Source organism: Notolabrus celidotus, chromosome 7, assembly GCF_009762535.1.
Source record: "Notolabrus celidotus isolate fNotCel1 chromosome 7, fNotCel1.pri, whole genome shotgun sequence".
Taxonomy (NCBI): domain Eukaryota; kingdom Metazoa; phylum Chordata; class Actinopteri; order Labriformes; family Labridae; genus Notolabrus; species Notolabrus celidotus.
In genome coordinates, this window is record NC_048278.1 from 13,310,521 (window position 1) to 13,374,301 (window position 63,781).

Sequence of the window (63,781 nt, forward strand, 5' to 3'; positions counted from 1 at the left end):
TTTTTTTTAAGTCGTTTACACGGCTGCATTTGCAACCAGCTCTATAAAAATGCAGCCAGGGGAATTAGTCATTTTTTACCTTGCAAGATGGAAAGAGAGGTGCAGGATACTTTGGGGGTGGTGATAGAGTCCGAGTCCGAGTCTGACAACAAATCCAAGATCCCTGACCTGGAGGCTACAGATTCAGCAGAAAGTGAATCCTTGCCTGAGTCAGATTCCACCACCTACTCCCCCGAGTCATCCGACAGCGGAGAAGAGGGAACAGCAGCGGCCGTGGGTGGATGTCCAAGAATGGCGAGATCCGATGGGCCCCCACCAACGTGGAAACACTGCGCTACGTCACGGCGGCCGCAGGAGTTGTCCATTGGCCTATCCGGTATGCCATTTCATGCATCCAAACCATGGTGGACAGCTTTCAGCAGTTCATCATGGAGGAAACAGTGCAGCGTGTTGTTTACCACACCAACACACACGGGAAACACTGCGCCCCTCACTGGAGGGACATTGAGATAACAGACCTGTAGGCTTATCTCGGATTGCTGGTGCTGGCGGGAGTGTATCAGTCCCACCACAAGTCACTCCTCGGTTTGTGAAACAGCCTCACGGGCCGGGCCATCTTTCGGGCCACCATGGCAAAAAATAATTGCAAAATGATCAACAGCTACCTCAGGTTTGACCACAAGCTTTCCTGTCCGCGGCACCTGAGGGAGGACAAGCTGCCCCCAATGCTGTCACATACCGTGGCCGCTATTCCTTCCAGCAATATATACAGAAAAAACTTAAGAGATACATCCTCAAGGTGGCGGTCCTCTGCAACGTGGAAATGTCCTATGCCTTGAAAATGTCCATGTACACGGGGAAGCAGGCAGGCGGCAAGCCAGAGAGGACCAGGGGAGTAGAGTCATCAAGGAGATGACACAAGGGCTCACCAGTGTAAAGGTGACTTGCGACAACTTTTTCTCCTCCCACGGTCTGGTGGAGGAGTTGCTGAGGAATAAAGTGGCTCTTGTAGGGACGATAAGAAAGAACAAACCAGAGCTTCCCCCTGAGCTCTAGGTGATGCGGGGAAGTCCTGTCATCTCCTCCCTGTTCGCCTTCACAAGACCCACACAGCCGTGTCCAAACATCGGGAGCAGGCCGTGAGCGATGGGGGAAAAAAACAATCAAACAGACAAAAACCACTGCAAGGGTGGTGTGGATAACCTTGACAAGATATGTGAAAAATTAAATTTTTAAATTTTTAAAAAGTAAATAAATGTATTAGTTTTCTTAATTTTGAATTATGACCATGTCTTAGATATTTACTGTTCAGTATTTATTGCATCAGTATCAGTGTACCATGAGAACATATATTATTTATATTCCCTTCTGTGTGTTTTTTTCTGTTGCAGGATATCAGCACATATAGCTGCCGTCGTAAAATATATATTGATATGTAGCTTAGATTTGAGACAGTTAACCAGGACAGTTTCAACCATATATTTTTGTTTTACAGTATTATAGCAGCAATGTTATATTTTGTAGGGTTGGCTGTGGTGATGGCGCCACTGAGATATATTTTCAGGGGGCCCAGAATTCCTGGCGACGCCCCTGTGTAGAGGTACAAACTGTACGTTTTATTTAAGAATAAGTTTGTTAAACTATACCAGCTTTGTGGATCACATCCGACTATTTGTTTTCAGAGTGCGTAGAAGTACTCTGAGTCCCATAATGGGTACTTGAACGCAACATTATAGATTTAATGGCAGTGACGCCCCAAAACTCCACGAGTTGGTTGGCTTCTCTGGACACTCCTGCAGCTCGTGCGTAACCCCCCCTCAACCCCCTCCATGGTGGTTTCAAGCGCATTTTACTGACTGTCCTGACTTCGACACTATCAGAAGGGGAAAGGTAACCGTAATGAGTCCTGGCTGGCAGTCTGATCACAACACAATAACTTTTCAATCATGGACAGCTCTGACAAAACTCAAATGAATCATACAGCAGGAATGAAGGAAGATATGAAAGCTGTTGAAGCGGCTTCTTCTATCCAGAGCTCCAGTGAAGGCTGCTGTTCCTGCCTGAAGCGCATGAAGAGCTTAATCCCACCGGTGTACCGGAATGAGCTCGTGCAACTTTTCAGACTAGCGGGACCAGTGGTAAGAGTCAATTTAAACGCACATCAGTAAATCCAAGTCTATATTCTGTGTATTGTGCATTCACGGTGTGAATGTATATGGATTGCTTCAGGATAGTCTTGAGTGGAGCGCGTAAACTTACTTTTAATTACACAGTTTTGAATGAAGGGTAAATATTTAAGGGTGTTCAAACTACATTCCCGTGGCCTCCAAATCGTCATAATGAATGAGGATTACTCTTCATAAAGACTGCACTGATTAAAATATTTCACAGTACGATAACTCAAGCGATTTTACTGTACTGTTTTCATTCATTTAATTATGTATTGGCTATACAGTGATTAAAACATCATTATTGTATACACAACAGTTTTGTGCAAACGGATCTTATCAGAAAAAGGAGAAAACATTTTTTTCACATCGCAAGTTTTTAGAACCACTGCAGCACATTTTACCTCATCTTTTTTCTGAAGTCTATGAGGGATGAGGCATATAACAAAAGAAAAGCATTCTTTTTTCTTAATTGATTTATTTAAATGTTTATCTCTAGATATATTTAATAGCAGGTTGAAAGACAGACGAGAGAGGAAAAACTTTATAATATAATTTACTCTCACAACAACCTTGTAAGATTGAATTCTCTTTCAATGACTAAACAATTAAGATCAATTAAAAATAAACCACTTAAAGAGTGTCTTATTGAATCTTTGCAACAGACATGAAGCATCACGAGGGGCTGCAGGCTGAGCTGCTGCCAACACCAGCTTAACTTGTTTTCAAGAGCCCAGCTTGTCATGGGTAATGATAACTCAGTGTTCATCCTTCATTGGATGCCAGATTGTTTCATTCCAGTCTCTGTTTTACGTCAAGCCAAGTTATCAACAGCGGTCCCCTTCCCTGGAAAAGAAATTCACCCAGCATTTAAGATCAGTAAGACAACAAAAGAAAGCAGGATCAGGTAAATGAGTTGTCCTTTTATGTTGCCAGTTCAAGATGTAAGATTTACACCCCTGGAAAGTCTTGCTTTCAGTGTAAATGTCATGGAGGAGTAATGGTGGGACCAGATTGTACCACTGCTGTGCTGACAACTTCTCAAAGCAATTCACCCATTCCCACAATTTGGCAGAGGCTCTGAAAGTGTCCATCAGTATTAACTAATTCCACTCAAAGGTATTCACACACCACTAGCTATTCCTCTGGAAGCAATTTAGGGTTCTTGCCCAAGGACATACAGACTCTAGGAACTGGGAATTAAACTGCCAACCTTCTGACAGCCATCCCAATGTCCAGCCACTTCACCCGAGTGTTAACAAGTTTGTTTTTTGCTCTTCCGCAGTACCGTCACGCCATGTAAAAACACACACTGGGCCAGCAATACCTCTTGGATCAAGTAGTAAGGCGTGAAGCTAGCAGAGCTTTGATTCAAAGCTATTGTAGACTTGCAATCTTAAAAGGTCAAATGTTACTCTAGTGCTCTTCAGTGGACAAAGAATGGACTGTGAAGGGGGATGCCAGCTGAGCTAATGTTAACAAGCAGATATTGGCAGTCGTGCTTCCCTTTTTGGTCAACAATGTCTTCTTTTTTTTCTCAGGATGATCAATGGAGTTGACTCTCCACCCGATTCATGCCTAACATTTCATTTTTATTCTTTTAAATTTACAGATGAGATCAACTTTTAGACTGGTAGCTTACCAAGCAAAAAACTGCAGACCAGCTATTAATGTATTTTTTGACTGTAATAGGCTGTTTGATCTACCCATGTCAACATAGGTTATAACAGATTACACTCCCCTATCAAGCTTTGTTTTATCGCCAATCTCTAGGTTTTATGTATTGTATATTGATTGTGTCTTTTTCTAAAGGTTTTGTTTGCTTCTCTCTCCAGGTCATTTCCCAGTTGATGGTTTTTATGATAAGTTTTGTCAGCACTGTGTTCTGTGGTCACCTGGGAAAAACAGAGCTTGCAGGAGTAGCGCTATCGATTGCGGTGAGATGTTTTTTTTAGCCCTATGCATGTCTTGACTGGTATCCCAACCTGTAAGCACTGCTTGTCTTTCCACATGTATGTTTTCCCACATGTGTTTGTTTTAATTGCAGGTGGTGAATGTGACGGGTATTTCTATTGGCACTGGTTTGTCGTTGACTTGTGATACCCTAATATCTCAGGTATTGCTCACAAAAGGATGTTCTTTCAGTGTATTCATCTTACTTGGACAAAAACAGTAACTGCTGAGTTCTCAGATTATCCTGGGGTCTGCTTTGAAACAATTCAACAATGAGCTTTAGTATCAAGTTAGTTTTGATTCCCAGTCTTTCCCTTTTTTATTGGTGCAATCAGTGTTTTCCAACATTGCTTATTTGAGTATCTGTCTACCTGTTTCATGCAGACATATGGGAGCGGTAACTTGAAGCGTGTGGGAGTGATTCTCCAGAGAGGGATTCTGATTCTGTTATTGGCCTGTTTCCCCTGCTGGGCCATTCTCATCAACACTGAACCTCTCCTACTTGCTGCCAAGCAGAGTCCAGAAGTAGCCAGGTGGGTGATTATTAACCCCAAAAACAACAGGCACTTGAAGCAACTCATTTACTAATAGTTCTGCAAAAACTGTTAACATTTAAGGAAATTAAGAGCAGCTGTGCAAAAAATATCCAAAGCTATAAACAGTTAACTCAAGCACAGGCAAGACAAACGTGTTTGAAATAGATACTCATTTAGAGCATCATTACCACACATTTGAAGTCATTATTATTTATAACATTATCACTTAAAGTCTAATGTGTTTTTCTCTGCTCTTAGTCATGCTAAGTGCACCATTTGTTGAGTGAGCATTCTGGCCCCTGAGCTATAAGTTGCTTAAACTAGTGGCTAACACTTTTTGCCTTCCTATGCTTGGCAGATTTATTACAGAACGCTTCTAAAGCTTTTTGATGAAAGAAGCTGCCTGCTGCATTTAAAGGGGTTCATTTTAAGAACTTAGTTTGATCATTTTATGAAGAGAGTATTAGCGTCATTTTACAAAGTAATAACTTTTGCACACAGAATATCAAATCCTTTATTTCCCAGTATTCCAAGACTAAATCTATGCAGCATTTGACGTAACAAAAATAAATATTTGTAATTATCAGACATAAGCTAGAATTTAGTGACAACAGAAGGAACATCTTAGTGTTAAATAAATCACAGTGTATTTGTTTATCTGTGAATCAGAACAACTGACAGTTCATCACTTGTGACTACACAACATGGTCATAGATAGATAGATAGATAGATAGATAGATAGATAGATAGATAGATAGATAGATAGATAGATAGATAGATAGATAGATAGATAGATAGAAAGATGGATGGATGGATGGATGGATGGATGGATGGATGGATGGATGGATGGATGGATGGATAGATAGATAGATAGATAGATAGATAGATAGATAGATAGATAGATAGATAGATAGATAGATAGATAGATAGATAGATAGATAGATAGATAGATAGATAGATAGATATCAATATTTAGTAACACTTCATTTAAGTATAAAGTATAAAGAACAATAATATGTTTCAACCCTACAATTTCTTTTCCTTCTGCTTGAAGTCTCGCCCAGCTTTACGTGAAGATCTTCATGCCTGCACTTCCAGTGAGTTTCAGTGCATTTTAAACTCTCTGTATAGCAGTAGTAACAATTATTACATAATATATAGAAGATTTCAAAGAGCTTTTATATTGTTGCTCAGTCAGTACACTGACTGTACAATCATATTTATCATTCCTTTGTCCTTTTTCAGGCATCTTTTATGTACCAGCTGCAGGGGAGATATCTTCAAAACCAGGTGGGTCAAAGCAAACATATTAAATCAGAGCTAATGCCTGGACAGAAGTGATTGAAAGTTAACCTGAAACAAGGAATCTTTTAGTATTAAATGTTGTTCTGTGGCTTACAGGGAATAATCTGGCCTCAAGTCATAACTGGAGCGATTGGAAATATCATCAACGCAATCATCAACTACGTCTTTCTCTACTGTCTAGACATGGGCGTTGCGTGAGTTTCTAAAACTATTATTTTCTAATACAGTGTAATTGAATAGTAATTCATCATAGTCCTCAATGTCATATTTAATACTATACTCATCATGGGTGGTGATTGTCCAGGAGTGTATTGACACATGTCAGAACTATTATCCAATTCAGCAGTTATCATTTTTTTCCCCACTTTCCAAAATCTCTCATTTTAACTCAATTACCAGATTGGAAGACGTTGTTCAGAGTTTACCCTGTCCATCAGTGCGTCGCTATTTAGTCATGTTCTCATCAGGAATGTGGACACAAAATGTCCAGATAAACCTTACTTTCATAGACCTTAAAGGTATAGTGTGTAGAAATTGAGATATGTAGCAACATCTAGCGCTTAGATTCTAGATTGAAACACTCTGTAGCTTCGAAGACATGAGCTCCTGTGATGCATGATAATAATCCTCTATTTGTCAAGTTTTATTATGAAAAACGTCTATCAATACAAATTATTTTGCACTCAACAACTTTATCCTCGTCTTCCAACTGGTGCATTTTTGAAGTCTACTCACCAAGTACAAAAATGCTTGTATTACTAGTTTGTCTGTTCTGTGCTAGAAATATGATGCTGAAAGATGGCGACCTCTGTGGAAAGGATTCGCTTCCATGTAGATAAAAAAAAGGCTTATTTTAAGTTAACACGAAGAAAATTAGTCTTATACTCAGATGATTTTACACTAATTATAACATACTAATGAATATTGTATTACATTTCTATCATGTCTGTTCTGCTAAAGTGCTAGTTAGCTAAGTTAAGTATTGATATCTGTTGCAAAGAAGTGTCTACAACTTTTCTTTCTTTCACTTATATTTTGTCATTGCTCTAATATCTAAAATGTTTTATTTATTTTTAAAGTGGATCTGCAGCAGCTAATGCCATCTCTCAGTACTTGTTGGCTGTGGTTTTGTATGTTTACATCTGCTGGAGGGGTCTCCACAAGGCCACATGGGGAGGTGAGCTATTTTCTTATTCTTGTTGAGAAACTCGAACACAAAATGAAATGGATTCACATGTATTATTTCCTTTTTACAGGTTGGGGCGTATTAGCTATCTTATTATCGCCAGTAGTGTTAGCATCTGCCAGAATTTGAGTCTCTGGTGTTAGGCAACATTTAGTAAACACAAGTCTGACCATTACTTTGTTTAATATTTGACTAAAGTAGTTGCACTCTATCACTGTGTAATGTGTTTTGGAGGAGAGGTTACAGTTATGACGCAGGTGGCTAGAGGAAATATGTAGAATTTGTATGCAAGGCTAGAGATTTTACAACATGTTCAGTCATTCTGGCTCTTTGTTACCTGAAAGAGCAGTTTGCACAGTCATTTAGGTGCTGAGTGAACCCTGTTAGTTTTAAACCAAATTCCAAGCTTATATAAAACAAAACACACCTGCTGTATTTGCATATTGTTTGAGTATAAACTTGTAAACTTAGTCAAGCATAATTTGACACACGTTTATAATTGACATGTGGAAATCCAGCTGCTCACAGTGTTAAGCTCTAACAGGAAGTGTAAATTAAAAACCCACAGGTTGGTCAATGGACTGTCTGCAGGAGTGGGGACCCTTCGTCCAGCTCGCCATCCCAAGTATGCTCATGCTGTGTCTGGAGTGGTGGTTGTTTGAAATGGGAGGGTTCCTCGCCGGAGTGATTAGTGAGGCTGAGCTCGGAGCCCAGTCCATCGTGTATGAGCTGGCTGTTGTAGCTTACATGGTAAATCCTCTTCAAGTTTTTCCTTACATTAATGATGTATTTAATGCAAACCCTAAACTAGTGTATTTTTAATTTTCAGTAAGCTAATAGTAAAGCTAAAGCATCTTTCATCATGTATCTTTTTTTCCCCCCACAGTTCCCATTAGGGTTCTCTGCTGCTGCCAGTGTTCGGGTGGGGAATGCTCTTGGTGCAGGAAATGTAGAGCAGGCCAAGCTGTCTTCCAAAGTCCCCATCCTATGTACCTGTAAGAACTAATGCATGTGCTGCATGTCACCTGAAACACTGTCCCAGTAAAACGTGATTTAATTTAAAAGAATATAATTGTCATAAAACACTAATCATCACAAAGTTCGAGCTTTAGAAAAGTAAAACATCAAACTTACTAAAAAGCTGCATGAAAAAGAGAAAGCCATATAGTGCATAAGCTGTAGTATAAGCAGAACTCAGGAATGTCGGAAGCTTATTTCACAGATGGGAGGCAAAAAAACTAAAGACTGCTTCCCCTTCCTTGGTTTTGATCCTGAGAACACTGAGTAAACCTCTCCCAGAAGACCTGAAGGGTCTGGATGCTTCAAAGCACACAAGTAAATCAGAAAAACCTTATATCAAGGTTTAAGATCAGGAAGTGCTTCTATAATAGGATTTTAAAATCTTCAACACTTCTGAGGTCAATGCAGGGATTTACAGACCAGTATAATGTGCTTCACTTTCTTGGTGTTTGCAGGGACACTGGACGAGCTGCGGCAGTCTGATTGTTTTTCTTTTTGCAAAGACCTTTGAAGATTACCATTACAATAGTCCCGCCTTTAGAAAACAAACCCAGATAAGGTTTATCTGTATCTTGTTTGGACAGAAATCCTTCTATTCTTCATGGAATTTATAGATGATATTGAGCTGATTCCGTTAATATTAGTGATAAAAACTGTGTTATGGGCAGAGTTGATAAGTAAACCAAGATATTCTGTGTGATTTTTTAATCTTTCTGCCACCGATTTAAGGAGAGACTTTCCCTGACTTAAAATAGTTTTTCCATTGGGTCTTAAACATTTTGTGTGTGTGTGTGTGTGTGTCTGTGTGTGTGTGTGTGTGTGTGTGTGTGTGTGTGTGTGTGTGTGTGTGTGCGCGCGTGCGTGCGTGCGTGCGTGCGTGCGTGTGTGTTTGCATGCGCGTGTGTGTTATTTGCTCTGACTCATTCACTAGATTTTCAAATGCTGTTATTGAGCAAATACAAGCAGTTATAGTCATGAAGTCACACTCTCAGTCTTTGTTGATCTACTACCAAAACAAGAACATAGGGCTGAGCGATATGACTTGAAATTTAAATATCTGATCTTTTTCACACCCAACTCTATTTACAATTTTAATCAATTTTTCTTTTGCTTAAAAAACAAACTTCAAATGACAATGAAATGACTCAAGCGCAGTTTTATAATCTTAATGTAACCTTAATTACTGCACAGGGATTACTTGAGTTTTTTTTCTTATGTGTGGTATTTTTATTAAGATCTACACTACATTTTGTTTGTTATGATGCAGGAATACTCCCACTGTATTATTTTTTGGTTATATAATTAATTATTCAATTTTTATTAATCACAACCACAGCACTTTAAGTATTATTTATGTTTGCATGTGTAACAGTAATGTTATTGAATATCCCCTTGTCTTGTTGTGAACAGTAACTCTTACCTGCCATTTCAGGAGGGACAGATGTAGGTGTGACTTTGTAGAGTGATTACTTCACCTTTAGCGTGCTGTAGTTGTTATGATCTTGAATGAAGGATTATGTTGTAATAGATATCTCTTTTTTGCTGGCTGCTAATACATTCTTAGATAAGTGTTAACTCTTACACTGAAAGCCGAGCAGCAATTTTGCCTAGATAAATTGTTAAGAATGAACAGTCAATCCCAACACCAAAAATAATTTGTATTGGCTGTCACCCCCTTCTTGATGAGTTCCAAAAGTCTGAAAATGATCTGCCAGCTGAGAGCACACTTCTCAAACACAGTCAATTAATGAACAGCATTATTCTTTTTCTGTTTCTGTGGCAGTCATTATCGCATGTTTCATTGGAGCTGGTCTCAGCATCGTTAGAAATGTCATCGGATACATCTTCACGTCAGAGGAGTAAGTAAACTCTTAACACGAGATCATTCACTTTGACTCACTCAGTGATTTATTCAGCTGATTCATTCCACGTGACACAAAGGCTTGGTTACATATTGCCTACTAGACTTTAATATATTACATAAGTTCATCCTCCCTCTGAACCCACACAAAATCAGAACTGCCACAACATGTCTGCCATACAGCATCCATTTCTTAGTTTGTTCTTTTTCAGATAACTTAAACAAACACAAGCATTCAAAGTATTGCATAATGTCACACTTTATTCACAGTAATAAATGACACAAGATTTGTTTGTCTGGTTAGAAAACTTAAAAACAGATTCTTCAATCTTAAAAAAAGGAGCCAGGACGAGCCCAAAGGATATTTTTAGGGCTGTCAAAGTGCACATGTTAAAAACTAGGCAACTCAAATTCCTTTTAACGTTACTTTTTTTGAAATTCATCCTTTATTTTTGAAGGGAGGACCCACTGAGACAGGTTTCTCAGCAATACGATTAAATGCAATTAAAACAAAAACACATAAAAACACAGTTAAAAATAGTCACAGAAAACAAAACATTCACGCTTGCAGACCCAAACTGTTCTAAATGCTATCACGTTTAAAACAATTGCAAGTACTTTCTTTAAGTGGCTCAAACACTACCTCTATAAAAATGTCAGAAGATATCAGAGAGGGTAGTTTAGCTGCATTTTGAAAGTTATTCCATGTAATGGGGCAGCAATACCAAAACAAAAGCAGCCTTTCTCCATTCAGTTCTAAACCTTTGCGTTTTAAAGTAATCCAGTTTTTAGATCTGGTTTTACGGTTTGATGTGTTTTGAGACAGGGAGGGAGTTGACCTATGAATGCCCTGTGCGACTAACATATGCACACCTGTTATGTGATTGTGACCCTTGGTCGTCCTGTGAGAAATCAGAAAGAAGTGTAGCAGTGCCCTCGTGGAGGCCAAGAACATACAAACCTCCTTGATACGAAATGGATAAAGAAAAGGAAACACGGTTCTATGAAGGACCCGGTTCAACATCTTTGAAACTGGAGAATCATTAATGTTTGAGCTTGTCATACTGCTATCAAGTCTCGTAGGTTTCATGAAATGACATTATATCTTGAGATGATCCATGTCTGTTAAATCAAATCACTGATGCACAAAACATACATCATTAAACTGTGCTGAGACCAATTCTGATGGTCAGTTGCTAGCTAGGTTGGAGGTCTAGAGTTTGTCTAAATACAATACCTTTAACTGTCTTCATGTTGAAAAAACTCTACCAACTGCTGCAGAACCTAAACCTTCTATCAAGACCATAAATAAAATAAAAAAGTATTCCAATGTTGACATCTGTGTTAAAATTGGCAGGATGGAGGCTAGTAAGCTAATTAAAGGAGGTGTTGTAGGCTTACATTTGGGTGTATTAAAGGTGAGAAAAAATGACTTTCAGGTAAATAAAATGGCATCATGATGTGTTTAAATGTCACGTCAATATTTGGAAAATTCATGTTTCGGTGAGAAACATAAATTTTAAGGAGATATTTTTATTCGCTGCAATATAGAATAGATTCTTATTAAATTTGGAATAACAATCTGTTTAATTTACTTACATGAACTCTTATGAGTTTATAATACAACATCAAAACTACTGATGCTAACACTTTCAAATAAAGATTGAAATTAAGTTTTAATAAACAAGCATATATGTCCATGTTGATTAGATTCATTTGAGGTACATTTAAAAGAGATCAAACATGCGCAATTAATTTGCTATCAATCACAAGTTATATATCACAGTCATATTACACATTTTGGATTTTATTGTTATGGCTAGGTGTTTTTTACATGAAGCAACCTCACATACATATGACATAAACGTATTAAGAACATGTAACCCCACCCTTGTGCCTAAATAATATCAAGAATCTCTGTCTGCTTATTTTTCAGAGACATTTTACAAAGAGTTGCTGACGTCATGATAATATTTTGTTTCATGCATGTTTTTGATGCAGTTGCGGTGAGAACATTTCATTAGTTATGATTATTTCATACCTTATATTATCATAAATAAAATGGGAACTGACGTATTCTCTGTTGTCCTCAGGGTGTGACTGGAGGTGTTCTCAGAGGAGCGGGGAAACAGTTGATTGGTGCTCTGTGTAATCTTGTAGGATTCTACTTCATTGGGTTCCCTATCGGTGTGTCCCTAATGTTTGCAGCAAACATGGGCATTGTAGGTAAGACTAAACCGTTACGGTAAAGTTCTGCACTTACTGCTAAATGTTTTTATCTCCTGTTTTATGGTTATGTTCACAAGCTAAAAGCTCTTCTCCCATCTCTGTGTAGGCCTATGGACAGGACTTGTTGTTTGCGTGTTCATGCAGTCCCTTTTCTTTGTCATACTGGTGTTCAAACTTGATTGGAAAAAGGCTGCTGAAGAGGTAAGTGGCTGCATCCCTCAATCAAAAGAATGTTTAGGTTTGTCTCAGGATGTGTTTGAAGTTAAACCTTTTAAATGTCCGATCAGGCTCGTTTGAGAGCAGGTGTGCAGATCAAAGATGAAAAAGAGATGACAGGGATGGAAAATACAGGTAACCTCTGACAAAAAGTGAAACATCCTTATGTAACAAATGTATTATTACTGAAGGTTCTTTATCAAACCCCCAGATTCAAATCACAATCAGGCGGAGGTCATTGCTACCGAATCCATCTATGAGAATGCCGAGGACGACATCAGGCACTCTGAGGTGCAAATTCAAGAGCCGACTAAATCCTCAACCACTACAGTGGGAAATGTTCTGTCATTATCACAACTAGTCTTACGGCGTGGCCTTGTATTGCTCATAATGGTTGCAATCCTCATAATTGGGGTCTTTGCCAGTGAATTCCTCATCAAGCTGTTGAAATGAGACCTTGAGTTATTTAAAACCAGCAGTCAGATTGGTTATCTGTCTTTTGAGTTACATATATCTGCCTTTTAGTGATGCTGTATAGAAATAATTTTGGAGCAAGACCTCACCTCAACCTCGCACACTTATAAATTCAAATCATCCCCTATCTTCCCCTTTTGTTTTCACACTCCACACCCCTCCCTCCCTCAATTTTTCTTTCTGTTACTTTCTTACCTCCTCCACGTTGGGCCCTAAAGGGAGGCTCTGCCTTCAAACCAACAATAGCAAGTTCAACGTCAAATTTAAAATCACTATTCCAATTCAATCAGTAAGTAAGTGTCAAATTGCATATTGTTGATGGTGAGGTCCTTGCTAGTGAAACCATACTTTCATGTTCACAATGAATTACCTTATAGTGTGACGGGGACACCAGTGCTGTAGATCCCACAGAAGATCATTGCCTTGGTGCTACAGCTTTATGCTACATCTAGCCAAAAACCTTGACATGCGTTAATAACTGAACAGTCACTCTGATAGAGGGCTGGGTGTAAGGGTGAAATATCTTGAAGGCCAAAGAAATCCAGACATTTTCCAACATGTCAGAGGACTAAAAGAGGCCACATGATGTATTGAGTCAATAAGAGGACTTTAATGGGATAACTACCTGTATGTTTTCTTTCTGTCAATTTGAGGTGTTTTGGGAGGTGTTTGCCTAAATAACAGCCAGAACCAATTTGATGAAAGTTCACTAACTTAAAGTCACCATGACTTTGTTGTAGTCTACTTGTGATCCCTACACAACCAAAGTAAAAAAATGGATTAAGAATGTGTTATGGAATGTTATATTTGTGTCTGTTTGAGTTCACACTTTTTGCAGTAGTTCATGTAGAGTTCAAAAACAAAATGTGTCAATCTCTAAGTAATACATTAAAATGTTTACATACTGTGGTTTAGGCAATAAGATACAACATTCAGAAACATGTCGTGATTGTATATTGTAAGTTAGATATACAGTACATTAAAATCCCATTACACGTGTTGGATCAGCTGAAAGTCTATGTACCATTATGCCACATGAGCACCGAATAAAGACCAACTTATTAGAACTCTGGTATCCTCTTTTGAATTCAGGTCATTTTGGTGTGGGGGTTCATTGTTGTTGCATTTATAATATAAAGATAAACATCATGTACATGCTGCATAGATGAGGATGATCCTGCATCAGTCTCATATAATGAGACTATTTTTTTTGTATACCTCTGTTAGCATTCATGTCACAGAGATACCAAATACAGCAAAGTGAAATTAGCAGTTCATAGAATCATGTAAGTTTTGAAAATTATTTTCATGACATCCAAAGTCATATGTCATTTTAAATAAAAGCAAAATCATCATTATGACAAATGTGTCTTAATGAGTTTTAAGGGACTTTAAAAGACTGTAACAACGGTTGCGCGGGAGAAATTGTACAAGAAGCAGGTATTGAATGGGTTGCTAAATTAACCATGATACCCCAAGAGTCTGAGTGTGAGAAAACTTCTGACTACATGCAGGATGGGGTTATGCCCTATAAGTCTCAGGTGAAACAAAGCAAACATATTTGATATTGTACACCATTACATAACATGTACAACCAAAGTGGCAACATTTTGTAAAATCTTTCTTACAACCACAATGTCCTTACCCAATGAATGTTTTTTTACTCGGTTTAAATTAACTGAATTTAAATTGGATTACTTTTTTGGTTAAACCTCCAAACACATTTTAGCTTTAGCATTTAGCTTTTTATGACAGAACTATATGTGCCCATGAACACCAGACTGTCTGTGTTGACCTTTTAGTTTACAGAACCAACTGTTGCATAAGTTTGTTTATGACATTTTGGGAGGCCATCTTTGAGCTGAATATCTTAATGCAACTGATTCCAGGATAGTTTTACATTGTTTCTACTGTTGGCTTTATTAAGGAAGGGTTTATATTGTGCCATGTTGTGCTCCTGTTTCAGTGCATGATTAAATAATGAAAGGTAAGTGTTTTGATTTTTCTTTTCACTCACTGACATTATTTACTGCTCTTCATTCATGTGTTACAAAAGATCCAGCATTTCCACTGCAAACATGCAGGCTGGCTCTAGACAAGCTTAGTGTGGCATTGGCCAGGTGCCATTTTGATCCAGTAGTGTACGCACATGTTCTCAGAAAGTTGACCCTACAACCCTACATCTGTTTTTAGAGTTAAGTAGAGCAACCACAAAATTAGGAGTCTATGCTCAAAATAGACTGTAGACAACCAGAAAGCCATTTATCAAAGACAGATATCTGTCTCAGTATATAAGAATATAAACAAGTACTAATAGTTATCTTATGGATACACTGAAAGAAAGATTACATTTTATTTTAAAATAAATCTACGAAGGGGCGCTGGTGGCCTGTCTAAGCGCCCCTTATACAGAGGCTACAGTCCTCGTTGCAGGGGTCACCGGCTCGATTCCCGTCCGCGACCATTTCCTGCATGTCTTCCCCCACTCTCTACCCCCCACATTTCCTGTCTCTCTTCAGCTGTTCTATCAAAGAAAGGCAAAAGGCCCAAAAATATAATAAATAAATAAATATACGAGAATGTAGGAGGTAATCTCTATTTAACAACTAAACAAGATGGAGAAAGGACAGACAGTCCAGAAAGTTAGTTTCCAGAATTCAGTCAACTTTTATTTTTTTTAAAGGCTGGAACTTCTACACACATGAATGTTGGTCCTTACATAATGGTAGCATTAATATAACTATCTACAACAGAAAGTAAATCCCTGTAACTACACTTTGCCTTGTTTTGTAGATCATCAACACAATGCACTCAGATGAACTTATTTTTGTTTCCCAAACAGGGTTTTTAGGATTATGACCTTTGATTATGTACGCTCTCGTTCCAAGAGCAACATCTGTATTTGCCACCCATCTGACTGATCAGTCTGTATCATAGTGCCCTACAAAAGTGTATCACCATGGCTCTGAACATCCCTGGTGTGGTTGCAGTGGTTCTGTTCTACATCCTGATTCTGGGGACGGGGATGTGGGCCGCCCAAAAGTCCAGGAGGGCTGAGAGGAAGAGCAGTGGAGACAGGACAGAGGTTGTGTTACTTGGAGACAGAGATATTAACTTGGTGGTTGGGATTTTCACCATGACTGGTAAGATGTTCTGTTAGAGTCAGAAACTTTGTCACTTCTTTACTAACTGTGTGTTCTTTACATTTTTTGGTAGCAGGACTCCGCTGAATTGCTAAGTTAACAAGAATTTTGTTTGTTTTTCAAACATACTTATGGTGCTCTCACTCTAAACCTGGCTGTTACAAAGCTGCCAGCACTACATCCTCAACAAGCATGATCAATATCTCTCCTTCAAATCTCTTTCAAACAATGAAACAAGAAAATCTTGTGTGCATGTAAAATATAAAACCACAATATATTTGGGGTTAAGTTTGTGTGTATGTGTGTGCTTGTGTCATTATCTTGTAGCTACATGGGTTGGAGGTGGTTTCATCTTGGGTACGACTGAGGCAGTCTATTCTCCTAAACTGGGCTTGATGTGGGCCCTCATGCCTGTACAATACTCTGTGTCCTTCATTATAGGTAAGTCACACAAGCAGCAGGAAGAGCTGATTATCTGATGCTCATTTCAGGAATGAACATTTTACCAAACAGTTACAGAGAAATATACGGGAATACAGGGGTAGGACTTTGTTTCAGTAAGCTGTTCTGGATATCAGAAACAGCACTGTGCCAACATAATCAATAATTAAAACCAGGGGGAGTGAAACTGTGCAACAAAAAGTGAAGTTTGAATCAATTATTCATGTAATAATTATAAGTTTATGTTTTATATTTTATTTACTGCACAAGGTGGACTTTTCTTTGCCAAGCCATTGAGGGACAAGAAGTATATCACCATGATGGACCCGTTCCAAATCAAGTATGGAAAAGTACTGAGTGGAGCTCTGGTACTTCCCTCCCTGATGGTGGATGTGCTGTGGGTGTCCTGCACTCTGCTGGGCTTAGGTAAACAAACATACCTAAGCAAGTAAAATCACTTTGATACAATGAAAGAGTCTGACCTCTCTCAGTGTTTGTGGGTTTGTCCAACAGGAGCAACTATGAGTGTGATACTGGACTTACCCTACGGCTACTCTATTTGGATATCATCAGCTGTAGCCATCATCTACACTTTGTTAGGAGGCCTGTACTCAGTGGCCTACACAGACGTCATCCAGCTCTCCCTGGCTTTCCTCAGTTTGGTGAGTTACATTGCTACATCTTTATCAAGAAGCAAAGGAAAATCATTTTAAATCTTTCAAGTAAATAGATAAATCGTTTTCATCTTTGTGTCTTGTTGTGTGATCGAAAAATAAGCTCCATAAAATATCTGTTTTGTAGTACTTTGTTTTTGTATCTTCGGTACACATCAACGTTTTTATAACCATTTTGAAATGAGTTAGTTTAATTTGATTTTGTTGTGTACAACAGAGTGATATGTCAAAATCTTGAAAATAAAGTGGAAATAAACATTATTGATTCTTTTTTGGCAGCAAAAGCAGGAAACGCACAAAAAAAATCTAACTATGAAAATGATTTGAGATAGATCTGATAACCCAACATTATAATTCTACAAAGATCTATATTTATAAAGCACTTCTCTAGTCTTACATTACAAAGTGATCTGCATGTCAAAAATAAAGCAAAACAAGGTTAAAGGTTAAATAGTCAATACAAAGCATAAAATCATAGAGTCAACAACAGGATGGTCAATACGATTAGTGTACCTGGGGAAAGTTCTTCTATGGCACTACATTTTAAGAAGACATTCAAAAGTGATCCATGAGTCTGTTGACCTGATTTCTTCAGGCAGCTTCCAAAGCTTCAGGGCTTTAACCGGACATGCTCTGTCATCCCTTGTTTTCAGCCATGCTTGAGGAACACATAGAGGTTGTCATGAGTTGATGTTTAGTTAATTTTTTTCCTCGTGTTTCTTGACTTTGTTCCTCCCTGTGTTTATTCTGTATTAGTTATCCTTTGTCTTCATTGTGTGTTTAGTGACCCATGTCCCTTGTTGTATTTTCTAGTGTTTTAGTCTTGACTTGTGTTTCCTGTTTTATTTTGTAGTTATTGATCCCCTGTGTTTTCAGTTCAGTTTTACTTCCTGCCCTTGTGTGTTTCCCTCCTTTTTGATTAACCTGATTCAGTTTCTTGAACATTTTATTATGTTTTTTTTTTTTACCTTTTGTTCTTTTATTATTAAATCTTTATTTTCAGTTCATGGGTCCTCCTCAGTTTATTCCCAATGTTACAGAAAATAAAGATTTAACAATAAAAGGACAAAATGTACAAACAAACTTACTAATATGTTCAAGAAACTGAATTCAAAAGACAACACTACAAATATGAAGGCTGTTTTCAAAACGGCCTGCTACATACTACCTACGAATGTAGTACGCAGTACTGCCTACTATACCGGGTTTGAATTTAGTATGCAGTATGACTGTTCTGTTCGATCTGTTATGCATTATGCTGAGCCAGATGTCACTGGATTTACGGTTTTGGTAAGCGGAAGAAAACCATGGCCAAGCTGATAGCGAGACTGCTTATTCAGCATCACTTATGATTTAATAAGTTAAGAAGGGGTTTATATGTAATTTAATAATTTTCACAGCACCTAAAAACGGAGTGCCCCCGGTCCAAAGAGAAAAAAAAAGAAAAAGCGGAACAGGCGCTGTACATCGTGGGAAACAGTTAGCAAGGGAGACTGGTCTGATGCACACTGAGACATTTTTCTTAATCAGTACAACATCGGGGTAGTTTTTGCATACTGCAGATTTTGCTTTTTTTCACATACTGCACACTACATACTGAATTTTGGCCAAATCAGTGTGTACTGCTAGTATAGTAGGCAATTTTGAAAACAACCATACAATGATCCAACCCAGGACAGAGAAAACAGATAAACTAAATACACAGAGTAATCAACACAGGTGTGGAACACCTGTGTTGATTACTCAGGTGAAACTAATCAGGTAAATAAAGGGCAGGAAGTAAAGCTACACTGAATACACAGACGATCAAGAACTTCAAAATAAAACAGGAAACAAAAGACTAACTAAACTAAACATCAACTCATGGCAGAGGGTCTTTAATCTCTATCTGAGGACCTCAGGCTGTATACTGGCTCACATGTGACCAAGAGGTCAGACATGAAGCATGGACAGAGGCTATATGAACTGCCTTAAAGGATGCAAAAAATATCTTACAATATCTTCTGAAAGTACTGGAAGCAGGTGAGGGGAGGCTAAAAAGGAGGAATATGGTGGTTTTTCTAGGTTCTGCTTAAAAGTCTGGCAGCTGAGTTTGTATGTGGTCTGAAGCTGATTTAAATATTCCTGCTTGATGAAGGTAAGGAGACTGTTGCAACTATCAAGACGTGATGAGATGAAGACATGTAAAATGTTAAAATAATAAACATATTAGGCAAAAAAACAAAGAAAATGTAAAAAGTTGGAAAGCCATCCATGACAGACAGCAGTATTTGCTTGTTTGAGTTGGGGCATATTGTATTACATGACTGGTTCAGTCTACAGATAAGGAAGTTCTGTAGGATGTCTGGTCTGATGGTCTCAATGTTTCTTTGCAGTGGTTGTGTATTCCCTTTCTGCTGCTCAACCCCACATCCACTAGTATTGCTCTGACTGCATTTAACAACACCTTCCAAGAACCCTGGGTCGGAAAGCTGGACCTTGGCAACTTCTGGAAATGGATTGATGACTTCTTGATGCTTGTAAGCTAAATATCCATCAGTATCATATTTACTTGGTCCCATCCATAAGCTCAAAAACAGCTGTAAATCCATCGGACAAACACAAAACACACCAATACTACTTCTTGTGTGCAGTCAAGATACCTAAACTACACAATGTAAAGAGAATCAAAAAGCTGTCATTTTGAAGGAGATAAGAAAAACCTGATCTTCACAGTTAGACTTGCTTCAGGGAAAGAGAGTTTCTTATTGAGACTCCCTGCACAACAATGTTTCAGCTAGCTGTCTGTGCATGACAGACTACAGAGAAGAGAAACCAGCAGAATCTAATAATCAAAGTCATACATGTCAATGCATTCTTGCATCCAAAGTAATTCAGAAAAAAAATATAACATTTACCTAACCTCAACCTGACAGAACTAAAGTTACATGGGGAGTTTTTGGAATAGAATATGCAATTTACTCCCTAAAATTGTACGCCTTTTTTTGGACAGCTACTCTATAGAGTAGTTGAAGTACCCAAACTTTTCAGCCTGTGACCCCACAAAATATCAGTGCCAGAGACAAGCAACCCCTTCTGTCCCTCACAGTGGTTAAATGTTGCTCACAGCCACAGGCAAGCACTAGAAGGCCAATCCAAAAACAGACATCAGAACAAGACAGAATAACACAACAGCCAAACAACCATAGTATTATAGTCATATAGTAACTGTGGCAACAAAGAAAAGTAGAAAACAGTTTTTTATTTGCATGATTTAATTAAAAAGTGAACCACTATTTATTTGCATTAATTTGTATCACTCAAAAATAGCACTATTTGTAGTTCTCCATTGCCTTCATTTAAATCTACAAATATTTTGTATGCATCAGAAACATCCAAACCTTTCTTTATATGGATACTCAGCTATACTTCTTTTTTTTCTGTGCACTGAAAAAAAGTTCACTCAAGTAAGTTCTTGGTCTCAGTGTTGTGCTCTGTGTTGACTCCAGTCAACTGAAGGAAAGCTGAAATACTGATCCGAGAGTGAGTGATAGATCAGGGAACTTTAGAGTGTTTCCCCCAGTGTCTTTTTTAATTGTGTAAGTGAAATGACAAAAATGCAACATGACTGGATGAATATTTATAGTTTGTAGTCATTTGTCTATTTTTCCTCTCTGCTCTGTTCATCTACCCAGGGTCTTGGGAGTGTTTCATTTCAGAGCTTCCACCAGAGGACGCTGTCTGCCTCCTCACCGCTCACAGCCCAGTTAACGTGCTACGCTGCTGCCCTTGTTATCGCTATAATGGGAATCCCTCCTGTTTTGATTGGGGCTGTTGCTGCTTCCACAGGTGGGAATAGACCATTAATCCAGACTATTAGATTGTGACCATTATTTATTTATATGTATTGTTTGACCAAACTACAGTGTAATGTATCAGAAAACAGTGCTTCTTTATTGACTGCCTCCATAGGTCTATAGCCTCTGCAAGTTATAGTGGACTTTATATGCAGTTTTAAAAAAACTGATTTTAAATGCTGAGTATTACATAAAAAATGTTTGGACTAAACGAGCAGAACTTCCAGACACTTAAGATACCAGGCATTTCTATGAGCTTACTGTTAGATCTTTGTTTCAGAAAACTTTTTTTTTTTTTTATCTCCCAAAGCCACAGAGAGTTTGTTCAGGGATAAACACAGCAGCAATTCCATAATCTCTTACAGTAACACTCACACTTTTGTTTCTATTGTCCTGTGATACACTGAGTCATTTACTGCTTCTTAAACGGTCATGTTTAATAGATTATAGTCTTTGGCATAAACTGCTACTGCTTATTCCCTTGGCTTCTAAATATTTCTAGGTACTATATTGACACCAGCATGACATCTTTGTTGTATAAAGTTTTTTTATATATATATTTATCATTAAGATGAAATGAATAATTATAGAAATTACCATCATTTCTCACAGCAAATACATTAAGAAGGGAAGGTGGCAGGCAGAACAATGTTGTTCATTATCAACATTCATGTCACATGTAAATTCCCATCATATCTGGCAATATCCTATCCGCCCCTCCTTTTTAAAATTTTGTTTAATGCAGACAAGTCAGTGTGACTTAAAACACAAAATGTTATGTTAACCTTAAGATTAGTTCTTACTTGTGTGGATGAAACTTAGACTTACTGTGTTTCATGCTCCTTGATATGGAAGTTGATGTCATTGCCACACGATACACAAGCATGAAACATTAAATGTCAAGCTACATTAAACATTGAACTCATATATTTTTTTTTAGACAATAGTGAAATAGTGATTCTGGCAAAGGGTTCTGCTTTAAAAAGGATGAAAAACATATAAAGACTGGGTTAATTTAAATGCAATAGCTTCTTCAACAATATGTATTATAGCTGTGCATTGATACATGTCATATGAGGATTAGTATGAAAATGTCTTAAAACAACAAAAAATAATGCAGGGATTTTCTTCATATAACAATATACAGTTCCTTGTATATGTATTCAATCATGTATTTGTAGCTGTTTACAGCATGTCCTGGTTGTGTAGACTTGTGCGGATGGATGCAGAGGTGGAAAAACACAAAATAAACATGGCGAGTGCTCCAGAAGAACCCACACCAGTACCAAGCCAAATGTTTCTTGTAATCAACTCTAAATATTATCACAAGGTGGCGACACTTTCTCATGGCATGTCTGCTGTTGTTGGGTCACAAACTGCCGGTAGAGATCATTTCATAGAGTCAGTTCTGCAGCAAACCCAGCTGGCCCTCACTGTTCAAGCGGTCTGAGGTAAAGTGGTTGACACAAGCATTTAGCACCAACTGTGGCCGGGATATTGTTGTAAAAATAACGTTGTTTTCTTTGATCCTCTGGTGCTGGGACTTGCAACCAACCAGATCAGTTGACGTCTCTAGCTCTAACTTTTGACATCTTGACTCTGCAACACAAAAGCAATACCACAAGACAGTAGGAGAAAGCAGAATCGTTCCTAGAGTGGAAGTGTTTTTTGCATGCATGCTAATGCAAATCACTCCTGTTTTCGCATCATCATTTAACCACTAGGAGCGCCAAAATTGACACTAGCAGAAAGTTCCTGTGTAGCTTTAATCACAGAACAGAGGTCAATTTCTACAAGTGCTACATGAATAGAAGGGATGAAGTATAACTGTTGTCATTTCTCTTGCTCAGACTGGAACCAAACACTGTATGGCTCTCCATCTCCATATGTGCGTGGTGAAGGCAGTTTGGTCCTGCCCCTTACCCTACAGTACCTCACTCCTTCTTACATTTCAATCATTGGGATCGGAGCTGTAGCTGCTGCTGTCATGTCATCCACAGACTCTGGCCTGTTGTCGGCAACTTCTGTTTTCTCTTCTAACATCTACAAGAACATCCTGCGTAAACAGGTGAGGAGGATGAAACGATGGTGGTGGCAGCTCAATAACACATGTTTTTAGTTTTAGGCTGTCCTGATTTCTTCCCAAAGTTGCTGAAACACAAAAAAATCAAAATGAGGTCTGTAAAACTTAGGTTAACAAATGAATGATCCTTTCTTATGTTCCCAGGCATCAGACTTTGAAATGCAGTGGGTGATTAGGGTCACAGTGGTGGTGGTTGGTCTAGTTGGGACATCCATCACCTTCTACACTAACAGCACCTTGCTCCTCTGGATTCTTGGAGCAGACATTTCCTACACCCTGATGTTCCCTCATCTGATCTCCGTTCTCTTCTTCGATGTGACGAATGGCTACGGTGCCATGGCCGGCTACATCATAGGGCTTGCTGTCAGGATTTTGTTAGGAGAGAACGCAGTCGGACTTCCTGTTGTTCTTTGTCTTCCTGGTTGCACACTGGAAGATGGCATCTACGTCCAAAAGTCCCCTGTCAGGACAATCGCCATGCTCTGCACTTTTGTAACCATCTTGTTTTTTTCCTCACTGGCTTGGTTCATGTTTAACCACAGCCTTTTACCTGAGAGGTGGGACATTTTTAAAGTCAAGCATAACGTCACTGTATCACCAGCAGATGCTGTCACACAGAATCGCATTGAAGAAACAGAAAGCGAAGCTGAGTGTGACGAGAACAGACTTGGAGTTGCCTTACAGCCGATGTTAGAGTCATGACTGTTTCTGTTCTGTTTGAAAAGTTGCTAGTGAAGATTTGATCAAGATCTGTGTTTTTCTTTTTTAAGATGCTAACTGCAAGTTGATACTGCTTGTAGTGGTAACATACTTTATTATTTTAACCTCTGTTGTACAGAACTGGATGGTTTATATTGCTCTGTAAAATGGCAAAAAATCAAAAAAGCACTTGAACCAAAGACTAATTTGCAAATAGTCAAGGAAACACAGACTACATATAAGACAGAGGGACACAGAAGCCTACTGAAGCTCAGGTGAAGCCAATCAGGAGTGATCAGATAATTATGCAGTGGAGAAACACACATGGACAGGGATATAAGTATCTGAACAAAAGGAGAGACAGTGACACAAAATAACCCCTGAAATAACTTGACACTGTATCATTTAAAACACGTCCAATGTTACACATTCTTGTAAACCTCCCGCTGTGGATTTAGAGGTTTGTCCCAAAGACAAGACCACTTGTGTTTCCATTGGTGCACGTTTACCTCAGCAGCACCACATGTGGTTGCTGGCATGAGACATCTCCCTGCCGCTGTCTGGCAGTACTTGACTCTTGGCTTCAGTTGCCTCTTCATCCTCCATACACTCTAATTTCTCTGCAGTGTACTCTGGCTCGTATAAGTATCCCAGATTGTCCGATTCCAGAATAGCACTATTAACATCATTATCCTGATTTCGGACAGGATGTTTTGATTTGTAAGTGGGAAGGAGCAGACCCTCTCTTGATCCAACTTTCCATGAGGGCATGTATGTAAACAAAGAGAATTTGATCTGCTGTTCAACAGCAGCAATAATGTGCAGGAAGAGCTGGAGGGTTGTTGTTGGTTTATATATACATCACAAATGTTAATGATACATAGATTACTGCACACTTGGGAGAGGGTTTATTTAAAGCTTACAACATCTTTAAAAGTATTTTACAAGCCAACAAATTGAAGAAATCAGTATAAACATAAGAATGTAGGGACTTTGGCTCCACCTCCGAGCTTATAGAACATTGAAACAACTTTTTGGTCAATAATCATTTTATTCAACCTCAGAATCTCTGTTTGGGTCATTTTGACTGCACTTATATTATGTGTTTTGGTGTTGTTTAACATTTCACCGAACATCATGTCATAGAGCAAACACTGAGAACTCACTAGTAAACTTAGCGCACGTATCGATGTAAATAGACTGTGTTTATATAACACTTCCTCTAGTCTATTGACCACCCAACGCTCTTACATCACATGACATAATCACCCATCAGTATTAACTACTTGGCAGACATGCTGGTTGGTTAGCCCATGGAGTGCTGGACCTGTGCATTATAAACCACATGAGCATGCATCCAAGTATGAGCATAGGACTTGCTTTGTAAAAATGGTCAGTCTTGTGGTTGATGGTCTTGTGTGCTGTCAGAGAGACTTACTTTCAATCTGTTTTATAACCAGATTAAAACTCCTCAGAGAAGTTTTATAGTATCATATCAACACTTATAATTGCTGTAGAGTATAAGATATAGACACCTACGCTCCTCTCAAAGTTATGTCATTATTTTTGTTTCTCAACAAATCATGCCAGTGAGCTATATTTACCCCCCACATAAGTGAAACACAAGTCTGTAAGGCCAGATACTTTTCAGCAGCCGGCCTTTCGCCACTGTTGGCTCTGAGTTTAAACAGCCGATTCAATCTGCAAAAACAACCCATGCAGATAATTATTTTAAACAGTATTATTCACTTAAGGAACGTCATACTGATGCAGCTGAATGAGCTAATTAGCTCAACGTGTGATCCAAGCTGCAAAGAACTTCCAACTTATCTAGTGATATGTTCGGGGATGACTTTTTGTTCGCATGAGGTTGTCAATGTGCTTCTGTCACAAAGGAATGATGTTGTATGGGACCTAATAGGGCATCTGAGTTAAGATGTGGGTCAGTCTATTTTGGAACAGGAAGACTTTTTTGACTTGCGTCATAAATTTAGAAAAGAATGTCTGACCCACATGTTTCTTTGTGATGAGACTGGTGTCGCACAAATCCCAACACCTACCCGTTACCCAAGCTGAAGCCTGGGGTTCAGAAACTGAAATAGTTCCAAAGTGTTTGGTGACTTGCCCGATGCAGGGGGGCATGCTGTATTTTCAGCCAATGAGACAGCTGTTTCACATTTCAGAAAAAGGTTAAAGCAGGATCTAATGTTGCCCTGCTCATAAACAACCTTAGACCCAGTAAGTGTTATGTCATAGCCAAACTTAAAGAGGCAATTTATCCCATAGCCTGTCACTCAAACCAGAATCATTTTTTAATGTCTTACTAAACAACATAACAAACTTATCATTGCACAGGATGTACCTGTAACAAAATACAAATCCAGGTCCTTCATGTATCACATGACAATGTGGAAATTTATATTGTAGCTGTTAAATCCCCTTAGCCTACTGTCTATGTGCCAAAGATTACTGGAGCAATACATTAAACACCAGAACGCTCAAGGAGGTTGGGAAAGGACCTTGAATAGCTTGTATTTGTCAGTAAAAGGATATGCAAGGGTAATAAACTGTGTTGAGTGTTGTTACGGGCACACAAAACCCAGACAGTGATGCAGGTTTTGTTGAGATGTGGCACCAGATAGAGTTTTTCTGTCTCTTGACTGTTAAAACCTGTTGAGGGAAGTCCTGAGGGAAAATGACAGGACATTAATAAACAATCCAACATTTATTTTAGGTTTTCTGAATTTATGAGTTGGTGCTAAAGATAAACAATCATCGAAGCTGCCTCTTTACTTTAAGTCTTCTCCAGAGACTGTATAATGAATAGACGTAGTCACCCATTCAGGTATTGTTTCTGAAGCAAAGTTTTGAAGCCTATTGTCTGCAGTTGCCATATTGGAATTGCTGACTCAACCTAACTTTGGTCGATCTAGCAAGAGGAGCTCTAGCACTGAAGCTAACTAGAGAGGTGCCAGCCTGATAACCCTGGTGATGTGCTGGCTCTCACTGACCTTTTCTCCCTGTTGATCTTCATGCTTCGGTGTTGGGGGACTTTGGGGTTCATGTGGTAGATTATGTAAATGTTTGGTACAGAGTGAATGTTGGGGTGAGGGGATAATGGATTGATAGCCTGTCCACATGTAAGTCAGTGTTTCTGAAAAGTCATTGTTTTGTTTGCTTTACGTCCACACGTAAACAGAGTTTAAGGGCACTGAGAAAAGAGGTTTTCGAAAACACTATACAAGGTGGAGATTTTTGTAAACTCAGTTGTTTCATTGTTGTGTGGACAGCAAAAACAAAGGTTTTCAGAAACGCTGACATACTAGAGCAAAGGTGTCAAACATATGGCCTGTGGGCCAAAACCGGCCAACCAGAGGGTCCAATTCGAGCCGCGGGATGGCTCTGCAAAGTGAAAAAATTGCAGAGAAGACCATAACTTCAATTTTTCCGTAACTACTATTTCAAATGAATCCTCTGGGGGTCGCAAAATCAAAGTGCTGACGGAGCGCACCTGAATGGTGAGGTGAGGAAAAAGAATACTTGCTGTTTGCATAATCCAGTTGAAATTCATAAAGACTTTTAAGGGCACATCATGATCCAATTAGCACTAAAGTTTATGTATGTGAACTTGACACAGCACGAGCGGTGGATCCACAATCTTTGAAAGGAGCCACGTATCGTGCGTGTGCTTACCATACATGTGCATGCTCACAGGTGCGCTCCATCACTACTAGCACTACACCCTTGTATACAACACTGTCCAGCAAGCAAACTGTTCACGCTGGAGCTGTGGGTTCCACAATAGTCAAATTTACCTTCTTCTAGGGATGTTAATTTCAAGTATTGGAAGTGTTAACGATCAATCATTGATTAATCATAAAAAGATACGTAAACGTTTTTTTATGTCAAAAACAATGCCAAATGCATTTTCCCCTGAATCAAATTCTCCTTCACAACACAATTTTTGATGGTATTAAATAGCTACGGATCATACTGAGGTGTAGAAATGTAAACACCCTGAATATCAACATGTGGAGCAGGCTCAAAATCTCAGCAGACATACAATCATAAAAGGCTCAGACTACAACATGTGGATTCATGGCAACAAGAGAACTGAACAGAAACATATTTAACACTCAGTGTCCGGTTTTCTGCCTACGTGTTATTATTGAGAAAATAAGCATGTGAATGCTGTCAGGTGTCAGCACAAAATATGAGACCACGTGATGTTTGTTCCACGTGATAGAAAATTGAAACAAAAAATATGTTCAAGTAAGTTCTTAGCAATCAATTCATCCATACTCGATTAATTGTTAACATTCCTACCTTCTTCATTATTATAATGGATCTGTTTTTCATTTCACTCTGTCAGGTGAATCTGTGCTGTGTGTTTGGTGTGTTCGCAGAAGGTTTCAGTGCTTAAAGAATATAATATATAATATAGTTCATTAAATGTGAACATTTACAGAACTTGTACTTCTATCTTTTTATGCACTAAAACAAAAGGAAACATTTGGAGTTTTCATTATTTATAGGTTATTATTTTATGATTTCAGATCAACTTGGGCTGTATGTGGCCCCTAAACTGAAATGAGTTTGACACCCCTAGAGCATGTGACAATATGGCAGGCTAGCGGTTTGTTTGCATCTGTGCAGCACGTTAAGGTTTGATTGCATGTTTAGATGGAAACCTTGCTTTTCTTCATAATTTTACAGCTGCACGAGGGTGAATAAATATATCACGCTCAATAGTTTTTAATTCACTAAACCATACTCAGTTTAAAGAATGTTATTTACAATCACTGCTCATTCAAAGAGACGTTCAATAGACATACACACACTGTTCTGCTATGGTGTTAAATGTGATGGACTGAATATACAATCTCACCACCTACTGGCTTGGCATGCTTATGCAGGCGTTTTCAACCGTTTCTGCATTGTCGTGTGGTCAGTGAAATATTCAGAAACAACAGGATTTTTTTTAAACAGAGAAAAATTATCAGCTTTTACAAATATCAACATATGTGTGAGCTTGTCATTTTCATTAAGAACACAAGTACCTTGAGTTATTTTCAGAATGTGCCCTGCTTCTTGCAGCAGGTATAAGTAAGTCATGAGAAGACAACAATTTGACCTACACTACTATTTCTGAATTGAACACAGACCATGTTCTGTTCCTGGTCTTCTGTTTTTCGGTCTTTAGTGAGCCTATAGGTCTTGGCACCAATCATCACCTCAGCCCTCTCCATTCCAGTCACTGTGTCTTTATTCTTGGCCCAAACTTTGGCTTCATAACAGATGGTGTGTTGCCAACATTCTGCCTGTTCTGAACTCTCCATGCCACTGCCTGATCAAACCTGCCTGCACGTTGACAGCTGCTGAAAGACCTTGTCCTCGTAAACTGCCTTTTAACTCTATCTCCTCTGTACTCGTGTCTGTATTTTAGTCCAGCTTCATATCTGAGCTACCCAGTTCATGACAAGTTTAATGAGTTCTTGTAATCTGTATCCCGTGTTGGCCCATCCTTCAGCTTGAATTATTTAATTGGTGCTCAGTGTCTCATTACGGTTTAGGTCTTCTGTGTGCTGATTCTTTTTTCTAGGAACAACCTTAATTATTAAGATGAACTTATGTGACTCAAGTTATTACTCTTTGAGTTAATTTGACTTTAATGAATACCATTCACAGGCCACAAATGTTTGGCTCTTTATTCAGAGCCATAACCTGGAATGCATATCAGTTTAACTAAGAACTACTAGAAAAATGTTAATAATCGTTGAACATACTTTGAGGAGTTTTGAACTGGTTTGAAACATCTCAACTTACCAGTAATTGTGACTCCTCTTCAGGAAGCAAACCATTAGCAGCAAGTTGTAGATACTCAGAGGGATATTTATAAAACTCATTACTGCTGCTACACGGGAGGATTCAACAAAGTGATTCAGAGAACGCCAAACCCAAGAACTTTTGTTTATATGCAACAGTTTTTGTTGTCTGTCTATTCACCATTAAAGTTATCCTCTCCATTTAGTCATGAAAAACAAGAACATCAAAGAAAACTTACCGTCAGCATTTTCATTGATAAAATAAATGCTGGACAAGTCTCCAAGTCTCGGGTCCACAGGATGCGTGGTGTTACGTTTTCAGCTCCGTCTCGGGAGCGTGCCCCCGCACCGCTCCGCCAGAGATCGATTCAAGTCTATTTCTGACAGAGCCCGTGCCCAGCACTTGTCAATAAGCACAGAAAAGAACGACCTGGACAGGAATTCATGCACGAGGATCGCATGCAACATCTGCCAATCTCAAAATAAAACACCATGCACGGACTCCCGACCATTTAATGATCGTATAGATCTCATTGATTGTGGATGTAAGCTAAAAACAGCCACATATGTGATCCAGGTCGACTACAACAGGACTTTAAGATGATAACTGTGCCAGAAGGTAACAGGACAACAAAATAGAGCCGATTTATTATTATTAAACTCGCGGTTAAACTGTTGAGTTTCGTTTTTGCAGGTTTAGAACCTGCAAAACAAAACTTAACAGTCATGCAGTATACTCAGTGATGATTAAAGCACAAAAGTAATGGAATACTGTCCAAATGAGCAGAAATTCAACCACAGAAAGGTTCTGTGTCCTGTTGTTTGTATGTGGTTCTCTCTATGCTGGACCGAGCTGATTCTGCCTGCTCTGAGCTGGCGCTACGCTCCTAGGGCGGGAGCCCTTAGATGGAGCAAAGCCACGTCGCAGCCGTAACGCGGCGCACACGCATCCTGTGGACTCCCCGGGTCAGTGTTGAAAAACACTGAAAACTAAGAACCTCAACACGATTTATTTAACATGACTTTACTAAGGATCACAGAGTCTTTGGGTAAACATTGTCAATTAGCTGAGCAAACACCACCAGCTAGTGTTGCAGTCAAGGCCACATTTGCTCTCTGTTCTGTGTGACCAAGACATGTCAAAGACCAGAGTGCATGAGACCAAGAGGGATCGTGACCGAGTTAAGACCAGGACCAACAGTGTTTTTCAATTGACAGCAACAAACAAGGTTCGGTTTTGTCTTTGTTGTCTTTCTTTTGATATGTTATAAGAGCCTTTTGACTCCTGAAGTTCAGTTTTCGTCATCATTAGTTTAACTTTCGCTTTTGATCAGAGTTAAAACAGGGTTTTCTGTTGCTTGTCAGCTCGGGTGAGGTAGGAGGTCGTAGCGGTAGCTGCGCATGATTATTTTCATATTAGCCAAGCGCATTTTCTATTTTCTTTAGTTAATATTTGTAGTGTTTTTATCTGTTTGGTTATAGGCGCTGACTGTGGTAATCCTGTGGCAGGTATTTAGCTGTGCCCTTCTCTCAGTGTGCCTCCAGAGTATGTGATTGAATGTCTATTTATTGCTTAATTAAATGACTTTGCAGACATCTCTCGTCACAGGCATACACAATCTCTCCTCCTGTCGTCTGTCTCTCCATTCATTGATGCATGAGTGCAGGGGGCGTGTCACCACGAAAGTTGCGTCCCTAACAGGTGGGAAAAACACAAATGAATTGAGAAAGGTGGGTTTTCTCTTATCACAGTAATGACAGTGACACAGAGTGCCACAGTGGTGGTCTCGACCGGTCTTGATTTAAAATACGGAGGTCACCCTTATAGGCCCCCTTTGCAAGTCTACATGCCTGTGCTGTTTACACATTGCAAGACCGACTGCACAAGCAACTTTTTCTCCATTGTCCAAAAGGGGCCACCACATTTGGCAAAAGCTGAAACTTACTTACAGTTGTTTGATTAAAAGAGCCATGCATGTAATGTGCACACACATTCATGAATGGAGGTGTGGACTTTTGTTTAAGTCAGGTGAACAAGTGGCGGTTGATGACACATGGTTGTGTAAGCATATTGAGTGAAACAACAAAATCTAAATAAGAGCTAGAAGGCGAAACCTTTTCATGTTATGTAACTTGAACCTAAGCTATGGAAAGGTCATGTCTAAACAAAAAGTACTGAAGAAAATGAAAAACTTTGTAAGAACTTACTTTGGTTAATTTTGCATCACTTATTAAAAAGTTCTCTGACTGCAAATTCTTGCCAGTAAGGCTTTATGTATTTTTCTTTTTTATTCACAACTGTTTGTACAACAATATTTTGACATTGTGATAGATCTTTCCACACTGTGTCTTGAAAACAGCTCTTTCCACATTGTGTCTTGAAAACAGCTCTTTCCACATTGTGTCTTGAAAACAGCCTGCTGCAGTCTGTGATTTGCATGTCATTTGAGACAAGTGTTTCCTCTTTATCACTGCTCTTCGTGAGTAAGAGGAAGGTTTTTGGTCAACCTCAAGCCACAATATTGCAGCAGACAGACTCTTTTGCATTGTTTTACTATCATTAGTTGAGGTACACAGTTGCTTACACATAATTTTAGTTTCATGCCACTGAGGAAATTGCCTAATCTTGTGACTTGTTAAAACTAATTTGACATGCCACGATCTAATGTTACGCATCTAGTCTATCTATTAACACCTGCTCTCTTGGGTTATAACACAGACTGTATATTAATATGGACACCATAAGTATTCACTGACTGCGAAGCCAAAAGATTTAAAACTCCCCCTTCTTAACAGCAAGCTTAGAGTGTAAAGATTTGAATTGGCTGAGGAGGCCCACTGGTTTGGAAATCCACCCTGAGCTCCCTTGTCTCGTTGGTTCCTCTGGATCACTGCTGTGATAACATTTATTGTGATTTGGCGCTATATGAATAAAGATTGATTGATTGATTGATTAATCTTCTCATTGACTGACCTTTCTGACACTCTTTGCTGATCAGCAGGTGTTAATTCTGACTTTTAGTTCTAGGTAAGACAAAATGAGTGGTAACTACCAAGAGGAAAATTTTACTGCTCAAGGCTTTCTCTTCTAAGTCTCCAGAGACAAAATTGAGATTCTCACTTCAGCCTCATACAAGTTTCAAATTGTTTTCATTCATTTCTCATTGGTTTCTCCTAAAATTCACTAGGATAAATAGTTGAGACCATGACATGAGTTTTATTTTAGACTTAAATGAGAGATCTCATTAGTGGCAAATTTTCTTATCTTTTTTTAAATATGTTTTTGGCCTTTTTGCCTTTAAATGACAGGACAGCTGAAGAGAGACAGGAAATCTGGGGAGTAGTGAGCGGGGAAGCCATGCAGGAAATGGTCAACCCGCTGGGAATCGAACCGGTGACCCCTGTGAAGAGTCTAGTGTATTAGTCGACCATTTTTGCAAAATGCCGTGAGTTGTAAAAATTCCCTTTCTGCAAGTGAAAATACAAGTTCCTCTTTTCTTTAAATTTGCATTTTCAGAACATAAGTCCTCTGATGTAACAGAGGAAATGCACCACATACACTCGCACACCATGAGACGTCATGGAAAAATACTGCACTGCACTGTGTGAAAAGCTCTCCCTTGTAGCGTGGCAGAAAGTGTCAGCTGGTTTTGTACATTCGTCATAATGTAGATGAAGCTACTTGTTTGCTTCTCTGTTGAGAAATCACCTAACTGCTGTCATGAAAAAAGTAAAACATACCCTTAGCTTCAGCTTAACAGGTATTTGTTGTATGTCAGCTCTACATTACTCCTTATAGTCCCACCTCCAAGGCAAGAATGTATTCTGCCTTTGCCTTATGCAGTGTGGGTGTGCCTTTTCTTACGTGTTCTACTCAAGAACAGTTAATTTGAAAATCACCCATGATAATATGTGAGAATCCTCTATCTGGTCTCAAGTTCCCATTTACACAAGGATTAGTCCTACCTTGTATGTTCTAGTCACAACAGACATGTTTTAACTGGAACTGGCAGCGCCCTATCTGTCAAAACATGAAGGAAGCACAATCATTCAAAACATTGCCCATCTGTAAACACCCTGAAGTCAAATTACCTAGAGGTTACTATATATTCATCTATCTATAACATCACGCGCCATAGTCAAACATACTTAGAATACATGCTTATAACACACATACCTGCAACATTACACTTGCACTCTAACCACGCCATGCTCTTTCAACTTTTTTACATGACATTTAGTTAGAAGGCTCTACCTCAGTACATTCAAACCCCCTACTGCCCTCATGTCTGAAAACGTGTTGCCAAGTGCCCTCCTCGGATGTCTTTCTAGTAAATAAAACATCATAAAATGTCCTCTCTGGAGCCTTTTCAGTGTAAAACATGCAGAAAATGTTGTTGCAAGGTTTATGAGTTCAGTTTAATACTCCAGAAAGTATTTGTTATATATATATTTTTTATTTTTTTTATTTTACATTAAACCATTTAAAAGAACCATTTAAAAAATAACATAAAAAGTTACAAAATTGTGAGCTTCGTGCAGGAAGTTGAATTCTTTTTTTAAATCATTTATCAATAATTTTGTTCTTAGAACAACCTAAAGGAAGCAATATTTGATGGCATAAATACTGCATGCAATCTTAGAGGTCATAGTTTATTTGGTGCATTCAAACAAAGTAACCACCTCTCCACTGGAAAATCGGAACGTGGTTTGACAAGAGACTGACATGTTTTGTCTGCCCTCTAAAAACAGAAACATGTTCCTACCCAGGAAAAATGTGAAAAACACTATACGTGTTACATGCTTTGGCTGACATGTCTTGTTTTGTGTGTTACAGTATGGAACAAAGCACATCAAGTGGGTGAGAGCACACAATGTTGCAGGACATAACCATAACATAACCCCTCATTTGACACTTCTAATTGTAAACTGTGAATACATGGGCCAGACGTGACCATCAAACAGGCCGGGGGGGTCTGGCACCGAGTGGTTCCTTGAGTTCAGTTTAATACTCCAGAAAGTATTTGTTATCTATATTTTTTATTTTACATTAAACCCCTCAGTTTTAAAATATCCATTTAAAAAATAACAGATCAAAAGTTACAAAACTGTGAGCTTCATGCAGGAAGTTGAATTCTTTTTTTAGATTATGTATCAATAATTTTGTTCTTTCCTTTTACCACCCTAAGTTTTCTCAGTAATATTCTCCAGAATGTTAGAAGCTCAAAATGTTCACTGAACAACCTAAAGGAAGCAATATTTGATGGCACACCGGTATGAACTTGAAAGCTTAACATGGCTTGATGCATAGCTCGTTTTTTATTTCAACAAGTCTGTTAACAGATCAGACTGTTCAGACTGTATTTTAATGTAAATGAAAGAATTATTGTCTGAAACCTTGACCCCCGACACCAGTCATCTGGTAAGTGACTTGTTAAGTGAAGAGTGATTAATATTAATATTTAATTTACTTGCATTGATAATCATTTACAGTAGATCACATGCCTCTTGACCCCTTCCTGTAAAGAATCGATTCTGATGACTTAACAATAGATAGCGTGTGCCTTATTTTTGGTAAAACTACTGGGAGTGACAAGGCTGACAGCAGCATCTCATGAAGCCAACACACACACTTTTACTCTGCAGTATGTTTTTTTTTTACTCAGTTGTCAATACTGTGGATACATCCTGTAGAAAATAAGAAATAAAGTAAATTATAACATATGAAACAGTAAACTCAAAGGATCGGCAGTTCTGATTTTGGATAGATCCCTTTGAGAATTCAACCAAATTAATCTCATTCCATTGCCCGATTATTCTTTTAGCTGGTCTTCTGGGACAGCAGGTGTCACTATGCTTGCATTGTTTTGGCTGCCTGCATTGACACTGACACCACACTGTTGATCCCTCAAGCTGAATTTAGTACAAAATGTGCCTGACTGGCAGCCAAGCTAAGCCAACAAATTTGCATGTCCCAAGTACAAGTAATGTCATGTGAAAAGAAAAAAATGAAGTTCTGTTTGTGCAATCTTGATTGCAAGACAAGATCACTTTAATGAAAAACATCTTACAGCATTATAATGGCATGTGAAAGAACGTATCAGTACCAGGTGGTTGTTTCTATGAGGAGTACCTGACACCCTAACAAATCACCAGGGATGGGGCTAGGGGGGAGTTTGTGCATTTCAGTGACATTTCTTGTTTCAAATGGGCGAGAGCACGCAATGTTGCTGGACATAACCATAGCATAACCACTCATTTGACACTTCTAAATGTAAACTGTGAACTGCACTATCAAATCATGAAATTAGCTGTGAAACCCACTTTATGTAAAAGGAACTGTATAAAACTATTTCTCTCTTCAAGGTTCAGAGCATGTTGCGTAAGAAAAAATGTTGTTTGACGTATGCACAATTCTGCAGAGCTGCCCTGTCTTTCTTCACCTGGTATTAACATGCACTCTGTGTAACCTGATCACAATTGCATAACTCTAAGTATGGCCGTCCACCCCTGGCATTCACTTAGCAAACATATGCCTTGGTATACAGTAGGTCTCCAGATGTACACTGATGACACAGTTGTTTGTGTACCAGTTAAAACTTGTGATGCTGTTGTAGATAAGCTAACTAAAAACTTGCAAAAATATCAGCTTGATACCTCTTGGTTGACACTGAACACTAAGAAAACTAAATCAATCTGTTTCTCCATTAAAAAGTTCCCTGCAACAGAACCACTGTATGTCAGGATTGCCACTGCATGTCAATATTAAATGATTAAAACCTCTGTTAAAATTTAAAAGCATTTGAAAAATATTTATCAAAGAACTAAGGCTAATCTCTGCTGTTTTCAGATGAGAAGAAACCGCTTAACGCTCAACTGTGCCTTTCAATTTTTAAATACAATGATAATGTCACATCTGTCTTATGGCTTGACAGCCTGGCCCCAGTCACTTATCAAATCCTTAGAGAGCCTTTACAATCAGGCCTTACAAATCCTGTAGGGTCATAATCTATAGGTGTCATTCTGGAGGTGTGTCTAACAATCGGTTGCTGCACCTCAATCAAGGTAACGGTTACTAACCTCTTCTTTTTTATTTCACTTCCATTTTTATTATTTTACTCTCTTAAAAGCCCTTCTAGGGACAGGTGTTGCATATTAGCATTCACTACAATCACTTTGATGCTTGCATTGGATGGCTGTTCTCAGTTTGTCTATGTATACTGTCTGTGTATACTGTGTCTCTAAATGTATATTGGGTGAAAACTCACATTAAGATATCACTTCCTTGCTCTACACGAAAATCTGTTGTTAGCCTCAGTTGTCTAAAATAAACATGGCTCATTAAATACATGGAATGACATGAAAGATAGTGACGCTAACATCATTTTGCAAAACATAGCAGAGTAGTTTCAAAATAGACAAGAATTGCAAGCCAGATGTCTGTCTCTTAACTTCATTCACTGGTCACAGTCTTCCAATGCAGTCTAAAGCACACATGGACAATACATAAGGAATTTGGACAACTACATCAACGAATGTTGCCTTGGTAAATGGCTCTCAAGTCTTCCTCAATGCATATTGGGAGCATTCACGTGTAAAGGCTATTCAGTTCTGATGGATAATGCAAGATACATTTTAATAACAAATGAGAGCCCTAACACCTTGGTTCTGCCCTCCCTCTCTGGTTGACGTCAAGAAAGGGTATAATTTCAGTAACTGATCAGCTAGTGTTTGCCAAATCACCATTCTAAAGATGAGGCCTGGAAGGAGTAAGAAGGGTGTGATCCCTCGCATTGATAGGCCCCCAATTGTTTTAATGTACAAGATCGAAGAAGATGAAAAAAAACAATTTCTCTAACATTTGCTGTGCAGTGGGTTGAGACAGTGCTACCTTGAGTGCACAGCTTGGATTTCACACCATGCTGCAGTGTTCTGCATTCAAACATGAAATTGATAAAAGGTTGACCTTGTTCAAGCACACTGAAGCACATCGCAATGGACTTAGACGAATAACTCAAATCAGAAACTAATAATACCTTGAGTAAATTGTACACATGTAACAGCTTAGATAGCTTATCTAAACAGTGAGACTGAAGTTGTCATTTACCCAATCAAATAAAACTGCTTTTTTTCATCTCCACCTCTCTTTGTTTCTATCTTTATGAATTCCAAAGCTTGGGAGAAAATCAACTACTTTTAAGAAATATGTCAGAGGAGTTCCTGTGTTTTTTCTGGCCAAAGGTCTGTTCAGCTACCATTGGCTGCTTTGCCAATGCAAATTACAAATCATTACACCGTGCACGTGGTAAACTGCTGTTGGTGCTACTTGTTCCCTTTTCTGTTCCCTTGAGGAAAATTTGTAGCTCACTCTTCCCTGGCTTTGTTCAATTGTGCTAGCATGTTATAAGCATTCAAAACTGAGGAGTCATAGATAAAGTCTCCTTTGACCTATTTTCAGGTCTCTGTATCAGGAACATATCAGGCTACAGGACATTTTTTAGTTCCTTTACTGTGCATAATGACTTGATATAGTTGCACATGGAATAGTTGATGTTCCTTAACTGAAAAACAGAGAAATTCATTGTAGACCTACTCTGTGACTTCTAAAATGAGATTCTTTTGAGAAATTGCTGAAATGTACTTTTCAGATTCAGTCTAGGGTATAGTGTCCTTGACAGAATGTCAGGACTGACAAAGTGTGTGTCACTGATATTTTTATTTTTAAATGATTTTGGATGCTTAGAAACGGTTGAAGTTGTTTAGAATCAGGGGGTTCACAGGAAATCTCTCAAGGTTGGGGACAATGCTGATAGTTGATGTGCGTCACCCTGTCGCTGCAGGAACAACAAGGAGTAAGTCAAACAACGCAATACACTGAGATTACTACAGTGGGTTACATTAGTTCTGTTTTATGTAATATGTAACACTGCACTTGTCCTTGTAAAACGAAATCTCACCCTTAACATGAACCCCTGCCATTAACAGAAACATGGGCATGGGGGCTGTATTCTACATTTTTTTGCAACTTTGCAAATCCAGTCAAGCATGCACAGATCACACAATGAAAGACCAGATATTAGGAAGTGATAACGCTGACAGACTTTAAAGCCCTGTTATCAGCTTTTCTTTACTCATTCTTCAAGCTGCAGCTACTGTAGTCACATCTTGTTCTCAGCACAACTGAATGCAACCCATGGACTGTATAATACATGGACGTAATCTCTTTGCAACATCACCCGCTTGTTTCTGAAGCTTATCAATGGCAGTATTGGAAATACTGACTCAACCTTACTTTTGGTCAAGCTAACAAGAGGCAAAGAGGTGGAGTTGAAGCAGGCCTCTAGCGTCCTTTAATATCTTTAAAAATTACAAGTTATTAAATTCATCCCTGAAACGGTGTTTGCAGAGAGTGGAAAGAGCTAATCAGACCAAAACCGTTTCTTGAACCAGGCTGTTAACATGTTTATTTTTGTAAAGATCAGCTTTTTTGAATTGGTGTGTATGTGGTTTCAGGTGCTTCTTCAGCCAGCCTCAAGTGGACCCTCCAGGAACTAAGGTTTGTAGCCATTCAGCATTGGCTTTATATTTTAAGAACAGAGGTCACAACTTGGTGCCACTCCATCAATGTTTGAAATCCGTGAGCATTTTTGCCATTTCTACTCATAATTGCACAGATAAAGAATAATGTTTTGTCAAGAGAGATCCTCCTTTTAGATGAGAAAACATGTTGTGGGACCTTGCTCATTTCAGGTGTCCTGAGCTGTTCCAATTCTCCCCATAGTATTGTCATTGAATCATATCTCTTCTTTTTTTTTTTTACCTCCATGAGTGCCTCTGAGACGGATCAAGGATGCTGTAGGATTATATACATAACTCACTCTTGCCTGATATCAAATGTCTTCATCTACATTTCCTTACAGTTCTATGTGCAAAAAGCTGCATATATTTTTGTGGTTCAAGGAACATTTTACGACCTAGGATTTTAGCCTATACATTTCAAGGTATCCTTTGACAAGAGTTTCTAGGTACTCTTAAGTGTCTATTTCAAGGTAATCCCTTTGTTGTTGATTGCAAGAATAGGCCTTTAGTATCAATTTTATGATCTTCCTTTCTTTAATTTGACAAGACCTGTATTGAGGCAAGTTTTAACTTTCTAGTTTGTGACTGATATTAGTGGTCTGCAATGTGAAAATTTAAGCAGGACTCTGGTAGTAACAGAGGCGGAATCGGGGGAAGACCATGGTGATGTGTAACATCAAGGCCGGCACGGCAGGGCAGAACAGCACTGAGTCAGTACGTATGTGGCACTCCTGCTGTGTGTTTACAAGCTGTGTGTCACGCTCCTGCAACGCCGTAACGGGAAGTGAAATCAAACACTTGGACACCAACAGTATGCCGGTTGCAAAGTGTCAGTACAGTTCTGTTATATAACCAGCTAAAACCTCCTCCCAGGGTGCTTTCAAAGAGCACAGGCCCAATCAGGGTTGCCATGCTTTTTGGACCTTGGAATACTATCCTCAGCGTTACATTGTTTTTAGTATTAATAAGAAATGATGGAATGGTAAGGCATTAAACTATAATGCTTGACACAGTACATATAACACCTGCTGACCAGCAGCATTTTAGTACTGTCATAGTATGCACAGACTTAAGCTAAAAGAGCTGATAGGCTCAGGTGCAGCTAAGCAGAGCCACTACACATTATATTTATGTTGCTTCAAGAAGGATTTTGTCTTTCTTTTTAGTATCCCTGCTTAGCTGTTGTTTAGTTTGTAAAAAAACATGTATGATAAATTAATAAATGTCAATCTATCTTTACTTACTTGATTCACTCCATAAACTTAAAATGTACCTTTCCATTTTCTGAATCAAAAATCACTGCTGTGGGTGATGACACTGTATGACATATTTGTAGCCATTGATGTATCATTAAACTCTGTAGAGGTTGTTTTCTGTATTGCACAACACCTTGTACCACAGAGGTCAGTTTTCAATTGTATTTCCACAACAAAGATGCCCTCAGTACCAGTGTTGCCAGGTAGACAATGCCAACTGTAATAGAAGTCGCAAATATTCCTTTTAGGCCGACAGGATGACAGCCATTGTGTGTTTATCATGGTTTTGAGTTCGACTACCATAGAGATGAAAGTTTGAATGACTTCTTAAAACTGCCAAGTATGAGATGACAGTGCTGATGCCATGTTATTTGGCGAACAATATAGTGGCCGCGTAACTGTAGACCTGCTGATTACCTACATTGTTTCTGTGATGGCAGAGACCAGGTGAACTCCATTGCCCATAGACACATTTATTTTGTATGGCAGTAAAACCCAAGTATGGATGGAATTTCAATCATGGAAGTGAATGAAGTATAGCTGAACAATTATTTTAAACAGATGACGTGGTTATGCTTTACTGTTAGAGAGCTATACACTGAGGAGTTATAGCTGGTTATGAAAAAGTCTGCAATGAATACTGAAGCATCCATTGCACCTACATAAACAAATAATGATTCCATAAGCAATGACATTGCTGATGGTCCTACAGCCAAGGTTATTATTATTAAAACGCTACGGAAGTAATGGACACTAGATTGTGGAAAAAAAGTTTTAATAAATGAAATAAAGACACAGCATTACAAAAAGTATATAGCCTATTTTATTATTGGGTTTTTTTTCTAAACTAACAAAACATTTGAAATTATCTACAGACAAATTAAATCAAATTGTAGAGAAAATGTTTCTAGTTTTTGTCTTCAAGGCAACGCATATCTGTTATTAGGTATGAAGTCTGATCCAGTCGCTTGTGGGCAGCAATATAGTATTCCCATTTAGCATTAATTTGCATCTCCAGTGACCACATTGAGGCTGTGCACAGAAATACAGGGCATATTGTGTCCTCCTGAGCGAGGGACAGAGCATGACGGACACACAGAGACTATTGATACGCTGAATTAGTCTTCATTGCGATGCTTTTTGTAATGCTAAAAGAACTTGTAGATCACAATGTCATGAACTCACAAAGCTTGCTCATGGATCACCATATGACCAAGCGGCAACCTCCAGTCTTAAACGATGAAGCCCATGCGGAAGTGTTATAAACTGCAATACATCAAGAATCCGCTTGAGGCTGTCTGCAGAAACACCGGAAACCACATAGACATGACTGGGAAACGACGATCTTTGCAGCATTAATAAACATGTTTACAGCCTGGTTCAAAAAACGGCTTGGCCCTACAACGCTAATCTCTCTAATGGCACACACTGTATGGGGGGTGAATTTTTTTCTAACGTGATGGTTCAGAAGATATTAAGATTTCAAGTTTTTGCCCAAATAAGGACATGACTGACGTGACTCCTGGTCGGGAACACATAGCTGTTGGCTAGGAGGCTCACACTATGTCACACTCTGCCTGGTTGAGTTCCGCATTTCCAATATGGCTGCTGCCGTTGATTGGCTTCAAAACAACTCTCAGGAACAGATGGGTGACGTCACGGATACTACGTCCATATTTTATACAGTCTATGCATATGACCCATTCTGTCTCACCCCCCTCCCTTGTCAGACAGGATCATTCTGTATTATTAAATGAAACAGTCTCCTAATGAATTAATTAAGACTGTATGTCATTTGTTTTCATGGACACCTGGCTGCAATGTTTGAACAATGTCCTTACATGCTTGCTTGACATGAGCAATTGAAAAAAAGCTTCTCATGAGAAACAGAGGAGAAATACTAAATTAGTAAATTATGACAGGAGCTTGGTCCATCAACCAACTCTAGAGATTTCCATGAATATGGGGAGAATGGTTGGTCCCATAAGTGGCATACTGTCAGACCATTGTGGTGAAATGTGTCCCAGACCTCCAGAGGCCTGTGTGATCTGATATAAAAGCTCATGGGTGTGTTTTCACCTGCTTTGTAAGGCTTGTGCACTTGTGTAACAATCACCCTGGAGGCATGTTGATACCAGGTACAAAGTGAGTCTGTCATGTTTTTGCCAACATCTACAACCACTGTACTATCCTTTTTTCTAATTACTTATACCCGCCCCACTGACTGACATAAACCCATTAAAGTTTGTCTTTTGTGGATAGTTGTGGTTGTTTTTGTGAGCACATTTTAAAAAAAGTTTTTTTTCCAAGTTTTAACATACAATACTTTGCTGGCTCTTTTGGGTCATTTTCAAAATAATAAAAACTAGACAAACGAACCACCATCATAGACTAATTAAAACTAAACTGAAATTAACAAAAAAACATTCAACACAAAATAAAAAATAAAGCTAATGAAAATTTCAAAACTATCACAGCCTTTGTGTCCGCACGTTCCAAAAGCAGCTTTAGGTGTTAAGAAAACAGGTTTTGAAAACACCGCATTTTCATTTTCATAAGAAAACACCACTATGCAAATAACCTTTTAAACATGTACAAGACAAGATCAGAACATAGAGGGTACCATTTTGTCCACAGGGTTGGCCAAAGTCAACACAAACAGAGTTCCTCATAAGAGCTTTAAAAAGACAGCATGCTCTGATAGGCCAACAATGAGGGTGTGTTGCAGTTCTGTTGGATAGATATAACCAGGCACTGAAGACAGCTGATGACTACAGGTATGCTGAAGTAGACAAGGCACTTAACCCTGTTGCTGGGGGCTCAACTGCTGCTGTGCTATCAGTGTGTGAATGGGATTTGTCAATACTGATGTGGGTTTTACATAACATTCTCTGCCACCATTGTGTGAATGTGACATGTAATAAGAAAGCGCTTTGAATGATCAGAAAGACGAGAGAAAACACTATTTTAAACACAGTCCATTTACAGATGTCATAGATCTCTTGCTGCCCCACTATAGTCTATGTCTTGCACTCTTAACTTATTTGCTGGTAAACAATAAATCATCTCCTAACTTTTGTTTTTCAATCATATTTTTTCGCTGAGTTGCATGAAGTGCTTCTTTGAATTCATGGTTCAGGTTTTACAACAAAACAGAGTCACCAAAACTTTGACATTTAAAGAAATTTTATTTATTTTAACAAACTTTTATTTAATGGAATTCACTCAATTTCATTGATGCAATGTCTTCTAAAAACATCTGACAACACCAATGATGGTTTGGATGTATCTTTATTGTTATTTATCATCATATTCTGTTTAAATATTTAATAGGTACTACGTTCTCATTTAAGTATCCCATAAAGTAAAGATATAAAGCACTCAGTAATAACACCATATGCTTGCATTGTGTCTGCGTTGACACGTGAACTAGACATGGCATTTAAATCACATACCATTTATGTCTCTTATGTAAACTTATGGTTGGCTGCAGCTCAAGAATGTGTCAGGCAGGTTTAATTCAGCATCCGCCAAAGGGAAAGTTCATTTTTGTTCAATTGTAAGATTGTGGTTTTTGCAACCGCACCATCTAGCGCATTGGATCACCCAGAACCTCACTTTCAGTAGTTGATCTAACCGTAACCCTTACCAGAGGTGGAAAGTAACAAATGGCATAAACATTAGTTATGCAGCTATATTGCTTGCTTTACATTTTTGAGTAGTTTTTAAAATCAGCGCTATTACTTTTGCTTAAGTATTTGCTGTGGAAAGTATTGTACATATTAGCTACATTTACCTAGCATCATTACTGAGTTACTAAAAAGATATCTAAAAACAGACAAGCGTTCTATCCAATGCCAGCAACCAGATGAAGGAATGATGTCTGCATAGCAAGAAACTCAAATCTTCCCAAGAAAATGTGTCTTATTTCTAGTCAACATATCTCATTACACTTTATATAAGCTGCTTTGACCTGACAGGTCTAAATATCATGTTTCAGGATATTTAAAACAAAAATGTTCTTGATAAGTTCCCTGAGATAAGTATTACATTTTGCTTGAGAGGATTGACAGACTGGTAGTTTTGCTTCTACTTTAGTAAAATGTCATTAATGTAACAGTACTTTTACTTAGAATATTTCTTTAGTAGAATATTTCAGTAGTCTTTCCACCCCTGACCTTAACCATAACTGTCACAATAACACAAGATGCAGTCCCAGAATTGTGGTCCTGAAACTGCAGCCATGGCTCTACAGACCCATGGTAGCATATTCCATTAAATGACACCTGTCATTCAATCACAGCCCTTCTATAGCTCTATAGTCTCCCTAGAAAGCAATAAATCCCACAAAAATAACTTTTGTTCATGGGTAGTGTTGTTGGCTTGTGGTGCAAGCAACAGGGAGCAAAAAGGTTTGCTTAAAGTGTCTCATCAAAAGTGATCTGCATTTTCAATATGCCATGGAGGTGAGCATGACTTAACACAGTGTGCTGCTAAAGGGAACTATGCCTCTCTTTTGGATTATTGCTTTGTTTGTTAAGGATTAAATCTTATCACATATTCATGGTTTTGGTTCTCAAAGTTTAGGGACCATTGAAAGAGGTCAATAAAGGACTTCTACACTTTTTCCAGTTCCGCAATGTGATGCTTTTAGTCATTCCCATTACTAATTTGCATATCTGGCAAGTAAAACTGTGTTCATTGTATCTTGAGATAAATTGACTGTATGTCTGATTTCCCTGGTATTACAGAGATGTTTATTGAAAGAACTAGTATCACAACAGAGAAACAAGGATGACATTGAATATTTATTCTGAGGGAAATCACTCCAACAAGGTTGAATCACATAATCATGATGATCTGATACTTCTAATCTAATCTGCATTTCCTACAGAAGTACCTGTGATTTTTAACCTCAGGAACTCACTTTAGAGTGATGTATAATAACTCTAAGGTAATCCTATGAGTGCTATGAGTTCTCAGAAATAGTCAGTGACTTAAGTCCAACCCCCAAAGTCCCTGTTCATAGTGTATACAAACAGCGACACACGTCTTTCCTGCCGGTTCCAGCATTTACAATGACCCCACTAGCCTGTTTTACGACTCTGTTACTATCTCCAATGCTGACTCAGTAACAGATGGCTTTTTTCCCCACCATTTCGACACCATGACAATTATAGGGGGTCAGGAGGGTAACAGTGACGCAACAGTGCCATCATTAACAGTCAATGTAGAGGGAGTACTAACCCCAGCAGAGACGTTTGGGGGTAACAAAAAAAAACAAAAAACAAGAACTTAATTTAGACCCTTTTCCTTGTCGTAGGAACACATTTGCCACCTCTTCAGCTCCCTAGTATCTGGGGAGACCCCCTGGGGTGTAAATACATCATTAGATGAACTCATATGCTGGCTAGTACCTTAATAGAAACAAGCTCTTGTTTTTCCTTACTTGTTGTTGGAGGATACAAATCAGTGTTGTGGTACATCTATTTTCATCCAGAAAGAAATCAGCTCTGACCAAAGACAGCCCCCCTTCTGTGCCAAGTCACTCTTTGGCATGGACCTAACTCAAGGAACATCCAGGAATCACTTTGTTTGGTACAGACAGAGCTGGGACAGAAAAAAAAGAGAGGACGTAAACATAACCAGTGTGAACTGTTGCACAATTTATGCATGCTGAAAGGGTAGCAGCTCACAGGCTGACACAGATGGACTGCTGCCATCATTCCTGATATTTGAGTATTGGCCCATCCACAGCATTGCCAGTATCAGGGTACATGAAAAAAAGGGTATTCTAGCTTTCACTTTACATACATGTTATAATCTCAATAGGTAGGTCCAAAACTCAGGCTTTTCCAGTCATGAAATAAATAAGTACTGTTAATAAGAATTGCTACATACATTTGTAATAAAATGTCAAGGCACTTCTTGGTTTCAGTGTACCACACAGGTGTTTTTACTTACTGAGCTTGGTTAGACCTCCCCTTAGAACGTGCTGCAGACTGTTATTACACAACATCTCGCCAAGGGTAAGCCAGACTGAATCTGGCGCCACTGATGCCCCCCACAATCAACATCTTGTCCTTGATCCAAATGCTGCCTGGGTCTTGTTTATAGTTTAGAAGTATAATTGAGTGATAAATTCATTGGTGCAGGAGCTACTTCAAAATTGAGTTTTCTTTCCACTGTAAAACAACAACAGGGCTCCAGACTTCTGTTTTCCATTAACAGGACTGGCACAAATTCTTAGGTGAGATCTGGAGATGCAGCAGCTTTAACTCAAAAGGTTAGTTAGCTGATTGCAATGGAGAGGGGCCTGTCATGGGGGGCTAAAATATAAACATCAGCTAAAAACAGTTTATTTTTGTCTTATCCCTCTTTGTCAATGTTGCATTGTATCATTGTAACAACTTTACATATACACACATTGTGCAGCATGTACACATCATCAATGATGAACCCTGGATCATAGGGTGTTTCAGGTCTTATGCTGCATTAAAAAAAAAATTAAAAACAAGTTTCCACATGAAGGTAACCAGTCAGAGGTGATAGCCAAAGCAATATTTTTGTATTTATTAGTATCCCACCTCGATTAGAAGTAGGTTGTGGGTCAGATAATGTTAAACCCCACTTTCTGAATTGAAAGCACGAAAACACACTTAAGTCAGAAGAATGACTTTTTATCTCAGGAACACATGAATGCAGCATTACATCATTAGACACCCTCACCTGTGCAACCCAACCAGGGTTTGTCAGTCCCTGTTTTGTTTCCAAGTAGTGAGCTACACCATGGATCACCCCTCTTGTTCCACAACCACTGTGAAGCTTTTTCGGCAGCTTCACTGATGTTCCCGGTGTCTTTTCTCTCCGGTAACCTTCTGATGCTAAAAAGTCTGAGAGCCCATTGAAGACACTGCCCTGGAAATCCCAGCAGCCAACCTCAATAGGTTCCCAGCAGGCCCTCCACCCATTCCCTCTGCAGGCCTCTACCAGCTCAGGGTATTTGGCCCTCTTTTGTTAATGGGCCTCCTCCATCCCAGGGGACCATGAGTTCCAAAAGCACCACTTGCTTCAAACAGTCAGATATTATGACCAAATTGGAGTTGAATGATGTTCTTATGATATGCTCTTGAAACTTAAGCTACCTCCCAAGTTCCACTTTCATCCACCAGTCACAAGTTGAGGCTAGCCCTGTTGAGAACTTGCGCACAGCCTGAGGTTTCTTTCCTGCTCTGACGAAGGTGATGTTATGCTGTGCCGTGACCTGATATATGCTCTGTTGGATCCCTGTACAGATAATATCAGACAGCTACTGCCTTCAACACCTGGTACCATGTATACCTGCCCTCTCCCAAGGCTATATTTAAATATAAATAAATATAACCTGTAACCTCATACGGTTTCATTATTTATTTAGCATAACTACAGCCTTTGTGATTTATGGACATTTTTGTCTTTCAATGAAAGTTTGGCTTACACTCAAATTGATAGCTATATAAGTGACTCCATTCACTGCATTAAGCTGGTAGCTGGAGAGGTGCCAGTTCACTTCCTTGACACTGTCGATGTGCCCAATAGCCAGGCACTGAAACAAAAAGGTGTATTGATGGTGGAGATTTGGAGTGGCACTGCTGCTGAATCACATTTGAAATTGGATTCAGAGGTACAGCACATGGCTGCATGTTTGTCAACCTAAATGATGCTCTGATCGTGGTAACCAGGGAACATAAAGGGATTTAGTTATGGCTTATTATTAAAGTAATTCATTTTTTAAAGAATATTAATTTCCACATATGAAGATTGCAGAAATGTATTGGCTCAAGGAAAGGGTCAAGTGCACATTCGGTAGCTGTTCTTTAAATTGAAATTATTTTACATAAAGAAATTTCAAGACATTTTACATACTTCAACTCAGACAGATCTTATCCATCAAGCAAATGAGTCCAAGACAAATATGCAGGTTGTGCAAAAAAAAGGCAATATAATAATCACTAAAACTCATGAACGATTAGAAGGGGAGGAGAATATTGAGCTGATTCAAACAACAAGAGAAACAAAACCACAAAACTGAGCAGCTGACAAGAAACAAACCCTAAGGACTCACTCCTTGTACAAACACAAAGGTGGCCAGGGATGCCTTAAAAAAGAACACAACAAGGGTTGAAAAGAGGCTCAGTGACAGTGACAACAATGACTTTCTAGAGAAAACTGGACACACTGAAGGAGAAAGTGGTGCTTATGCAGACGAACTACACTGCAACCAGTCACTACCTCCGACAGTGAGTTACTGAGTCAGCACAGGGAACTGGAGCCCAAGACTATATATAAGCTACCAACACCTGCTCCAAATCAAGGGCAATCAGGCCAAACTACACTAAACTCAGAGGCCCAATCTCAATGTCCACCCTCAAGCACTCACTGAATTTGAGGCGCGTTCGATGATTTGACAGTGGGACAGCCCTAAGTCCCTGAGGACTTGGGAAGTCCCACTGCATGTCCCACTGCATTTACAACATTTCCAGAATCACTAAAAATATTGTCTCCTGAGACGTCCTCTCTTCTTCTTTGTAATAATTGCTCTATGATCTACGGCAACAAATATGAGCTCCAATTTATCATAATACACTCAGGGTACTCTTGTCCATAGTTCCCTGTGTACAAGCAAGAAAATATAGTGGGACAGGAAACAGGCGATCTGACTTGTATTGTTATTACACTGCCTACAAATGTTTGGGCAGAGTATTGCAGATGCACAAGTATACAGTGGTCAACGTGGTCATGAGCACTGAGTCAACACAGAAATATGAACCAAGCTTAAGAGCTTTGACTCCCTTTATATATACCCTGAATCCCAGAAAGGATTGTTTTGTCACTTTTAAGCCTGAACTTAAATGTTGATGGCTGCGATTAGGAATGATACCAGAAATGGCTTATCTAAGTCACAAATGTCAGATTTGTGTATTTATGTGAAGCTTATACTCTTTATAACATATCATTCTTTTAGTGCCTCTACAGTGTCATAATGATAAGTAAGATCCCACAATGGGACAGCGACAATACGCAGTTGTGTAGTTCAGTGTAATAGTAGTGCAACCCAAATTCCTCTGTTAATTTGCAACAGGTTGGTAACATGACTGGGTATAAAAGGGTAATCCAGGGAGGCTGAGAATCAGGAGAAATCTGTGCAAAATAATAAGGGGGGGGGGGCAAGGAAGCGAGAGGTCATAAAAAGCTCTCTTGTTTGTCTCACAGCTCTTTGAATGTGTTTAACGATTCGGTATTCTTATACCCTGAAGAGAATAAGTAACATGTTGAATCTTCACTCAAAGTCAGTTGAGCAGACCTTGTCTCGCTTGTTAGATCACTCTGCCAGCTGACCGCTTTGACAAGGCTCACTGAAGGCCGGAATAAAGCTCACAAAGACAAACGTAGTCGTAGTTTGAGTCTTTCATTTTCAGATTTCTGACACAAATTTGGTGTCAGAAATGGGATCGCAAGAGTGAGAGTTTCTGGATTCCAGCTTCAAAGGTGATAATGCACCTCCTGGAGAAACATCTTCAGCCTCATCCTCCCCAGAAAAGGACAGGTTGAGACGGAGGACCTGAGATCTGGGCCAGACTCGCTCACCTCTGCGATTGATAAAGCTCAACGGTGAGAATCTGAAAATGAAAGGAACCTTTTCTCAGTCAGGGAACTTCTCTAGCTTATTTAAAGTGGACTCAGGCAAAGTGGAACACCTGTGGTCTGACCAATCCAAATTTAGAAGTCATGGATGCTGCGTCTTCCACTCCCTAGAGGAGAGGGACCACAGTTCAAAAGCTAGTACAAGGGTATGGGAGATGCATAAGAACTCAGCATAAGTAGCTTACGCATGTTGTGAGGCACCATTAATGCTGAACAATATATACAGGTATTTGAGCAACATACAGTCTGCTGCTACAACATGGACATAACCTACACCAACTGGTCACTGTTGAGATTCCTATCTTGGTTGAAGCACAACACAGAGTCTCTGAGGGAATCAGTCCTTGGATTGATACCCTCAATAGAGGTGCTGGAGCGCTGGAGCAGTAGTAGAATTAATTGGACTGTTTACCAGTGGTAGTAATGTTTTGTTAAATCGCAGAGGCGGCATCTCAATGTTAAAAGGGCTTAAGTCAGCTGAGAGTGACATGGTGAAAAAGTTTTTTATTTTCCTGTTTTTCTTTTTTTTTGTATTCTGTCTGTATTTTCTAGATTTACCTTGTGTTTCATCCCTGTTTATATTCTGTATTGATTATATGTTTAGTGATCCTTGTCTTGTGCATGTTTCTTAGTGATCCTTGTATTTGTCTCAAGTATATTGTGTTTCCTGTTTTATTTTTGTAGTTATAGCTCCCTGTGTGTCTGGTTTAGTATTACTACCTGTGTTTTCCTACCTTTTTGATTGTCTACACCTGTTCCTTATTGTTCTCACCTGTGTCTACTTACTCATTACCCAGTGTGTGTGTATAGTCTCTGGCTGTTTCCGAAACGGCCTGCTACATACTATTTACTAATGTAGTAGGCAGTAGGTATTGCCTACTACATACTGCATTTGAATTTAGTATGTAGTATGACTGTTCTGTTCGATCTGTCATGCAGCATGCTGAGCCAGACTTCGCTGGATTTCCGGTTTCGGAAAGCGGAAGTAAACAACGGCGAAGCCGATAAATAAAATGCTTATTTAGCATCCATTTCTGATTTAAAAAGTTAGGAAGTGGTTTATATGTAATTTGATAACTTTCACAGCACCCAAAAACGGATTTCCTCCCGTCAAAAAATGAGGAAAAAGAAAAAAGCAGAACGAGCGCTGTGCATTATGGGAAACAGTACGCGAGGAAGACTGGTCCGATGCACACTGAGATATTTTCCCGAATCAGTAGACATCCGGGGAGTTTTGGCATACTGCAGATTTTTGTTCTTGTTCACATACTACTTACTACATACTGAATTTTGGACATATCAGTACGTACTGCTAGTATAGTAGGCGATTTCGGAAACAGCCTCTGTGTTTCCTCCTTTCTGTTACCTTCTCCTGCTCTCCTTGATGCCTTTGTGTTTTCTTTTGTGGACTTTCTTGTAAATTTTTATTTAAGTCAGTTATTGTTTGACCTTTGCCTTATTGTTGTTGTGACGATTAAATCTTTTCTGCTCCTCCTTCCAGTTTTCCACATTGTGACAGGCTGTAATTATTGTATTTAATAATAATAGTACTAAAAGTAAGATAATAATAGTAGGTATGCTCAATCCAAGCAGTCCCAGTTATGGCAGGTCCTAATAGCATGTCTGTTTACATAGAGAACTAGTCACTAAACTAGTTTTATATACTTTGAATTATGTACAAACGTCGGTGTAGTGAGTTAAACAGAGACAGCCTCCACAGAGCTTTCTAGCATGTTTTTCTCTCCGTGGATCAAAGGGTGGCTGGGGATGCAAAGCAAGGATTCTTTTGCAATCAACAGCAACTATTTTGGATTATGCAGTAGTGAAAGCCATAAAAGAACCTTACTTAGCATGTCACTTAGAAAACTCCTGTGTAACAGTCCTTTACAGACAGCCATAAGGGTACTATATCATCAATTTCATCATATTCCTCAAAATATATACATTTTTTAAATCCCCCTCAAAGTGTGTGAGTGGAGTGTGAAAACGATCCCCTACAGTTGTGACTTTAGGTTCAGACACAGTGGAAGACCCTAAATATGAGGCTGGTGATTACAGCAAGAGTCAAACCCATCTGGAACTTGATGGGAACCAGTCTTGTTTGCAAGTAAGTACAAAGAAGAGAGGGCAAGAGAGAGGAGAGAACACGGAGGAAAGCACTGAAGATATGTAAAGATCAAGATGCAAAATGATTAGCAAACAGGAAGAGGTATGCAAAAAGAACAAGCAGGGAAGAGTGTAGCTCGAAAGCGGGCTGTGTAGAAGTGAACAGACTTATCATTTACCATCTACACTTTTATGTACACAGAGAAACACACACAGTCTGTTAAAGCAGGGGTTCCTGAGCTTTTCCTGGTACAGGAAGAGGACTCTTAAAGAGACAGGGTCCTCTCAGCTCTCTTCAGTTGCTCTCTTTGTTGATTCGAGAGAAGAAAAACTTGAGATTAAGCTGTTTTACATTTGTATTTCAAAGAAGGTACGTGTAGTTGCCAAACAGGAGATGAGGTTACAAAACAGCATGCTGGGTTTTCAGCAAATAATCCTTACTAGCTCATAAAAATGGGTCAAACTGTGGTTGTACGTTTGATTGGCCGACATTTATTTATATTCTGGTGGTTTGTGCTTTTTCTTTTTCTTTTTGTGAAAGCTGGACCGTGAATTGCTCTGTGCTCCCTGGTTGCTGTAGGAGAAGATCCTCGCACTCATGTCAGGTTCACTGAAATGTGAAATGGCTTTGTCTTTCCACACTTGAGTGAGAATATGTGAAAAAGGTCTAAAATATTTGGCTTTGAGGTCCTGTGGGACGAATACCTCATTTTTGGCTTCACCTGACCGTACAAAAGGGCCTTTATAGCATTCCAGATGATGGCACACTTGAAGTAATTTTCAGAAATAAATCTTATAAAATACTGCAAACATCACCACCACTCTTTTATTCCCCCTAATGTCATGCCTCTTCCTTCACCACAACTTCTGTGGCTCAATTATTTCTCTCTGGCTTTTCCCATGTTATTTACAAAATGCTTGACACACTAAACCATAAGGACAGAACAAGGAAAGCTTTGTGGAAGTCCTGGGCAAGGAGGCAGTTGTGTGCGTCCACACTCACACACCAGCACAGTAATAAAATGAGAGAAAAAAAACAGGGGCACTTTAAGGAGGGAGATGTTTTTCTCTGTGTGTATGTGGGCAAGTGAGGCGTCTGTGATGCTGGCTGTTCAGTCACTGTGAAACACGGCAGCTAGGTGAGAGATAGAAAAGAGTAGTGATTCATTTCTGAAGGTTTTTCAATGTGGTAAAAGAACGTTCGTGAAAGTGGTTATGAAAATGTTCACAATTTGTCACAAGTGAGTTGAAAAGCTAAACTATGCAAAGAATGAAGGATGGTGTAATGAAAGGCAGGCAGAGTTAGAGGGGATAGTTTTTTAATGAGCTGATCATGAGCTGCTCAAGGTGCCTGAGCCACCCTATAGCCACAGTTATCCTCATGTGGACCAAAACTAAACAGGGACTGCATCTGCCCCACATTCTGAACACAGCTAATAGGCTGCAGACAGAAGCACCCTTGCAGTCACCAATCAGGTGGCAGTTGTGGCAGCTTCCCTCTACTTTTCATCGTGACTGACCCCTCCCATTTTGTGAGGTTTAAAAGCAAGAGAAAGCTGTGTGCAGATTCTAGAGAGTTCCATCCTTCCTTTATGAACCTGCGAGACGAGCATTGGATCAACTCTTAATCCTCAACTTCTCCTCCCTGGAGCACTTTGTTGAAAAACTTTTTTTTTCTTCAATCCTCTAAAGTGAAAGAGACTGAAGATCACCTGTTTATTTGTGTGTGTTTTTCCTTTTGAATTGCCCTCCATCTCCTGGCAGTCACTTAACACTGTGGATGAGTGCCACACAAACTTTTCTCCTCCTGGACTGATTTTACCATCTGGCCGTTCTCTGTCCCGTGAGAATAGCCCCTGTTCTCTCTTCCAATCATCACAAAGAACTGACTCGTACTGTTAAACCTAGGTATGTATTCATTCATTGGGTTTTCTCTCTTGAGACATATTTTCTTCATAATATGCCTTAGATTGTGTTTTTGCAATATGTGTGTGTGATTCAAACCCGGACAGGCTTGGATATGCTAAGTGACAGTGCATGCCTACTCTAGAAATAGCCCTAAGAGGCACTGTTGTGGGGTCAGATTGGACTACTGATTTGTCTTCAATGACTTTAGCTGTCCACCTTTGTTTTCTATATTCTCTAATGGTTTTGACAAGCTGTAATTTTCCACTGCACATGATCTGAGAAAAGAGAAGTCACAGACTGCAAAGTAAATATCACTCAAAGTATCACATTCATTCTGAGCAAGGCAAATAAAAATGTTTTTTATAAAATTGTATTGAAAATATCTTTCCTCAAAGAAACACTGTTAAAAAACTGTAATGAAGACTATTTTTTATTGAGACTTGAAGAATCACACCTAAAAGTTTTATCAGAGTGATGGGGCAGGATGCAGTGAGCTTTTGTTTTCTTCTACTTAGAAGAAGTTAAAGTAAGACTTTTTTCTTTACCTCTACGATTCAAGGGTATATATTTTATTTGTCTTTCTCCAGTATGTATTCTAAGTTTATTCACTTCATGGTATAAATCCCATCTTTGTTGTTTTCACTCTGTTTCCTTCTCTTTGCCTTCATCGTGCAAATTAATTCTGCCAGTCTCTCAAAGTCATCAGCCGTGTGGGCTGACCCACCCACTCCTCACAGCTCCTAGAGTGAAATGACTAAGTGAGCACAGTTAACTTTAATTTGCCCTCAAAGTGATTCACCTTAAAGGTCTTGAACAAGATCTTTTGACAAATCCTTTCATAGCCCATCCTATCTCTTGAGCCGCTGCCAGCTAATCTTTGTTTCAAGGTTCATCTCTGTCTCTAATTCCCCATCAGTGTCCTCTAAAGCAGAGTAGAAGATATGATAGTGTCTGCTGAACGTGTCAAACAACATTAAATGTTTGGCATAGTATGAAGTAAACAGATACTTTAGGTTGAGACACGCAAGAGAGATTAAAATCCGGGGGGCAACGTCTCAAGACTTTTTAGAGAAAAAAACTGTAAATTCTTTCTAGGTGACTTCCAAACTAACAGAGCAGTCAATAACTCTGTCGCTTACATCAATCTCCTCACATTAATTGAGCTTCTTATTCTGCTTGTAAGCATCTGGGGATTAATCTCTCAGAAACGCTCCAGATCAGCTGGATTAGCTTCAAGGAACTAATCTCTGTAGTGTTGTGAGGTGTAAAAGTGAAATTAACTCAAGATGTTAAAGAGGTAAAAAAAAAAAAAAAAAGCACTGTTTATTCATTCATGAGCCCTGAGCGGTTCTTTCACTTTCTAATCTCTGTGAAAGACAATATGCCTATCTTGTGCAAAGAGAACTCCCATTAAATTGCAGCGCTTCATCAACCTGAAATACCAAAGCCTTGAATTCTGTTAAAGTTGAAATTCAGGGCTACTTGCTAATAGCAGATAACACGCAATGACACATTGCCAAAATGCAGGGTGTGAAGATGGTTAATGGAAAAGTACTGAGAGGCAGAGATGAGGAGACAAGTGTGTGTGTGTGTGTGTGTGTGTGTGTGTGTGTGTGTGTGTGTGTGTGTGTGTGTGTGTGTGTGTGTGTGTGTGTGTGTGTGTGTGTGTGTGTGTGTGTGTTTGTGTGTGTGTGTAGGTGTGTGTGTCTGTGTCTGTGTGTGTGTGTGTGTGTGTGTGTGAGGGGGGTGTATTGTTGTATTCGTGGAGAGTGTTGTAGTTGAGTCAAGACACGCTTGTGCACCTGTAGGAAAGAGAATACTAAATGAATATTGAAAGTGAAAAAAGCGCTCATGTCAAAGATAGTCTGATCAAAGAGGCAATTAATCCTGCAGGAGCCTATACAGACTTTGTTTCCTCAAGAAGTTTTAAGTCATCCTGAAATTAATGAACAGTTGTCCTTCATATGTGCAGAAACATTCATGTAGGCGTGTGTACATAGTAACTGCTGACATGTTAGACCTGTATCCACACGTGATCTGTAATGGAAAGTTACTAGGTGCTGGGTAGGCTGAATTGAGAGGTGACATTTACAGAACAATGTTGCATATGGCTGATTCCTAGAAAGGGTTATTGAAGTTGTTTTCTGTGACGGGCTTTATATGGCAGGTAAATGATAGGTTTAACAGGCTTAATGAAGTGATACAACTGGCAGCGTGTGACAGAAGTATTCAAATCACATGCTCCCCAAGATCTTAAACAAAGAAAATTATGTTTATTCATATTTCTGACCTTGTTGGTGCTGTGCCTGTTTTTATGCTTCTAGATAAATATGTTGCACACCAATTTCTTTTTTAATGTTACCTGTGGCAATACAATTTTTGAATGAATGTAAATATGACCTTGGCTTTTCAAACGATTTTTAAACCCAGTCTAGCAGCTTAGTAGTCTGTCTAGTCAAACTTTGCATTGTTATATTTGGAAGCGTGGTGTGAGCAATTAAATCCTGTTCAATTTTTACAAATATGAATTTGTATTTTAATTCTTAGTTCCTTTACAGAAACTCGTATTGTATTAACTCTTCCATTAACTGCCGCAGTTAACATTTTGGAGCCTTGAGCACACATGGGCCTAATGTTAACTTTCAAATAATTTCTTGGATCAAACCTTGGCATGTGTTGAAACCAGACCTCAAATAACTGCAATAAGAAACCCCAAAAGAACTAAGGTTATTAGGTAAGGTAATTAAAGTGTGACTGAATCAGTTTCAATATTTGGTATTTGTACTATAGCATTTTCCCTATGTGGACTTTGGACAAGGGCATGGTAATATGAGTACATAGTCTCACTGAGTGAAGACAGATGATCCATAATGCCTGGCCAGTCCCATTATCACATCACATTAACTACATTAATAGAAGAAGTGAATACAAGGTGTGTGTTTATGTGAGTGTGTAGCTAGGGGGAGTTATATAATGGAGTTTTTTTCAACTCTAAAATAGGTCAATCGGCATGGATATCCCTCGAGACTTAAGGGCCTCTCTCCACTCTGAAAAAACTTGCATAGTGCTACAAAAGTAAGGGCTCACTTAAACAGTGTGGGCTGTGAAAATCCTACTGATCTCTAAAGAACTTAGCAAACAGTCATATGTATTAGGAAGATTAACAGGGATTCATATATTAACTTCTAACCTTTTCAACCAGTTGCAAAATCATAACACATAACTGGAAGGTTTGGTCCCCACTTTCTAAAGATAACAGGACCGTTTTTTAGAGAAACAGTTAAGATATGCAAAATTTTGTTTGCTAAAGTGCAATTACGCTAATACACTAGCAGGCTGCAGCCTTAAGTATTTTTTTCAGAGATATGAGCCTTAAATATCAACATAAAAAGCAGGTCCCTCTCCACAGAGGCCACCATATTGCACTGTCATGTTTCTACAGTGGCACAGAACAGACAAACTACTAACATATGCATTTTGGTATTTAATGAGTGGCAATGCGAAATACACTGGTTGGAAGAAAATGAAAAAGAGCGTAGTTGCACAGCAGATTCTTGTCCTCAAAGGCCACCGTCAAATCACTGGCAAGAGGGGTGAGCAAGGAGGGGTTCAATCTAGAATCTCACCTCCAGGTGTTTCTAAATATTCCAATGTCTACACACTTGTACCTTTTTTTTTTTTAAATTGTCATTCACCATGCAAGGTCTTAGTTTTTGTTACCATTCAATCCTATTTGGCATCGAATGGCCCAAAATTGTAGGAATTTAGAAAATGTCGATAAATATTGAATCTTGAGAGCAAAAATCTCAGGAGCAAATTCTTTGAAATTCAGGGGACTGGGACACGTGTCCTCTACCACTAGCATTCTAAATGTTCCCTTAGTTTACTCAAGGACAAAAGACAGCCCATAGTGAATTTCTCAATTCCTGCAGTTGCATGAAACCTCATAAACTTTTTACTAGACCCTGGAATTGTTCTGACGGTGGTATGTACTGGTGATTTCAGTTTGGCATGTTTCCAAAAAACACAGAAAGGTACTGCCAGTTGTTTATCACGTAGTGTAAAGTAGGTTTTTTTCTGTTAGAGTTGTTTGCTAGATAAAGATTTTAATCCAGTTACTTGCATTGATGGATTACGAGACTCCTCATTGTTAAGTTGCTTGTTCACTTGGTCAGAATAAGAATCAAATCTACAAAGTTTTAGAACTAAAAGAATTTAAAAATCAGTAATCTTGTGAAAACATTTACATCGGTCATATGATCTCTAGAGCTCTTTCAATGGGTTGCAAAGTAGCTTCCATATTCAGTCGAGGATTCGGTGTAGTCGACATAAAGAAGTAATTAAATGTTGAGAAATGTATACTTTCTCAAAAAGAAGACTGTGACTCTGCCACTATGTTTTCCCCCAGTGCCTAGTAGCTGTGATGTCTTATAGATTGCACTTCTTCATTCTGTTTGAACCTCTATGTCTAGCACTGGGAAAAATAAGTGCTATAATTTCTCTTGATGCTGTTTGAATTCTGTAATGTCTGGTATGTATAGCCTGAAACAGATTGCACAAACATACAGAACACAGAACAACACATGAGCCACGTGAGTAAGCTTTTCAGGCTTTTGTTGACTTTGGCGCAGAGCCGCCCCTCTCAGCCCCTCGCTCATTCCTTCCATGCCCTTGCATAAGCACACACACACACACACACACACACACACACACACACACACACACACACACACACACACACACAGTTGCCTCCTACCCATATTTTTCAGACCATTCCTTTTACAAACACTTCCTTTTTTTCTTCTCCCAAGTCTCCCAAGTGGGTTTACACACATTCTTTGTTCCTCGAGTTTTACTATCTAAGCCATTTTTTGAAAGCTTTTGTAATGTGTTTTTTACTACATCAGGCAAGGGCCATGTCTTATTTTCCACTCTGACAATGATGGCTTTGTTTACAACTTATGAGTTTCTGTATAAAATAAAGTCAACTTATTTTCTAAGAAACTGCCTTACTGTGATATTTTAGATAGAAGTCTTGTCTTGAGTCCCTCACTCTTTCTGTACTGCATCAACACTGATACCGTGTACTCTACATAAGCCATGTTAATGTGCAAAGAGGTTGCAAGTAGGTGCAAACCAGCAGTCAAAGATTCACACTCATCCTATCTTTGAAACCTTTTCTTAGAAAACTATCTGTCCAATGTACTATTACAGTAGCCCCACATATAGAGAGGCACATTTGTACGCACTAACTTGGCTCTGAGTTGTGTTCACTTCCCGATGTTTGGGGTCGAACCTCGGGCCGCCCAACCACTGAAGACGGGGGACAACATCTGTCCGCCATCTTTGTCAGTGCTGCAAAGTACTATGGTGAGACCCCTTTTGCCTCTTCAACTCCTCATCCTCCCATGCCTTACACATTTGCCTTCTTGTTTTGATCTTCCTCCGCTCCAGCTGTTCTTTGCACCCCATCCTTCTCTTCTCGACCAAGCAAGCAGAGCCAGGTCATCCAAAACACTGCTGCTCCTTTCTTTTTTTCACTGCAGCCTTTTCTTTATCACTTTCTTTCTATAAGGAGTCATAGAATTCCCTTTTCACCTCCCTCACTCTACCCTGAGCATTTATTTGGCATATTACGTTTTTTAGTTCGTCATTGGTAAATAGTCTTATTTATCATTTGCACTTCATAGCTTCATGCTTATGATGGATGTACTTTTTTGTTTGTAAGGATCATCTTACATGACACCTGAATGTGAGCAAACATTCCTACCCTGCTCCCCTACTGTCCAGCAGTTCTTCAGATATTTCTTTACAGAAACAGTAAAATGAAAAAATGTGTTATGTGGCTGTTCATACACTTTGAACTGTGTCACTGATTTCATTTGCATTTGCAAATTTCTACATCCAGTTGTAGGCAACACAAATGTTCATGCTTCTCTACTCTGTCTCTCAACAGGGAGTGCTCACAGAAGTAATTCAGGATGGCTCTCAATGTTCCTGGTCTTGTGGTGATGGCGGCGTTCTACCTGCTCATCTTGGGTACAGGAATCTGGGCGTCCATGCGCTCCAAGAAAGAGGAGAAGAAGTGCTCAGGAGATGGCATGGAGATAACACTCTTGGCTGGACGCAACATTAACTTGCTAGTTGGCATCTTCACTCTTACTGGTAAGGCAATGGGGGTTGGGGGTTACTTTGCTCATAGTCTTTAATATAATTATGTTAGCATGTCTTTCTTTTTGTCTGTGATAGACTGTGATGTTTCTTTGAGATTTTATTTGGCATATTTAAAGTAGTTGGTGGAATACACTAGTACAGGTTCATGGGTCATGTTGCTCATTTTAATAATTATGTATCTGTCTCCCTGCAGCTACATGGGTGGGCGGAGGATTCATCCTTGGAATAGCTGAGGCTACATACAATCCAACACTTGGTGCAGTCTGGGCTCTCATGCCTGTACCGTATGTCCTGACCTTTTTCTTAGGTGAGCAGTTCCACTTATCCCTAAGCTTCAAACCTGAACCCTAAACAACCCCCGTCTAGCCTTTTTTGAGAAATGATGAAAGCTGATTGTAGTCTGGGCCAAAGTACACAATGGGATACAACTGTGTTCATAAAATGACTTAATGGCTCATGTTATCTTTTTTTGTTGTTTGTGCAACAACAAGGAAATAGACATTGACTTCATGCAGCGTATATAACAGAAATGGTCTTATATACAAGGCAAGATGATTTTGTGTGCAGTTTAAAACTATATATCACAAAGTTCTTTGATATAATATTAAAATGAACTGTTGTTGACCAGTCAACTAGCTCCCTGAGCCTCAACACTCATCTGACTCCTAGCACTAATAAAAGTGCCGCTCATGTTAAAAATAGGTCCATGAGAAATCAGTTGAGGAATGTAACTTGAAGCAACAGGTGCAAAAGGATGAGTTATCCCAGAGATGTAATCCACTCCTCAACTCATGAGAATGGCAAACAAAGTAGTTGCTCTGTAAGCATTCGTAACAGGTGAAATATTCAATGTTTAGTTCCCAAAGTCACAATGGCTTTTATAGTGTGAGTAATGGGAACTCGAAACACCAAAGTCCCTGATCAGGAAATACAACTTCCCCACTCTGTCTGGGTCCATTGTTGGCCGAGTGGACCCAAGAGTTCAACAGAAGGTGTTTATTGTGTTATCTGAATTGAACACTTATTTTCCTTGTTGTTCGCACACACTTGTTTCCTCACCCTCTTCAATTTTGTCCTACTGTCCTTTGGGTTTTTGCCACATTTCAAAACTGATGGTTTGATCATTTCAAGACAAAGACTGTGATTTTACAGCAATCTCTTCCCCTCTGCTCCAGGTGGCTTTTTCTTTGCCAAGCCTATGAGAGAGAACAAGTATTTGACAATGATGGATCCCTTCCAACAGAAGTACGGGAACGTTCTGAGCAGTGCGCTGATCTTTCCCGCACTGGTTGCCGATGTCCTGTGGGTGGCACGTACACTCGTCAGCCTGGGTAAGTTACTTAACACTATAAAACTGTCTGGCACTTAACTGTAAGCACACAATCACGCCGGCATCCACAGATGTGATTTCAAAATGGCATAGACACAATGAAAAAAAAGCAAGGTGTTGATGGAGTGTACTTTTTGGCTACATCAGCGTTGTTTGTATGGCAACATCATTTTAATTACATATCCATTAAACTTGATTACATGTTGTCATAAAGTGTTCTGTTTAATACCACTCCTTATATTCAACTGCTTGGTACACATGCATTACAATGGTAAACGTATATAGGAGACAAGAAAACTATAAACATTGACAAAATATTTATGAAAATGGTTCAAGAAAAAGTTAATTGGCCGCTTGCTAATCCCTTTTTCAAAAAATGTCTGTCTAATCACTGCTAAGCAAACACTGGTCAGTGTTAACAGCTGTTAAAGGTAACTCATGATACATCCACTCACTAATTCTCCTACTTTAGTTTAAAGTACCTAGAAATGGAAATGCAAGGAAAAATAATGACTACAGACCAAAAAGTTGATGTAACAGAAGACTTCCTCTGACAAGCAAATAGCCAATCATGGTTAAGGATCTATGGTGTCGGTTGCATCTTGAATGTACAATCAGAATTCATGGCTGGAGGCATGCCACTTTTGGTCACTCCTCTGGACATACCCATTGGCTGCAGAGTTAGATATATTCCCTAAATTCCTCTTTTTTGCTTTTCAGAAGAAATAAATAGTGATAAGATAAAATAGATTAAACTGTTTTAAGCTTGTTCACGAATGAAAGCCGCAAAAGTTAGTATGCCCAGCTAACTAGTATAATATACAATTGGAACGGACTTCTACATTAACCAAGGAGCGCATCTTTAACTACATTACATTATAGGGCTACAAATCTCTTCAGGAAAAGGGGGACACTTACCTTTTGTTCAGGGCATTTTTATACAAGTCAGGAGAAGTCAGTCTTGAAGCTGAATTTTCAAGCGACTTAAGAAACTTTCAGTGTTAGTCAGCTAACAGAGGTTGACCTCTGTCTGAACATCAAACAACAAGTCTTAAACCTGTCAAAGTTAATGTTGTAAAGGTTGAGGAGAACTTAAAATAGATGTACAAACAGTCGGGAAAGTAGACCGGCTTAGCCAATGGTCAATTAACGGAGGATATGAACCTTTTTTTACAATATTAGCATAGAGGCATATTGAGTTTTTCCACGCAAACATAAAACAAGCAGATATAAAGAACTGCTCATCTTTGGTGTTGCTTCGGAATAAAATACTGAAGTACAGTATTTGACCCTTCACATTTTAAGCACAATGAGGGTCAGTCACTGATAAAAAAAACTGCTCCATTAGTTATGCAGGTTTATATAGCATTATTCAGTTGACAAGGTGGCTCTGTAGATATGATAAAGTGAGCTTTTGTGATATGAATAGCATTGTTATACAACACTCATATTAAAGCTACTACCTTGAGGTCCTGTTCTTTTACTGTTGCTTCTTTGAACTGCAAGTGATCATTTAAATGTGTCTGTTTGTGTGTGTGTGTGTGTGTGTGTGTGTGTGTGTGTGTGTGTGTGTGTGTGTGTGTGTGTGTGTGTGTGTGTGTGTGTGTGTGTGTATTTGTGTGCTTAAAAACTAAGATCAAAGTGAGTATAATGCTCTGCAGTGTAATTGACTGTAAGAGAACAAGTGTGTTCGGTGGCTGGGTGTGTAAATATTGTTTACATGTGTGTGTTTTAATGCTGTTTTCTTTTCCAGTGTTATTTGAAAAAGGGGGTTAAACATCGAGCAGCCTGTTGATTGTGAAAGGTGATCAATTATTTGAACAAGATCAGATTATTGTGTCATGAGAGGCTTTTTCAAGTTTCTGTGCCAAGGCACCGAATCTCCGGCAGAGTTATTGTTACATGTTTACACATCATGTTTTACTATGTGTAAGATTGTGCTTAGAAAAGTTAAGCAAACCAATGAAATCCATTGAATCCACTATTTGAAACATCATGGTGGCATCACATGCTGTGCTGATGCTCCACAAAAGGACTGGTAGGGAGGCATGAATGTTCCTGGGACCTTTCTGTCCAAAACCATAAAACCAATTTA

At 39.0% G+C, this 63,781-nt stretch overlaps 3 protein-coding genes across 10 annotated transcripts in view; all 3 read left to right on the forward strand.

Annotated features, from left to right (window-relative positions):
• Nucleotides 1-346: 346 nt before the first annotated feature.
• On the forward strand, nucleotides 347-14,023 carry LOC117816555 (multidrug and toxin extrusion protein 1-like). 7 transcript variants are annotated; one of them, XM_034688882.1, is made up of 17 exons: nucleotides 1,559-1,890; nucleotides 1,984-2,138; nucleotides 4,004-4,105; nucleotides 4,216-4,284; nucleotides 4,506-4,654; nucleotides 5,712-5,754; nucleotides 5,903-5,947; nucleotides 6,059-6,156; nucleotides 7,042-7,139; nucleotides 7,717-7,898; nucleotides 8,035-8,143; nucleotides 9,952-10,027; nucleotides 11,966-12,035; nucleotides 12,123-12,255; nucleotides 12,365-12,459; nucleotides 12,546-12,609; nucleotides 12,686-14,023. In XM_034688882.1, exons 2-17 carry the CDS (start codon nucleotides 1,989-1,991, stop codon nucleotides 12,925-12,927), a joined length of 1,725 nt encoding a protein of 574 aa, XP_034544773.1. In that variant the 5' UTR covers nucleotides 1,559-1,890; nucleotides 1,984-1,988; the 3' UTR covers nucleotides 12,928-14,023. The 7 variants fall into 7 exon arrangements, with proteins under 7 accessions (XP_034544778.1, XP_034544772.1, XP_034544773.1 ...); XM_034688883.1 differs by having other exon boundaries at nucleotides 1,987-2,138; XM_034688885.1 differs by lacking the exon at nucleotides 1,559-1,890 and adding an exon at nucleotides 2,988-3,075 and having other exon boundaries at nucleotides 2,049-2,138.
• A 1,884-nt stretch (nucleotides 14,024-15,907) lies between these two features.
• On the forward strand, nucleotides 15,908-23,874 carry LOC117816204 (high-affinity choline transporter 1-like). Its single transcript, XM_034688377.1, has 8 exons — nucleotides 15,908-16,091; nucleotides 16,419-16,532; nucleotides 16,803-16,958; nucleotides 17,046-17,194; nucleotides 19,582-19,725; nucleotides 20,881-21,034; nucleotides 22,893-23,110; nucleotides 23,270-23,874. Exons 1-8 carry the CDS (start codon nucleotides 15,908-15,910, stop codon nucleotides 23,825-23,827), a joined length of 1,677 nt encoding a protein of 558 aa, XP_034544268.1. The 3' UTR covers nucleotides 23,828-23,874.
• A 29,971-nt stretch (nucleotides 23,875-53,845) lies between these two features.
• The window catches only part of LOC117816671 (high affinity choline transporter 1-like), a 20,102-nt gene continuing 10,166 nt past the window's right edge, over nucleotides 53,846-63,781 (forward strand). The window contains exons 1-5 of one of the 2 annotated variants that reach the window (XM_034689042.1): nucleotides 53,864-54,182; nucleotides 59,502-59,552; nucleotides 60,139-60,347; nucleotides 60,550-60,663; nucleotides 61,532-61,687. In XM_034689042.1, coding sequence (XP_034544933.1) covers nucleotides 60,164-60,347; nucleotides 60,550-60,663; nucleotides 61,532-61,687 — 454 coding nt within the window. In that variant the 5' untranslated portion in view covers nucleotides 53,864-54,182; nucleotides 59,502-59,552; nucleotides 60,139-60,163. Of the gene's footprint in view, nucleotides 54,183-59,501; nucleotides 59,553-60,138; nucleotides 60,348-60,549; nucleotides 60,664-61,531; nucleotides 61,688-63,781 lie in introns of both variants that reach the window. The other variant, XM_034689041.1, reaches the window with a different exon arrangement.

Coding starts and splice junctions, on each gene's coding strand:
- LOC117816555 (XM_034688881.1), top strand. CDS start 1,947: ATGGACAGCTCTGACAAAACTCAAATGAATCATACAGCAGGAATGAAG. Junction 6,157..7,041: donor TGTCTAGACATGGGCGTTGC/GTGAGTTTCTAA, acceptor TTATTTTTAAAG/TGGATCTGCAGCAGCTAATG. Junction 12,460..12,545: donor GGAAAAAGGCTGCTGAAGAG/GTAAGTGGCTGC, acceptor ATGTCCGATCAG/GCTCGTTTGAGAGCAGGTGT.
- LOC117816204 (XM_034688377.1), top strand. CDS start 15,908: ATGGCTCTGAACATCCCTGGTGTGGTTGCAGTGGTTCTGTTCTACATC. Junction 16,092..16,418: donor TGGGATTTTCACCATGACTG/GTAAGATGTTCT, acceptor ATTATCTTGTAG/CTACATGGGTTGGAGGTGGT. Junction 16,533..16,802: donor CTCTGTGTCCTTCATTATAG/GTAAGTCACACA, acceptor TTACTGCACAAG/GTGGACTTTTCTTTGCCAAG.